Here is a 72,089-nt window from a genome sequence, read left to right on the forward strand (position 1 = left end):
AAATAATTCTCCGTTGATTTTCAGGTCATTCCGAGAACTTTTATTTCTGCACAAAAATAACATCATGGCAATTCTGCTGAAAACAGCGTCATTCCGGGTTAGTTCCATTCAAATCATACATGTTAGAGTCCAAAACAAGGGCAAAAGTGTTTGGAAAAGTAGATACGACGGAGACGTATCAACTCCCCCAAGCTTAAACCTTTGCTTGTCCTCAAGCAATTCTGATGATAAACTAAAAGTGATAAAGAAAAACTTTTACAAACTCTGTTTGCTCTTGTTGTTGTAAATATGTAAAGCCAGCATTCAAGTTTTCAGCAAAGATTATGAACTAACCATATTCGCAATAACATTTAGGTTTCATCTTTACTCATATCAATGGCATAATCAACTAGCGAGCAATAATAATAAATCTCGGATGACAACACTTTCTCAAAACAATCATGATATAATATAATAGGATGGTATCTCGCTAGCCCTTTCTGAGACCGCAAAACATAAATGCAGAGCACCTTTAAAGATCAAGGACTGACTAGACATTGTAATTCATGGTAAAAGAGATCCACTCAAGTCATACTCAGTGTAAACTAACAGTAATGTATGCAAATGACAGTGGTGCTCTCCAACTGGTGCTTTTTAATAAGAGGATGATGACTCAACATGGAAGTAAATGGATAGGCCCTCTGCAGAGGGAAGCGGGGATTTGTAGAGGTGCCAGAGCTCGGTTTTGAAATAGATATGAATAATATTTTGAGCGGCATACTTTCATTGTCAACATAACAACCAAGAGATGGCGATATCTTCCATGCTACACACATTATAGGCAGTTCCCAAACAGAATGGTAAAGTTTGTACTCCCCCTCCACCAACAAGCATCATTCCATGGCTTGCTCGAAACAACGAGTGCCTCCAACTAACAACAGTCCCGAGGGAGTTTTGTTTGCGATTATTTTGATTTGATTTGCATAAAGCATGGGACTGGGCATCCCGGTGACCAGCCATTTTCTCGTGAGTGAGGAGCAGAGTCCACTCCTCTTGAGAATAACCCACCTAACATGGAAGATACGGACAGCCCTAGTTGATACATGAGGTATTCGAGCATACAAAACAGAATGTTTATTTGAAGGCTTAGAGTTTGGCACATACAAATTTACTTGGAACGGCAGGTAGATACTGTATATAGGTAGGTATGGTGGACTCATATGGAATAACTTTGGGGTTTATGGAATTGGATGCACAAGCAGTATTCCCGCTTAGTACAGGTGAAGGCTAGTAAAAGACTAGGAAGCGACCAGCTAGAGAGCGACAACAGTCATGAACATGCATTAAAATTAATCATGCAAGCATGAGTAGGATATAATGCACCATGAATATAAATATCGTAGAGGCTATGTTGATTTTGTTTCAACTACATGCGTGAACATGTGCCAAGTCAAGCCACTCGAATCGTTCAAAAGAGGAAACCACCCTATCACACCACATCACAGCCATTTTAATTGCATGTTGGCACGCAAGGTAAACCATTATAAGCTCCTAGCTAATTAAGCATGACATAAGCAACTATAATCTCTAATTGTCATTGCAAACATGTTTATTCATAATAGGCTGAATCAAGAATGATGAACTAATCATATTTACAAAAACAAGAGAGGTCGAGTTCATACCAGCTTTTCTCATCTCAATAAGTTCATCATATAATCATCATTATTGCTTTTCACTTGCACGACCGAATAGTGTGGATAATAATAATAGTGCACGTGCATTGGACTAAGCTGGAATCTGCAAGCATTCAATTCAAGAGAGGAGACAAGGTAATATGGGCTCTTTGTTACATCAACAATAAAGCATATAAGAGCCACTCAATCATTTTAATCATGGTCTTCTCCTCTCGACCCCCAAAGAACAAGAAAAGAAATAAAACTATTTACACGGGAATGCTCCCAACAAGAAAAAGAAGAACAAGAAATCTTTTTGGGTTTTCTTTTTAGTTACTACTACAAGCATGGAAAGTAAACTAACTGAAAGCTACAACTATTTTTTCTGTTTTTCTAAAGGTTTATTAAACACACAAGAAGAAAGCATAAAAAGGGAAAATAAACTAGCATGGACGATACAGTGAAAAAGTATGAGCACCGACAACTAGCATGAGTGTGTGAACATGAATGCAATGTCGGTGAGAAATACGTACTCCCCCAAGCTTAGGCTTTTGGCCTAAGTTGGTCTATGGCCACGGCTGAGCTGGCGGATATCCAAAGTTGTAGCTGGGGTCGTACTAAGATGTAGCGGCAATTGCCTGATGAGCTGCAGCTTGGAGGCGAGTTGTCTCCGCCCTCCTCTCATACTCGGTCGCCTCCTCCCTGGTTATAACATATCTCCCTTTTAGCTGAAAGTCAAAGAAAGTATGAGCAGGGAGAGCGACGTGATAGGTGCGTCATCTGTCAAAGATTAGTCGGTACTGGAGAAACTAATCGTTCATCTCAACAAACTGATGACAAACCATAGCCTCATAATCTAAATAAACAGGAGGCAACTCAATATCATAACCATGTATGGGTATACCAAGAAAATTAGCTAGATGGGTTGCATAAATTCCACCAAAGAAATCTCCATTAAATCTATTATTATGCAACCTACGTGCAACAATGGCTCCCAAATTATAATGTTTATCTCCTAATACAGCACTCCTGAGAACACTGAGGTCAGGGACACACATGTGACATGCTTCATCCTTACCATTTATGCACCTACCTATGAAGAGAGAAAAATAATGTATAGCAGGAAAATGAATGCTCCCTATGGTAGCTTGTGTTATATCTCTAGATTCCCCCATAGTTATACTAGCAAGAAAATCTCTAAACTCGGATTTGCGAGGCTCACTAGTGCTGCCCCATTGTGGAAGTTTGCAAGCAGTATTAAAATCCTCTAAGTCCATAGTATAAGAATTTTCATAAAGATCAAATAGGACAGTTTGAGAATTGCGTGATGATGAAAATTCAAACCTCCTCACAAAGGAATCAGTGAGATAGTGGTATTGGCAGCACTTATCTACCTCGAAGCTCTCAAGATCGGCATTACGCACATACGCGTTAAATTCTTCCTTGATTCCTGCTCGATCCATAAAGTCCTTTGACGGCCATTCACAAGCCCGCACCTGAGCTTCCCTTGGTGGTTCATCATCGCCATCGCGTATTGCAAGCCTGGGTCCTTGCTTCCTTGAAGGACCACCTTGGTACATTTTCCTAAACATATTTCTTCCTCTGAAAAATTTCTGAAATTTTAGTAACTTCAAAATAAAAGTGAACCAAACTCAACAAAATTGATAGCAACTACTCCTACAAGTGCCTAGAGGCTATATCATGCATTAAAACTACTTTTGACCATATAAATTTGACATGGAAGCTCAAGAATAGGGTCACCTAAGCATCAAAAATTTGCAATGAATAAAGCACTATAACAAAAACTAATTGGACCATTGGAGGAGTCACATACCAAAGAACAATCCCCCAAAGCAGTTTTGTGAATGGGGCTTTGAGCAAGGAGATCGAAAATGGCAGCAAGATGAGCTTGGACTCGGGTTTGAGCTGGCTAGTGATGTTTGTGGGAGGAAGAAGGAGTGTGTGGTAGTTGTAATAAGTGGAGGGGAGCCACTGTGGGCCCACGAGGCAGGGGGCATGCCCAGGGGGTGGGCGCACCCTGGACCCTCGTGGCCAGGTGCTTGCTCCCCCTGCTGTGTTCTCAGTGCCAGATATTCTCAAATATTTCGGAAAAAAATCATATTTAAATTTCAGGGCATTTGGAGAACTTTTATTTTCGGGGTATTTTTTATTGCATGGATAATTCAGATAACAGACAGAAATTACTATTTTTGCTTTATTTAATATAAATAACAGAAAGTAAAAAGAGGGTACAGAGAGTTGTGTTTTCTAAATTCATCCATCTCATGCTCATCAAAAGAAATCCACTAACAAGGTTGATCAGGTCTAGTTAACAAACTCATTCCGAATAACATGGAACCGGAGAATTTTTGAATAACACTATATTACCTCAACAGGGATATGCATGTCCCCAACAATAAGAATATCATATTTCTTCTTGACAGTAGGAAGAGGAAATTCAAAACCTCCAATAGAATAGTTGATTTTTTCTAATAGAGTTGATACTGTGGACTTGAGGTTGTTTCCTCGAAAAGTGTACCGTATGCTCATTACCATTGACATGAAAAGTGACACTGCCTTTGGTGCAATCAATAACAACCCCTGCAGTATTCAAAAGGGATCTTCCAAGAATAATAGACATACTATCGTCCTCAGGAATATCAAGAATAACAAAGTCCGTTAAAATAGTAACGTTTGCAACCACAACAGGCACATCCTCACAAATACCGACAGGTATAGCAGTTGATTTATCAGCCATTTGCAAAGATATTTCAGTAGGTGTCAACTTATTCAAATCAAGTCTACGATATAAAGAGAGAGGCATAACACTAACACCGGCTCCAAGATCACATAAAGCAGTTTTAACATAGTTTCTTTTAACGGAGCAGGTATAGTTGGTACTCCTAGATCTCCAAGTTTCTTTGGTATTCCACCCTTAAAAGTGTAATTAGCAAGCATGGTGGAAATTTCAGCTTCCGATATCTTTCTCTTATTCGTAACAATATCTTTCATATATTTAGCATATGGATTCATTTTAAGCATATCAGTCAAACGCATACACAAAAAGATAGGTCTAATCATTTCAGAAAAGCGCTCAAAACCCTCATCATCCTTTTTCTTGGATGGTTTAGGAGGAAAATGCATGGGTTTCTGAACCCATGGTTCTCTTTCTTTACCGTGCTTTCTAGCAACAAAGTCTCTCTTATCATAACGTTGATACTTTGATTGTGGGTTATCAAGATCAACAGCAGGTTCAATCTCTACATCATTATCATTACTAGGTTGAGTATCAACAAGAACATCATTATTAACATTATCACTAGGTTCATGCTCATTACCAGATTGTGTTTCAGCATCAGAAATAGAAATATCATTGGGATTCTCAGGTGTGTCATCAACAGGTTCACTAGAAGCATGCAGAGTCCTATAATTTTTCTTTTTCTTCCTTTTAGAAGGACTAGGTGCATGTACATTATTTCTATGAGAATCTTGCTCAATTCTCTTAGGATGGCCCTCAGGATATAAAGGTTCCTGAGTCATTTTACCACCTCTAGTCATAACTCTAACAACATTATCATTTTTCTTACTATTTAATTCATTGAGCAAATCATTCTAAGCTTTAAGTACTTGTTCTACTTGAGTGGTAACCATAGAAGCATATTTACTAATAAGTTTTAGTTCACCTTTGACATTAGCCATATAATCACTCAAGTGTTCAATCATATAAGCATTGCGTTTTAGTTCTCTACCAACATAAGCATTAAAATCTTCTTGCTTAACCATAAAGTTATCAAACTCATCTAAGCATTGGCTAGCAAACTTAGTAGGAGGGATTTCAGCTTTATCATATCTATAGAGAGAATTTACCTTTACTACTGATACGTCTCCAACGTATCTATAATTTTTGATTGCTCCATGCTATATTATCTGCTGTTTTGGACATTATTGGGCTTTATTATCCACTTTTATATTATTTTTGGGACTAACCTATTAACCGGAGGCCCAGCCCAGAATTGCTTTTTTGCCTGTTTTAGGGTTTCGAAGAAAAGGAATATCAAACGGAGTCCAAACGGAATGAAACCTTCGGGAACGTGATTTTTAGGAAGATTATGATCCGGGAGACTTGGACCCTACGCCAAGAAAGAAAACAGGAGGCCACGAGGTAGGGGGTGCGCCTACCCACCCCCCCCCCCCCCAAGCGCGCCCTCCACCCTCGTGGGCCCCCTGTTGCTCCACCGACGTACTCCTTCCTCCTATATATACCTACGTACCCCCAAACGATCAGATATGGAGCCAAAACCCTAATTCCACCGCCGTAACTTTCTGTATCCACGAGATCCCATCTTGCGGCCTGTTCCGGAGCTCCGCCGGAGGGGGCATCGATCACAGAGGGCTTCTACATCAACACCATAGCCTCTCCCGATGAAGTGTGAGTAGTTTACCTCAGACCTACGGGTCCATAGTTAGTAGCTAGATGGCTTCTTCTCTCTTTTTGGATCTCAATACAATGTTCTCCCCCTCTCTTGTGGAGATCTATTCGATGTAATCTTCTTTTTGCGGTGTGTTTGTTGAGATCGATGAATTGTGGGTTTATGATCAAGTCTATCTATGAATAATATTTGAATCTTCTCTGAATTCTTTTATGTATGATTGGTTATCTTTGCAAGTCTCTTTGAATTATCAGTTTGTTTTGGCCTACTAGATTGATCTTTCTTGCAATGGGAGAAGTGCTTAGCTTTGGGTTCAATCTTGCGGTGTCCTTTCCCAGTGACAGTAGGGGCAGCAAGGCACATATTGTATTGTTGCCATCGAGGATAACAAGATGGGGTTTTCTTCATATTGCATGAGTTTATCCCTCTACATCATGTCATCTTGCTTAAGGCGTTACTCTGTTTTTAACTTAATACTCTAGATGCATGTTGGATAGCGGTCGATGAGTGGAGTAATAGTAGTAGATGCAGGCAGGAGTCGGTCTACTTGTCTCGGACGTGATGCCTATATACATGATCATACCTAGATATTCTCATAACTATGCTCAATTCTGTCAATTGCTCAACAATAATTTGTTCACCCATCGTAGAATACTTATGCTCTCAAGAGAAGCCACTAGTGAAACCTATGGCCCCCGGGTCTATCTTTATCATATTAATCTCCTACTACTTAGTTATTTCCTTTGCTATTTACTTTGCCTTTATTTTACTTTGCATCTTTATCATATCTATCAGATCTCACTCTCGTAAGTGGCCTTATAGGGATTGACAACCCCTATTTGTGTTGGTTGCGAGGATTTATTTGTTTTGTGCAGGTACGACTCGCGCGTAGCCTCCTACTGGATTGATACCTTGGTTCTCAAAAACTGAGGGAAATACTTACGCTACTTTGCTGCATCATCCCTTCCTCTTCGGGGAAAACCAATGCAGTCCTCAAGAGGTAGCAACTACATGTGTCGGGTTATCAAGACCATGTATTTCTTCAATAGGCGGTAAATTAAGACCATGTATTTCTTCAATAGGAGGTAAATTCTTAACATCTTCAGCTTTAATACCTTTTTTCTTTCATAGATTTCTTTGTCTCTTGCATTTCTTCAGGACTGAGAAATAGAATACCCCTTTTCTTCGGAGTTGGCTTAGGAGTTGGTTCAGGAAGTGTCCAATTATTTACATTAGTCAACATATTATTCAATAAAATTTCAGCTTCATCTGGTGTTCTTTTCCTGAAAACACAACCAGCACAACTATCCAGGTGGTCTCTGGAAGCATCGGTTAGTCCATTATAAAAGATATCAAGTATTTCATTTTTCTTAAGAGGATGATCGGGAAAAGCATTAAGCAATTGGATAAGCCTCCCCCAAGCTTGTGGGAGACTCTCTTCTTCAATTTGCACAAAATTATATATCTCCCTTAAAGCTGCTTGTTTCTTATGAGCAGGGAAATATTTAATAGAGAAGTAATAAATCATATCCTGGGGACTACGCACACAACCAGGATCAAGATAATTAAACCATATCTTAGCATCATCCTTTAATGAGAACAGAAATAATTTAAGGATATAATAATAGCGAGTTTTCTCATCATTAGTGAACAGGGTGGCTATATCATTTAATTTAGTAAGATGTGCCACAACAGTTTCAGATTCATAGCCATAGAAAGGATCAGATTCAACTAAAGTAATTATCTTAGGATCAACGAAGAATTCATAATCCTTATCAGTAACAAAGATAGGTGAAGTAGCATAAGCAGGATCATATTTCATTCTAGCATTCAGAGTTTTTTGTTTCAGCTTAGCTAATAACTTCTTAAGATCACTCCTATCATTGCAGTTTCAATAATTTCATTCTCTCTAGCCCTAGCAAGTTGTTCATCAAGAAATTCACCAAGTGGCACAGTAGTATCAAGCATAGAAGTAGTTTCATCATAAGTATCATGCATAGCAGAAGTGGCATCATCAATAACATGCGAGGTGTCAGAATTAATAGCAGAAGCAGGTTTAGGTGTCGCAAGCTTACTCAAAACAGAAGGTGAATCAAGTGCAGAGCTAGATGGCAGTTCCTTACCTCCCCTCGTAGTTGAGGGATAAATCTTGGTTCTTGGATCTTTCAAGTTCTTCATAATGATAAGCAGATATAAATCCCAAGTGACTCAAAGAATAGAGCTATGCTCCCCGGCAACGGCGCCAGAAAATAGTCTTGATAACCCACAAGTATAGGGGATCGCAACAGTTTTCGAGGGTAGAGTATTCAACCCAAATTTATTGATTCGACACAAGGGGAGCCAAAGAATATTCTCAAGTATTAGCGGCTGAGTTGTCAATTCAACCACACCTGGAAACTTAATATCTGCAGTAAAGTAATATGATAGTAGTGGTAACGGTGGTAAAAAGGTAACAGTAGCAAAAGTAATATTTTTGGTGTTTTGTAGTGATGATAACAATAGCAATGGAAAAGTAAATAAGCGAAGAACAATATATGGAAAGCTCATAGGCAATGGATTGGTGATAGAGAATTATGCCGGATGTGGTTCATCATGTAACAGTCATAACCTAGGGTGACACAGAACTAGCTCCAATTCATCAATGTAATGTAGGCATCTATTCCGAATATAGTCATACGTGCTTATGGAAAAGAACTTGCATGACATCTTTTGTCCTACCCTCCCGTGGTAGCGGGGTCCTATTGGAAACTAAGGGATATTAACGCCTCCTTTTAATAGAGTGTCGGACCAAAGCATTAAAACATAGTGAATACATGAACTCCTCAAACTACGGTCATCACCGGGAGTGGTCCCGATTATTGTCACTTTGGGGTTGCCGGATCATAATACATAGTAGGTGACTATAGACTTGCAAGATAGGATCAAGAACTCTCATATATTGATGAAAACATAATAGGTTCAGATCTGAAATCATGGCACTTGGGCCCTAGTGACAAGCATTAAGCACATCAAAGGCATAGCAACATCAATCTCAGAACATAGTGGATACTAGGGATCAAACCCTAACAAAACTAACTCGATTACATGATAAATCTCATCCAACCCATCACCGTCCAGCAAGCCTATGATGGAATTACTCACGCATGGCGGTGAGCATCATGAAATTGGTGATGGAGGAAGGTTGATGATGACGATGGTGACGAATTCCCCTCTTCGGAGCATATGAGTTGATAGTCTTCAAGCGGGTCCATATGGGTGGTTGCTATTGTTTTGCTAAGTGGTTACAACTCTCGCTTTTGATGCATTTGGTTCTTTGGGTTGTAACACTTAAAACTTGATGGTCTTCTGCCACTTGGTGATGTTATGATAAATTCCGCATGAAGTCATTCCGCAGACGTCCATTTATCATTATGCATGTCATTATCTTTGTTATATCTTTTCTTGCATAATGAATTGTCTTCATAAAGTGAAGAGGATCTCCACAATTAAAACCTGCCATGTGCATTTGTATTCAAGAGCAAACTACGTATATGCACATCTTCAGGGGGGCCTTTTTGCTACTTATGAAGACAATGCCTTTACCTGTGACGCCCCGAGACCGATGCTCGAGAAGACTTCCATGTGTTCCGGGTTTCGCCGTGTGTTTCATTTGTGCTGCCCTTTTATTTGTGCATTGCATCATGTCATCATGTCATTTCTTTTCTTAACTCAACTAAATAAATTGCATGGATCTTCGGTCCATTTAAATCGAGGGATATTCACTATGGTGATTACTCTTTAAAACATATCCACCCGATAATAGGGAGCTATATTAAATATTTCTTTAATTTGCAATTCACCATAACACACTTGCAAAATCCCAATGCTTTAGTCATCACGTCTCTTGGCCTTTAACTTTGCCCATAAATTCTTTCGTCATTTTCTGGAGCTCCACCAAAAAACTGAACATTTTTTGGACCTTCCTAACCCTCACTTCCTATTCGAACCATTTGAATTTAAAACAAATGAGTTTGAATTTAAACTTTCAAAAATGCCCACTCCATTTTTCTTGGAACATGCGCATTTATGCGAGTCTGGGAAATTTATTCCCGTGCTCAAATTCTTCCTCTAACATTCTCTTTTCTCTTTTCCTTTCTCTTATTGTTCTCTGTTTTTGTAAACAGAAGAATTAAGAGGGAAGAGAGAAGCCTAGCCAGCCTGGCCATTTGGGCCTGCAGCAGCCCCGTCCCACCAGTGGCCCAAGGCCTAGCCGGCCTCTGTCTAACTAACCCTAACCCAGCGAGCCCCAATCCTCTCTCCCCACTTCGTTTCCTCATAGCGCCGCCAGGAGAGCCCCACGCTCGATCTCCCCGTTCTTTCCCCTCCCGCAGCGCCACACGCACACACGCACAGGGCTGCGCCCGATCCCCATCTCTCCCTCCTCACGCTCTCTTCCTCGCGCTGCCCGACACCGAACGCCTCCTCCTTGCTGCCTCGCATATCCCGTGCAGGAACTCCGCCGGCCGCTCCTTCTCGACCTCGGCCTCGTCCCCGACTGCCCAGGCCGGAGTTTCCACCCCTACGCCTTGGACAGGAGGTCCCCCTCGGCCGCCCGCCTTCGTCCTTGTCCGCGCGCAGAGGAGCACGCCCACCAAGCTCCATCGCGCCCCCGCACCCTCAAGTGCCTCGCGCCCCTGGTCGTCCTTGTTTGTTCGTCGCGACACCAAGCCAGCAGGACTCCCGGCATCGCTGAACCCCGCTCATCGTCGTCTTGCTTCGCTGGAGGAGAGGGCCAGCGCCGTCCCCATGCCCCTCGCTCGCGCCAGGACTCGTCATCGCCACCGATCGAGTTCCTCGCTGAACCCCGCTCGCCGGTGTCCCGTTCCCGTCCGGATCCAGAGGATCCCGTCGCCTGTTGCTGGCTCCTCGCAGGGTTTCGAGAGCTGCTGCTCGCTTGGGCCGCTGCCCTGCCAAGACGAGGACTGCCCTGTACCGTTGCCTCGCTGGATCGTCAAGATCATCTCGGATTTCGCCAAGTACACGGGAGACCTGTGCATTTTTTTGTTGCTTCATACTCGTTGAATCGTCAAGGCCTCTGCTCGACTCCGTGTTCAACTACACGGTGAGACGCCAAGTACCACGACTATAGTCATTGCCCCAAGGACACCGAGTATGACTACACACGACGATGCGCCAAGTACCTCTACCCATGACCCGAGAACATCTACGACCCGTGTACAACTACCGTTGCCAAGACCCGGATCGACAAGCACCACCCCCGTCAAGTACTACTACAAACCCGGAGAATTCGGATGCATCAAGTCCCCGAGGAGACCCGTTTTTCATCAAGTTCGACTACCATAGCACCGAAGACCTTGGATGCTCGAACGAGTACCGAACGAAATGCCAAGTACCACTATCGCCGAGTACGACTACTTTCGCGATGATACGAGAACAACTACCGTCGACCCTCGAAGCCTCCATGGACGTCAAGTCCCTCGTCGTGATCCCGAACATCTATGGAAAATTGTGCAACTAAGAACATGAACGACTACCGCCGCCAAGATCACGAGTACCTCTACCGTCATCATGTACCCCTACTTCCACTACGAATGTCCCGAAAACGTCTACTTCCTCTACTTGGCACCGAACGAGAACCGTCTCGTTTACACACGCTTCGAAGGTATAACCATCGAGACGACATCCGTGATCGAATGCTTGCGATGTTTGAGATGCTCATGTTCGAACCGTGTTCGAATTGTCGATGCACGTTGCCCCTCTTTTGCCTTGTTACCGTCGTCTCATGGGACACCCGGAATCCGGGAGCGCCCCACCATCTTTTGCACGCATCCGCACATTTCTCCTTTGCATCGGTATGTCACTCGAGTTACCGGAACCGGAACATTGCCGTGGCACCGTTTCGTTATCGTTGCTATGGCACCCCTTTTGTTTCCGCCACGATGACAAATGCTTCTTAATGCTCTTGTCAAATTTTAATAAAATTGCATAAACTTGAACATGCCATCCGCATCATGTTAACAACTTTATGTTTAAAATTGTTGTTGCACCAAATTGATAAATGCATATCGGGATTTACCGGATTTGTTGTTGGTTATATCCGGCCTCATTTAAATTGTTAGATGGTATAGTTTTGTTATACTTCACCTCTTGCCATATTAACCAACATTTAATATTGTTGGGTACCTAACCGGGAGAGAACTAAATAATTAATGTGGTGTTCCGTAAATATGCAACTCGTTGCATATTGAGCTCCACTTAATTTGTAGAATTTGCTTGTGCACTTTGCCATGCCATGCTTCATTAAAACGGACATGCATCATACTTGATTGTGCAACATGCGATGCTTATGTGGTGGTTGTTTACTATGTTGTTTGATTCTTTCCAGTGTTGCTTCTTCGGGTTAGTTCCGATAACGTCGCGTTTGTGAGGACCCGTTCGTCTACGTCCGTTTGTCTTCTTCATGGACTCGTTCTTCTTCCTTGTGGGATTTCAGGCAAGATGATCATACCCTCGAAATCACTCCTATCTTTGCTTGCTAGTTGCTCGCTCTTTTGCTATGCCTTTGCTGCGATACCTACCACTTGCTTATCATGCCTCCCATTTTGTTAAGCCAAGCCTCTAACCCACCTTGTCCTAGCAAACCGTTGTTTGGCTATGTTACCGCTTTGCTCGGCCCCTCTTATAGCGTTGCTAGTTGCAGGTGAAGATTGGAGTTTGTTCCATGTTGGAACATGGATATTTTGTTGGGATATCACAATATCTCTTATCTAATTAATGCATCTATATACTTGGTAAAGGGTGGAAGGCTCGGCCTTATGCCTGGTGTTTTGTTCCACTCTTGCCGCCCTAATTTCTGTCATATCGGTGTTATGTTCCCGGATTTTGCGTTCCTCACGCGGTTGGGTTATAATGGGAACCCCTTGACAGTTCGCCTTGAATAAAACTCCTCCAACAAGGCCCAACTTTGGTTTTACCATTTGCCACCTAGCCTTTTTCCCTTGGGAGTCGCGCATCCGGAGGGTCATCTTTATTTTAACCTCCCCGAGCCAGTGCTTGTCTAAGTGTTGGTCCAAACTAGAGCCACTTGCGGCGCCACCTCGGGGAAACTTGAGGGCTGGTTTTAGCTGTACGTAGTGTTCATCCGGTGTTGCCCTGAGAACGAGATATGTGCAGCTCCTATCAGGATGTCGGCGCATCAGGCAGTCTTGCTGGACTTGTTTTACCATTGTCGAGGATGTCTTGTAACCGGGATTCCGAGTCTGATCGGGTCTTCCCGCTAGAAGGAATATCCTTCATTGACCGTGAGAGCTTGTGATGGGCTAAGTTGGGACACCCCTGCAGGGATTTGAACTTTCGAAAGCCGTGCCCGCGGTTATGGGCAGATGGGAATTTGTTATTGTCCGGTTGTAGAAAACCTGAAGTTGACCTTAATTAAAATACATCAACCGCGTGTGTAACCGTGATGGTCTCTTCTCGGCGGAGTCCGGGAAGTGAACACGGTGTTGGAGTTATGCTTGACGTAGGTTGTTCTAGGATCACTTCTTGATCATAGTTGTTCGACCATGCCTTTTCTCTCTCTTCTCGCTCTCATTCGCGTATGTTAGCCACCATATATGCTAGTCGCTTGCTGCAGCTCCACCTCATAACTTTGCCTTACCCATAAGCTTAAATAGTCTTGATCGCGAGGGTGTGAGATTGCTGAGTCCCCGTGACTCACAGTTACTTCCAAAACCAGTTTGCAGGTGCCAATGTTACCGAGCAGGTGACGCTACCAAGCTCAGGAGGAGCGCGATGAAGATCTTGTCCTTTGTGTTGTTTCGTTCTAGTTGATCAGTAGTGGAGCCCAGTTGGGGTCGATCGGGGATCTGTGTAGCATTTGGGGTAGTCTTCTTTTATTTTGGCTCTGTAGTCGGGCCCTGATTGTATTTGGATGATGTAATGTTTTATTCATGTATTTGTGTGAAGTGGCGATTGTAAGCCAACTATGTATCTCTTTCCCTTATGTATTACATGGGTTGTGTGAAGATTACCTCACTTGCGACATTGCTTTCAATGCGGTTATGCCTCTAAGTCATGCTTCGACACGTGGGAGATATAGCCGCATCGAGGGTGTCACAAGTTGGTAATCAGAGCCTTCCCCGACCTTAGGAGCCCCCACTGCTTGATCGAATTAGCTGCCGTTGTTGAGTCTAGAAAAATGTTTTGAGTCATTAGGAATTATATATCGGAGAGTTTAGGAATTCTTTTTACTCCCCAGTCCCTTCATCGCTCTGGTAAGGCATCCTGATGTAGAGTTTTGACTATTCTCTTCTCAAATTTACAAAAAAAATTTAGGATCACGCGGGTATCTTGGAATCGTTCTGATGGTTTTGTGACGAGAGCATTGTTCTTGGTGCCTCCTGTCATTTAGGGGTTGTGGCAGTGTCCCGGGGAGTTGAGCTCCGAGGTGTTGTCGTCACAATTTTATCATTGCAGTTCGGGAATACCTGAGTTTAGTTTCGCCGACATCGAAAATCTCTTTTATACAGTTGTTGGTGAGATAACCTCGACGCCACCCAGTACTGGGGCGGGTGTTCAGGAGTATTGCCATAACTTGTATAACGGATGCTTTTCGAAGGTTGAGGTAGACGATTTCCGAAGGTTTCTTGGTTATGTGTTGAAGGATGGATACAGCTGGATGTAGGGTTTGCTAGTTTTGGGTGAGATGTTATGCTTCCCCTGTATCCCCAACACCTGATTGCATAACCGGAAAATTTCGGGAGTTTATAAGTGGGAATTCAAGTAGCTCTTAGGATATTTTTCCGACAGATGTATGATATTTAATTGGGGTTCGACGTCTAGTGGTCCGCCTATTCACGGTCGGTTTTACAGTGGTCTCGTTGTGTCTTAAAGAGTCCTTGGCTATGCCGACTCGGGGACGCTTCGTATGTCATGTGCACTGCCTTGTACATGATGGTGCTGTACGATCGAGCCCGTGTAGGCCCCACCACAAAAACTTCAGACGAAATCTCTATCATATGTTTGTTCAGGCTTATTCCGCAAGCCAATCCTTTGTTTTGTTTTCAGTTGTGGTATTCGAGTTGCTTCAATGTCAAATGTTGATTCCATACCTTCCCGAAATAGTGTTCTTATACTCCAATGTGAATACCAATCCTTCTTGATCATCAAGATTGTTTTTGTCAATCCCTTTTAACCGGCGTGCTTCTCTTCAAGTGGATTTGATCATTTCAACATCCGCAAGATCAAGTATCAGTTTCTTCTGAATGGTGTTTGTTTCATCCGTCTCCAAGTTGCCTTTGTTTTCCCTCCCTCCCACCCATTTCTTCAAGGAACTAGATTTCTTATTCAAGGATCATTTTAATGTTGTGAAGTTTCTCCATTCTTTTACGTCAATGTTCTTGTCCGTTGATTCTCAGGAAGATGCCAACGAAGCTACAAGTTCGTCACTCTTCACTCGTTTTCTTTTCCGGTGGATCCAATTCAAGCTTTCGGTGTTGATCATATTCTTTTCTGTATTTCAAATGCTTTTCTCGTGCCGGTGCACCTCATAGCCATTCATTTCTCCCTATTCATTTGTTCCGGAGTGCTCAAGATATCTCGAAGATTCGTGTCTTCCACTCTTCTTTTGTTCAAGCTCTTTCGAGGATGTTCCCTCATTCAAGTCATTTAATTCAACCAGTGCTTTCTCTCTCTTGAATTGTTCAACGGTGTTTCTTTTGAGTGGGCCCTAACCCACAGGTCTTCTCCCAGGATCTTACCTGACTCTTCTTATTTTTCCCGGAGCTATCCTCAAATTTCTTTTCGAAGTTTGACATAAGAATGAATTATCATCAGTCAAATGCCTTTCTCCAAGATCTTTCAAATTCTTTTCATCTTTGACTCAACCTTTTCTATTTGGCATTCCGGAGTGCATCAACAATTCATGGTGGTGTTTCTCTTCGTCATTCTCAGGTTTTGAAGAACGAAGAGGACTTTTCCTCCATATCTATCCGTTCTCTCCGAGATTTGTGATTCTAGCTTGTTGCCATCCTCTCATAATTATTTTCGATTGTGGGAATTCTTTTCACCTATCCGGAGCAATTCAAGAGTCTTCTCAGTTTGTTATCCGGAGTCCATCAATTCAGGTTTATTCATTCTCAGCTGTCAGTTATCATTCTCCTATCTTACCGGTGCATCATTCAAGTGATCTCTAATCAGTTTGTGATCCCTTCGTTCTCTTGTATCTAAATTCTCTCAAGTATCTCCGTCCATTTTATAATTATTCCCGGTGTTCCTTTATTTTTCCTTCGTTCATTTTCAATTCTTACCGGTGGCTCGCTCAAGATTTCTATTCCTTTGTTATTGTATTGATTCAGTCGTTATTTCTATCCTACCGGTGGTTCGTTCAATATTTTCCCAAGTTGGCGCTATATCTATCTTAATCCTTTCTACGAGAATAAGTAGTGTGCCAAATCCATTGATTGTCATCAATTTAATTGGTGAAGGATACGCATAACGTAATTCTTATTCTTACTTCATCCAAGTGATTAATTCTTTATTCCGGAGGCTCATCAAATTCTCGGTTTCACTTGATTCATTTTTCTTTCCCGGAGTCCCAAGCTCTCGCAATTATATCACCACGAAGATTTATCTAAATCTTTACAAGGTTCAAACTTGTGTTCTCAACTACCCTTTCTTTCTGTTTGATAATTCTTTTGTTTAACGTAGTTCTTCATGAAGGTTCTACATGATGTTTCATAAAGGATTTAATTCCTTCTCGAAGTGTTCTTCAAGATTCTTTTCTGAGGAGTTCAAGCATTCTTCATCTTGCAATCCGGAGTGCAATTCGTTCTACCGTATCATTGGAGGTGGTTTTACATCATTCTTGATAATTTTCCTTCGTGTTTCATGATTCACAAGTTATCAAGTATGAGATATTTTAAATCCATCAACCTCTTCGTTGGAGTGATCTTGGGTTATATTTCACCTAAAGCTTTTCCTAAGGATTGTTGCTATTATGGTGCTTATAAATGACCCAAGTCCTTCATTTATCCTCCCGGTGATGTAGTTTCTCGTCTCCTTGTTCATATCAATCCAATTCTTTTCCCGTGAGTGGCAGGTTATCACCTCTAGTTTCGAGATGTTTTTCTATAAGCCCACTACAAGCTTACTCTTTTCGTTGATGGTTTTCCAACAATTCCGTTCAACCTTTCTCCTAAAGATGCCTTTTCAAGCTCTTTTGTGGCAGAATTTGGCATTTTCTTCTCCTTTCTCCTATCTCAATTATCTTTCTTCTATTCTTTTGTTATGGAGGCATTGTGATGTTGCTCTCTTCTACCCATCTTCTTGTTTTGTCATGATAGTGTTTTTTTCTTTGCTGATCCATTCAACCGGAGTGTCTGTTTTCTTTCGAGCTCTCTCATCTTATCAAATTTTGCACCCCTTCTCAACCGGAGTGCTGTCCAAATTATATCATTCTTATTCCTTCTCTATCTCATTTTAACCGTAGTGTTGTGCCCTCTGCTCAAGTTCTTTTCATCTAATCAAGTTCCTTATCACTTTTCAACCGGAGTGCTACCCGAATTTGTTCTTCCTTGTTACTCTTCCCTACCGGAGTGCTTTCTATTTTGTTTTTCTTAGTTGCTTTCTTTCTTTCTATTTGTTCAATCTCTCAAGGTTCGTGGTTTCACTCGTTTGTCAAAGAAACTACTTAGTTTTACCTCTTCTCTTTCTCTTCCGTTTTTCCCTCCGGTGCCATCCTAGATCTCGGGACGAGATCCTCTCGTAGTGGTGGAGTGTTGTGACGCCCCGAGACCGATGCTCGAGAAGACTTCCATGTGTTCCGGGTTTCGCCGTGTGTTTCATTTGTGCCGCCCTTTTATTTGTGCATTGCATCATGTCATCATGTCATTTCTTTTCTTAACTCAACTAAATAAATTGCATGGATCATTGGTCCATTTAAATCGAGGGATATTCACTATGGTGATTACTCTTTAAAACATATCCACCCGATAATAGGGAGCTATATTAAATATTTCTTTAATTTGCAATTCACCATAACACACTTGCAAAATCCCAATGCTTTAGTCATCACGTCTCTTGGCCTTTAACTTTGCCCATAAATTCTTTCATCATTTTCCGGAGCTCCACCAAAAATCCGAACATTTTTTGGACCTTCCTAACCCTCACTTCCTATTCTAACCATTTGAATTTAAAACAAATGAGTTTGAATTTAAACTTTCAAAAATGCCCACTCCATTTTTCTTGGAACATGCGCATTTATGCGAGTCCGGGAAATTTATTCTCATGCTCAAATTCTTCCTCTAACATTCTCTTTTCTCTTTTCCTTTCTCTTATTGTTCTCTGTTTTTGTAAAGAGAAGAATTAAGAGGGAAGAGAGAAGCCTAGCCAGCCTGGCCATTTGGACCTGCAGCAGCCCCGTCCCACCAGTGGCCCAAGGCCCAGCCGGCCTCTGTCTAACTAACCCTAACCTAGCGAGCCCCGATCCTCTCTCCCCACTTCGTTTCCTCCTAGAGCCGCCAGGAGAGCCCCACGCTCGATCTCCCCATTCTTTCCCCTCCTGCAGCACCACACGCACACACGCACAGGGCTGCGCCCGATCCCCATCTCTCCCTCCTCACGCTCTCTTCCTCGCGCTGCCCGACACCGAACACCTCCTCCTTGCTGCCTTGCATGTCCCGTGCAGGAACTCCACCGGCCGCTCCTTCCCGGCCTCGGCCTCGTCCCTGACTGCCCAGGCCAGAGTTTCCACCCCTGCGCCTTGGACAGGAGGTCCCCCTCGGCCGCCCGCCTTCGTCCTTGTCCGCGCGCAGAGGAGCACGCCCACCGAGCTCCATCGCGCCCCCGCACCCTCAAGTGCCTCGCGCCCCTGGTCGTCCTTGTTCATTCCTCGCGACACCAAGCCAGCAGGACTCCCAGCATAGCTGAACCCCGCTCATCGTCGTCTTGCTTCGCTGGAGGAGAGGGCCAGTGCCGTCCCCATGCCCCTCGCTCGCGCCAGGACTCGTCATCGCCGCCGATCGAGTTCCTCGCTGAACCCCGCTCGCCGGTGTCCCGTTCCCGTCCGGATCCGGAGGATCCCGTCGCCTGTTGCTGGCTCCTCGCAGGGTTTCGAGAGCTGATGCTCGCTTGGGCCGCTGCCCTGCCAAGACGAAGACTGCCCTGTACCGTTGCCTCACTGGATCGTCGAGATCGTCTCGGATTTCGCCAAGTACACGGGAGACCTGTGCATTTTTTGTTGCTTCATACCCGTTGAACCGTCAAGGCCTCTGCTCGACTCCGCGTTCAACTACACGGTGAGACGCCAAGTACCACGACTATAGTCGTTGCCCCGAGGACACCGAGTACGACTACACACGACGATGCGCCAAGTACCTCTACCCATGAACCGAGAACGTCTACGACCCGTGTACAACTACCGTCGCCAAGACCCGGATCGACAAGCACCACCCCCGTCAAGTACTACTACAAACCCGGAGAATTCGGATGCATCAAGTCCCCGAGGAGAACCATTTTTCGTCAAGTTTGACTACCGTAGCGCCGAAGACCTTGGATACTTGAAAGAGTACCAAACGAAACGCCAAGTACCACTATCGCTGAGTACGACTACTTCCGCGATTATACGAGAACAACTACCGTCGACCCTCGAAGCCTCCATGGACGTCAAGTCCCTCGTCGTGATCCCGAACATCTACGGAAAATTGTGCAACTAAGAACATGAATGACTACCACCGCCAAGATCACGAGTACCTCTACCGTCGTCATGTACCCCTACTTCCACTACGAATGTCCCGAAAACATCTACTTCCTCTACTTGGCACCGAACGAGAACCGTCTCGTTTACACACGCTTCGAAGGTATAACCATCGAGACGACATCCGTGATCGAATGCTTGCGATGTTTGAGATGCTCATGTTCGAACCGTGTTCGAATTGTCGATGCACGTTGCCCCTCTTTTGCCTTGTTACCGTCGTCTCATGGGACACCCAGAATCCAGGAGCGCCCCACCATCTTTTGCACGCATCCGCACATTTCTCCTTTGCATCGGTATCTCACTCGAGTTACCGGAACCGGAACGTTGTCGTGGCACCGTTTCATTATCGTTGCTGTGACACCCCTTTTGTTTCCGCCACGATGGCAAATGCTTCTTAATGCTCTTGTCAACTTTTAATAAAATTGCATAAACTTGAACATGCCATCCGCATCATGTTAACAACTTTATGTTTAAAATTGTTGTTGCACCAAATTGATAAATGCATATCGGGATTTACCGGATTTGTTGTTGGTTATATCCGGCCTCATTTAAATTGTTAGATGGTATAGTTTTGTTATACTTCACCTCTTGTCATATTAACCAACATTTAATATTGTTGGGTACCTAACCGGGAGAGAACTAAATAATTAATGTGGTGTTCCGTCAATATGCAACTCGTTGCATATTGAGCTCCACTTAATTTGTAGAATTTGCTTGTGCACTTTGCCATGCCATGCTTCATTAAACCGGACATGCATCATACTTGATTGTGCATCATGCCATGCTTATGTGGTGGTTGTTTACTATGTTGTTTTCTTCTTTCTGGTGTTGCTTCTTCGGGTTAGTTCCGATAACGTCGTGTTTGTGAGGACTCGTTCGTCTACGTCCATTTGTCTTCTTCATGGACTCGTTCTTCTTCCTTGCGGGATTTTAGGCAAGATGATCATACCCTCGAAATCACTTCTATCTTTGCTTGCTAGTTGCTCGCTCTTTTGCTATGCCTATGCTGCGATACCTACCACTTGCTTATCATGCCTCCCATTTTGTTAAGCCAAGCCTCTAACCCACCTTGTCCTAGCAAACCGTTGTTTGGCTATGTTACCGCTTTGCTCGGCCCCTCTTATAGCGTTGCTAGTTGCAGGTGAAGATTGGAGTTTGTTCCATGTTGGAACATGGATATTTTGTTGGGATATCACAATATCTCTTATCTAATTAATGCATCTATATACTTGGTAAAGGGTGGAAGGCTCGGCCTTATGCCTGGTGTTTTGTTCCACTCTTGCCGCCCTAGTTTCCGTCATATCGGTGTTATGTTCCCAGATTTTGCATTCCTCACGCGGTTGGGTTATAATGGGAACCCCTTGATAGTTCTCCTTGAATAAAACTCCTCCAGCAAGGCCCAACTTTGGTTTTACCATTCGCCACCTAGCCTATTTCCCTTGGGAGTCGCGCATCCCAAGGGTCATATTTATTTTACCCCCCCCCCCCGGGCCAGTGCTTGTCTAAGTGTTGGTCCAAACTAGAGCCACTTGCAGTGCCACCTCGGGGAAACTTGAGGGCTGGTTTTAGCTGTATGTAGTGTTCATCCGGTGTTGCCCTGAGAACGAGATATGTGCAGCTCCTATCAGGATGTCGGCGCATCGGGCGATCTTGCTGGACTTGTTTTACCATTGTCGAGGATGTCTTGTAACCGAGATTCCGAGTCTGATCGGGTCTTCCCGCTAGAAGGAATATCCTTCGTTGACCGTGAGAGCTTGTGATGGGCTAAGTTGGGACACCCCTGTAGGGATTTGAATTTTCGAAAGCCGTTCCCGCGGTTATGGGAAGATGGGAATTTGTTAATGTCCGGTTGTAGAAAACCTGAAGTTGACCTTAATTAAAATACATCAACCGCGTGTGTAACCGTGATGGTCTCTTCTCGGCGGAGTCCGGGAAGTGAACACGGTGTTGGAGTTATGCTTGACGTAGGTTGTTCTAGGATCACTTCTTGATCATAGTTGTTCGACCGTGCCTTTTCTCTCTCTTCTCGCTCTCATTCGCGTATGTTAGCCACCATATATGCTAGTCGCTTGCTGCAGCTCCACCTCATAACTTTGCCTTACCCATAAGCTTAAATAGTCTTGATCGCGAGGGTGTGAGATTGCTGAGTCCCCGTGACTCACAGTTACTTCCAAAACCAGTTTGCAGGTGCCGATGTTACCGAGCAGGTGACGCAACCAAGCTCAGGAGGAGCGCGATGAAGATCTTGTCCTTTGTGTTGTTTCGTTCTAGTTGATCAGTAGTGGAGCCCAGTTGGGGTCGATCGGGGATCTGTGTAGCATTTGGGGTAGTCTTCTTTTATTTTCGCTCCGTAGTCGAGCCCTAATTGTATTTGGATTATGTAATGTTTTATTCATGTATTTGTGTGAAGTGGCGATTGTAAGCCAACTATGTATCTCTTTCCCTTATGTATTACATGGGTTGTGTGAAGATTACCTCACTTGCGACATTGCTTTCAATGCGGTTATGCCTCTAAGTCGTGCTTTGACACGTGGGAGATATAGCCGCATCGAGGGCGTCACATTACCCCTACAATTTCACATACTTTTATCCCCGTTGAAAACTTCAACCAGTTTGTCATCAATCACCAAAATGGGGGAGATTGTAAGTGCATCTAGTGCCACCCCTAGTTGGTTTTGGAGTATTGACGACAAACTTGGTTGAGGGACTAATGTGTTTGTGAGAATTGCAGGATAACACAGGTAATAGTTCCTCATTGATTCGGTTTACCTACCAGAGATGACCCCTAAAAATGTGTGAAGACATTGAAGACAATGGTGGTCTGTGAAGAGATTCACATTGAAGACTATGACATGAGAAGACATCGCATGAAGACTATGGATTGTGAAGACATAGTTGTTTCGTAGTTTCCTTTTATTCTTTGTTGAGTCGTGGGAACCACCGTACTGTTAAGTGGGGTCCAAGTGAACAAAGTTAGAGTGACTAAAGTGATGCTCAACCAAATCCTATGTCTTCGAGCTAAGACAATGAGAGAAAATCTTATCCAGAGCTGGATAAGTCAGCTTTACTTGTATCCCAAGTCAAGCTATCACGTGTGTTTGAAATCTGACCGTTGGACACGTGTCAGTTCCTTAGTGACCCAGAGTCATTTTGGACAAATCAGGTCGGGTTGCCTCCTGGCTATAAATAGCCCACCCCTACACCATAAATTGGTGGCTACTCACAGTTAGTGCACGGCTTTTGTCGTTTGAGAGCAACCCACCTCCGAGGCCTTTGAGAGAGAAATCCTTGCGAGGACAAAGCCCTAAACACCCAGAGCCAAAGAGTGTTAGGCATCACTGAAGTCTTTCTGTCTGCGTGATCTGAAGACTTGTTACACTTGAGGACTGTGAATCCTCCAGCCGGTTAGGCGTCACGTTCTGAGCATCCAAGAGTCATTGTGGATCGCCAGTGAACGAAGTCTGTGAAGGTTTGGAAGTCTCCCTTGAAGACTTACCAGGGTGATTGGGCGAGGACTGTGTGTCCTTAGCTCAAGGGGAATAAGGTGAAGATGTGGTCTTCTGAGTTGAATTTCAGCCTCCCTAACCAGACGTACAGTTGTCACGGCAACTGGAACTAGTCCACAAATACCTATCCTCACCAAGCAACTACTTCTATCTCTTACCTCCCTTTACTTACTGTTTGTCTTCGTGAAGTCATTGCCTTCTTGCATGATCTGATTGACTTCACTGTGTGAAGACTGTTGTTGATTGGCTTCATACTATCTTCCATCTTGATCCATACTACCTAGCTGTTGATAGTCTTTGGGGTTTCACTTCATTGCTTACTTAACTATGGCTTGTCTAGTGTAGTTTACCTTCCGCTGCATATCAATAGGTTCATTTCTACTATTTGTCTTCAAAGCCCCCGTGTTTTGAAGACTTTCATCAAAATCATCTATTCACCCCCCCCTCTAGTCGATAACTAGCACTTTTAGGTTCAGTTAACAGCCAGATCGACCGATCGCTCGGGTTCAGTAACACGTAGCCTGCAGTGCAATCACTTGGGTTCAGTAGGTGAACGCCTCGCTCGGGTTTAGTTAGATCCCATGCCTCGCATCCATGCACATACGTGTACGAGAGAAACGCGCATCACTCGGCCCCCAAACACCCACCGTAACCGGGAACTCCCCGATATTTTCCTTGCCCTCGCTTCTACCATAGTTTTTTCTGTCATGGACGGCCCAAAGAATGTCATGCAGCTGCGTCTCCGGCCCGCCCAGGACGAAAAGCCCATTTTCTGTCATGAATTTTTGTCATAGAAGTAGGAGCCCACCACATCTATGATGATACCGGGTTCTGTCACAATCATCGTCGTAGAAGTGTCATAAGCATGACAGATTTTTTTTTGTTTGACCCAAAATGTCACGGATATCTTTTTTGTAGTGTATGTATCCAATGTATCTATAATTTTTTATTGTTCCATGCTATTAAAGTATCAATTTTGGATGTTTTATGTCATTAGATGCAATTATATATCTTTTTTGAGACTAACCTATTAACTCAGTGCCCAGTGCTAGCTGCTATTTTTTGCATGTTTTTGGCTTTTCAGAAAATCAATATCAAACAAAGTCCAAACTGAGAAAAACTTTGGATTAATTTTTTCGGACCAGAAGAGACCCTAGAAGGTTTAGGAGGAGGCCAGAGGAGCCAGGAGGGAGCGACAAGCCCTAGGGGCGCGCCCCCAGGCTTGTGGGCCCCTTGTGGCACATCAAACCCTAATTCCACCTCTATAAATACTCAAATATTCCCCTGACATCAGAGAGACACCCTAAATAGTTTTTCTGCCGCCGCAAGTTCCAGAAGCACGAGATCCCATCTGGGGGCCTTCTCTGGTACTTAGCCGGAGGGGGATTCGATCATGGAGGGGGCTCCACATCATCCTTGCTGCCCTCCGGTGATGCGTGAGTAGTTTACCATAGACCTACGGGTCCATAGTTAGTAGCTAGATGGCTTCTTCTCTCAATTTGATCTTCAATACAATGTTCTCCTCGGTGTTCTTCAAGATCTATTCGATGTAATGACTTTTTGCGATGTGTTTGTTTGGATCCGATGAATTGTGAGTTTATGATCAGATCTATCCATGAATATTATTTGAGTTTTCTCTGAACTCTTTTATGCATGATTAGTATAGCCTCATATTTGTTCTCCGATTTATTGGTTTGGTTTAGCCAACTAGATTGATTTATCTTGCCATGGGAAGAGGTGCTTTGCAATGGGTTCGATCTTGCGGTGCTCAATCCTAGTGATAGAAAGGGACATGCCATGTATGTATCATTGCTATTAAGGGTACGGGGTTCATTCATATGCAAGTTTATCTTGTCTACATCATGTCATCTTGCTTAAAGTGTTACTCTGTTTTTCCATGAACTTAATACACTAGATGCCTGCTGGATAGCGGTCGATATGAGGAGTAATAGTAGCAGATGCATAATCGTTTCGGTCTACTTGTCTCAAATGTGATGCCTATATATGATCATTGCCTTGGATATCATCATAATTATTTTCTTTTCTATCAATTGCCCAATAGTAATTTGTTTACCCGTCGTATGCTATTTTCAAGAGAGAAGCCTCTAGTAAAAACTATGGCCCAGGGGTCTATCTTTTATCATATATTTATTAAAACCAAAAAATACCTTGATGCAATTTCTTTTTATTTATTTTATTTTGTATTTTTGTTCGATCTATCTATCAAAAACTATACCATTTAATCTTGCTCATAACCGTTGAGGGATTGATAACCCCTCTACGCGTTGGGTTGCAAGTATTTGTTGTTTGTGTGTAGGTGTTTGTTTACTAATCGTTGCTTGGTTCTCCTACTGGATTGATAGCCTTGGTTTCATAACTGAGGGAAATACTTATCTCTACTATACTGCATCATCCTCTCGTCTTCGAGGAAATCCCAACGTAGCTCACAAGTAGCAATGAGATGGTGCTTGATGTTGATGAAGATTGGTCCTCCCATGATGAGAGGATCCTTGGTGATGTCGATGGCCTCGATCCCCCCTCCCAGAGGGAAGTATCCCCAGCAGAATTGCTCCGCCGAAGAGCAAAAGTGCCCCTGCCCAAGTTTCAACTCGAGACGGTGGTGCTTTGTCCCAAAAGTCTTCTTACGATTTATTCTAGGGCAAGTACACCATATAGGAGGAGGGCCCTAGAGGCCTAGTGGTGGGCAAACGAGCTCACACGGCGCCCCCCAGGGGGGGCGCCACCTGAGCTCGTGACTCTCTGGTGGGTCCCCTCCTGGTATTTTCTTCCGACATTTTTTTATTAATTCCAAAATAATTGTCTGTAAAATTTTAGGTCATTTGGAGCTCCCGGGAATATCTATCTCTATTCTACCTTTTACAAGTCAATAATTCCAGTTGCCGGCAATCTCCCTCTTCATGTGGAACTTGAATTTTTTTAGAGAAAAAGCATTATAATTACTTCATAAGTGAAATAATAACTCAAAATATTATAAATAACAGTAGGAAAACATGATGCAAATGGACGTATCACAAGCCACCAGACGTTCAGTACTGCCTGTGCGCAACCATTAGGGTTTCGGCCCATGTATCCCTCTCTCCCTCTAGACTATAAATACTCCTCCCCTACGTCCTTCGTAGGGTTAGCAAAGCATAGACAAAGAACTAGGGAGAGCTTTTCTCATATCTATCCCTCTCCTTTAGAGATCTAGGCCTCCTTTGGAGAAGAGCCCCCTAGTGGGATTTAACAAGGCCTTCCTTGTGGAGAAGATCTACCCCCTCAAGACCTCACTTCCTCCATGGATTGGGGAAGAACTACCTCTTTTAGTCACTCCTTTTGTTGATTGTGGATCTATGTGCTCGTATGAGATTTGTGGAGATAGTGAATATGCGACTTGTGAGTTCTTGCCTTTGAGTGTTTTCTCTTGGTTGTTCGTCTTGAGTTCATCCTTCTCCACCTCCTAATGTCAAAGATTGAGCCAGTTAGGGCTCTGCCCTACATCACATTAGCCCTACCCACTCACCTCTCGGGGGAAAATAGGGGGGAGGGGAACAACAACCAATCCGCTCGACCTCTCAACCAAGCTATTAGATGGGCTATCTATAGTGGAAAATATATTTTAAATTAATATGAATTTCTGTCAAAATGGGAGGTAAAAAACAAGTTAAATTTGCATGTATGATTTATTGCATCTACTTTTATCTACCAAAACGTCTAATATTTAGTTATAGAGGTAGTAATTAATAAAATGTGTTTGTTGCGATACATGTGCCCGTCCATTGAGAAAAGAATGTTAAAAATATTTAAGAACATTTAAATGGTACGACAGTCAATAAAATTTCAATGGTAAAAATATTTTGGCGAGGGATATTTTTATTTTAGATTTAGCATATTCTTTTCTGACCTTCGTGACACATAATATGAATGTTTCAATGACCTATCCCAGAGATTTCTAGTGAAATTTTCTCAACTTCATTGACAAACCTAGATACATGAGCGAGTTTTAATATTTCAACAATGGTTCACTGTGTAGTTTTCTTCACGTGGAGTATGAGAACACTGTAATGGCAGAATAATGTTTGTTTCCCCTACTTTTCAGCTAAATCGCCATTACTCTATAGCAAAGAGCATCATCATGGTTCACTTTAAGAATCTATTTTATTTCAAGAACATGAACCATATTCTCATATATATATATATAGGGTAACGCTATTTTAAGCGTGAGTGTAGAATAACTTATTCTACACCCCTAGTAACGCTATATACAAAATCTAGTAAAACAATGCACAAAATGTAGTAATTTTGAAAATATTTTTTTACTATCCAAGTTTGTAATTTAGTACATTTTCATAAAAATTACTATATTTTATACATTGTGTTACTACATTTTGTATGTATCATTACTGGGGTGTAGAATAAGCTATTCTACAGTCACGCTTAGTTTAGCATTACTATATATATATGAGCAATAAGCCAATCACAACAATCACACTTATTGTAACACCCCGGATATGATTTACCCAATATGTATTCCAACTCTGGCCGTTTCCGGCCTTAAGTTATATTATTTTCTCGGGTTTGGGTCTTTGTCTCTGTGTGTTGTTTTTGTTGTCATGCTTCTCATATCATGTCATCATGTGCATTGCATTTGCATACGTGCTCATCTCATGCATTCGAGCATTTTCCCCGTTGTTCGTTTTGCATTCCGGCGCTTCGTTCTCCTCCGGTGGTCATTTCTACCTTTCTTTCATGTGTGGGGATTAAACATTTCCGGATTGGACCGAGACTTGCCAAGCGGCCTTGGTTTACTACCGGTAGACTGCCTGTCAAGTTTCGTATCATTTGGACTTCGTTTGATACTCCAACGGTTAACCGAGGGACCGAAAAGGCCTCGTGTGTGTTGCAGCCCAACACCCCTCCAATTTGGCCCAAAACCCATCAAAACCCTATCCATCATCTAGAGCGTTCGATCGCGATCGCGTGGCCGAAAACCGCACCTCATTTGGAGCCTCCTAGCTCCTTCTATGTATAAATAGGCCTTTCCCGTCCAAATCCCGGATCTCCTCCCCCCTAACCCTAAATTCCACCTCGCGCGCCGCCGGACAATGACCGTCCCGGTCCGGACAACCGCCGCCGCCGCCCGCAGCCACTGAGGAGCCGCCACCTGGCAGACGACGCCTCCCTCCGCCGAGGCCCACGAGGCCCGCCGCGGGCCCTCCCGGCCCAAAGCCACCGCCGCCCGCGCCCGTCTACCCCGCCGCCTCCTTCCCCGATTCCGGCGCCCGACGCCGCCGCGCCCTTCGCCACTCCGCCGTGGCAAGTTCGCCGTCGCCGCCACCTACCCTCGTCGGCGCCGTACAAGGCCGCCGCGGCCACCGCCGCACCCCGACGCCGAGCGTCGCCCCGCGCCGCCACCGGCCTCCACTCCGCCGTCCTCGCTCCGGGCCGGCCTCCCTCGCTCCCGCCGGCCTCGGTTCTTCTCCGGCGAACAGGACAAGTCCGGCGAACCTCGTTTTCCGCGCAGCCTGGATCTGGATCTGAGATCCACCTCGGTTGACTTTTTGCCCCGAAACCCTAATAATTTGTCCTGTTCATCGCATCGTAACTTTGCATCTGTAGCTCCGTTTTGGGCATATAACATATCAAAATGTTCGACTCAGAGAGCACATCATTTCATCTCATTGCATCATTTTCATTTGAGTTCATATTGATGACCAAAATGCTGTTAGAAGAGTGCTACTTAAGATAATTGTCAGATGTGCTGCTCCATTTAGTTATTTGTCATTTTTGCCATGATTATTGTGTGCATGATATGCCCATGAGCTCTACATATGTTTTGTTAAGGGTTTTTCCATCTTTCCAGAGGTGCAACCCATGTATTTTTGTGATGTGTGTGGTGACTAGCACAAGCTTGAAAAGTGAGGCACTTGGTAATGCTGATTTCAGGGACTTAGCATTTTCACCAAGTCCTTGAGCTGTTTATCTCATATGGCCATATGTTCATGTTGTTTCCTAGTGATCCGTGCCTCTTTTGAGGATGATCAGTAAGGATGTTTTGTTAATATTGTAGTGCTCTATCCATCCATGTCTTTGTTTACAATTATGGAGCACTATAGCTTGAGTCAATCGAGCTCTACTTTTGCTACTTCGTAAATCTGGGCAGATTGTCTACTTGTTAGCGATTTTGCCGAGGATGTTGTAGTTGATCCGTGCATGGTATGTTATTGTTCTTGCCATGTCTAGCTTGCATTTTGTGTATTCTTGATGGGTGTATGCTTAGCTTGTCATGACTTGCTCTGTAGTGAGTGCATCGAGCTCGTAAACATGCCTACTTGATATTTGTTTCAGCATGCTCCAGTTTTCACTACGTCTGAGAACTGATTATGTTTTTGCCATGTTCACATGCTTGCAATTGTATTTTCTGATCCCTTTTGGCTCAAGGTCACTAAGGGACTTTTGTTAAGCTCTTTGAGTAGCTCCATGCCATGCTTTACTTTGCCATATTCAGGTCCTGTAGCATATAGTTTTTGTGCTCCGAAGAGTGCTACCTGATATGAAATTCCAGACAAGTGTTAATTTCACTAAATCTGAAATCTGTTTACCATATGCATTTTTGCCATGCTTGTTTGAACCTGTTTATGGATGAATTGGTCGTAGCTCAGTGCTAGACTTCTGTTAAGAATCTTGAATGCATCCCTGCCATGTATTTTGTTATCATATTTGGGTGTTGTAGCATGTTCATCTTATTGCATTTAGATGACTACTTGCTGTAAATCGCAGAACGTGGTCATATTTGAATCGCTTGCCATTTCCAAACCGTAACTCCGATTCCGGTGTTCTTTATATCGTTTTCAAGCGATTTCATCTCATATTTCCAGTGGCACACTTGGATTCCTAAGTTGAGGCCAGGTTCATGCATCCCTTGTCAAATCTTGCATATGCATCCCGCATCGCATCCCGCATAGCATACCATCTTTGCATCATATTGTTTGAGCTTTGCACGTGGTTGATTGTGTTCCGTTTGCTTGTTTGTCTTGGTCAGGTAGAGCCGGGAGACGAGTTCGCTAACAAGGAGCCCGTTGAGTTCGCTTTCGAGGATCCAGTCAACTCTGACAACTTTGCAGGCAAGATGATCATACCCTCGAAATCACTACTATATTTGCTTTGCTAGATGCTCGCTCTTTTGCTATGCCAATGCTACGATGCCTACCACTTTCTTTCAAGCCTCCCAAATTGCCATGTCAAACCTCTAACCCACCATGTCCTAGCAAACCATTGATTGGCTATGTTACCGCTTTGCTCAGCCCCTCTTATAGCGTTGCTAGTTGCAGGTGAAGATTGGAGACCGTTCCTTGTTGGAACATTATTTACTTGTTGGGATATCATTATTTTATCTTGTTATCTTAATGCATCTATATACTTGGTAAAGGGTGGAAGGCTCAGCCTCTCGCCTAGTGTTTTGTTCCACTCTTGCCGCCCTAGTTTCCGTCATATCGGTGTTATGTTCCCGGATTTTTGCGTTCCTTACGCGGTTGGGTTATAATGGGAACCCCTTGATAGTTCGCCTTGATTAAAGCTTTTCCAGCAATGCCCAACCTTGGTTTTACCATTTTCCACCTAGCCTCTTTTTCCCTTGGGTTTCCGGAGCCCGAGGGTCATCTTATTTTAGCCCCCCCGGGCCAGTGCTCCTCTGAGTGTTGGTCCAAACTAGAGTCCTGTGCAGCGCCCCCTCGGGGAAACTCGAGGTTTGGTTTTAGTTGTATGGAGAGCTCATCTGAGTGTGCCCTGAGAACGAGATATGTGCAGCTCCTATCGGGATTTGTCGGCACATTCGAGTGGTGTTGCTGGTCTTGTTTTAACCCGTCGAAGTGTCTTGAAGAACCGAGATACCGAGTCTGATCAGAACGTCTCGGGAGGAGGTCTATTCCTTCGTTGATCGTGAGAGCTTGTCATGGGCTAAGTTGGGACTCCCCTGCAGGGATTTGAACTTTCGAAAGCCGTGCCCGCGTTTATGGGCAGATGGGAATTTGTTAATGTCCGGTTGTAGATAACTTGAACCTAAACTTAATTAAAATGAATCAACAGTGTGAGTTACCGTGATGGCCTCTTCTCGGCGGAGTCTGGGAATACACGGTGTTGGAGTAATGTTTGCGTAGGTTGCTCTCTAGTTTTCTCGCTCGCGCTTTGCCTCCTCTTCTCGCTCTCTTTTGCGAATAGGTTAGCCACCATATATGCTAGTCGCTTGCTGCAGCTCCACCATATTTACCTTGCCTTACCTATAAGCTTAAATAGTCTTGATCGCGAGGGTGCGAGATTGCTGAGTCCCTGTGGCTCACAGATTACTTCCAAACCAGTTGCAGGGCCTGATGATTCCTCTCCAGGCGACGCGCTTGAGCTCAAGTGGGAGTTCGACGAGGACTCTCAACGATACTATGTTTCCTTTCCTGATGATCAGTAGTGGTGCCCAGTTGGGGGTGATCGGGACCTTGTCGCATGTTGGATTATCTTTTATTTTGGCGCCGTAGTCGGGCCATGAGTGTTTGAATGATGTAATGGTATTTATGTACTTGATTGACGTGGCGAGTGTAAGCCAACTATGTTATCTTCCCTTTTATTATCTATATATTACATGGGATGTTGTGAAGATTGCCTAAATTGCGACATATGCCTTCAATGCGATTATGCCTCTAAGTCGTGCCTCGACACGTGGGAGATATAGTCGCATCGAGGGTGTTACAAGTTGGTATCAGAGCCTTCCCCGACCTTAGGAGCCCCATTGCTTGATCGTTATTAGCGGCCGAGTTGTGTCTAGAAAAATGTTTTGAGTCATTTAGGAATTATATATCGGAGAGTTTAGGAATTCTTTTTACTTCCCAGTCTCCTCATCGCTCTGGTAAGGCATCCTGACGTAGAGTTTTGACTCTTCTCTTCTCAAATTTCACTAAAAAAATTTAGGATCACGCGGGTATCTTGGAATCGTTCCGATGGTTTTATGACGAGAACATTGTCTTGGTGCCTCCTGTCAGGGGTTTTGTGGAAGTGTCCCGGGGAGTTGAGCTCTGAGGTGTTGTCGTCATAATTTTATCGTTGCAGTTCTGGAATACCTGAGTTTAGTACGCCGACATCGAAAATCTCTTTTATGTAGTTCGTTGGTGAGATAACCTCGACGCCACCCAGTATTGGGGCGGGAGTTCGGGAGTATCGCCATAACTTGTATAACGGATGCTTTTCGAAGGTTGAGGTAGATGGTTTCCGAAGTTTTTTCTCGGTTATGTGTTGAAGGATGGATACAGCTGGATGTAGGATTTTCTAGATTTGGGTGAGATATTATGCTTCCCCTGTATCCCCAACACCTGATTGCATAACCGGAAAGGTTCGGGAGTTTCATAGGTGGGAATTCTTGTAGCTCTAGTTCTTCTTCCACGGATATTTGGTTTGAGATTGGGATTTCTTACCGAGTATTCGTTCTTGATCCATACCTTGTTGATTTATCTCTCTACCTAAATTCTACGTGGCTTCTCAATTTATGGATATGTGACCATTTCAAGAGGAATGCATTCGTTCATTTTGTTCGGATGTGAAGACTATATGTTGCAATTTTCATTCCGTTGGATTCAGCTTCATTTTATCTGTCTATGTGCTAACGGTGGTCAACCTCTTCAGGATGGCTCCCACTAAGAGCACCAATCAGAATCAGAATCAAGATCCGCCACCACCTCCTCCTCCTCCGGAGGCATGGCAAGCTGTGATGGCCGCAACCAATGCAAACACACAGTTGATCATGCAAATTCTCCAAGAGCGCAATCAAGGCAACCAAGGGAACCAAGGCAACAATCAGAATCACTTTGCTACACTCAACCAGTTCCTTGCTAATGGGCCAAAGACTTTCAGCAATTGTGTTGAGGCAACCGATGCTGATGATTGGCTCGTGGATCTGTGCAAGCATTTCGAGTGCAGTAACGTCAGGCCTGAGGACTTTGTCAAGTTCGCTTCCTTCCAACTCAAAGATCAAGCTGCAGAATGGTTCCAGTAGTACAAGGATTCCAGAGGTGGACGTGTGATCACTTGGGATGAATTCTGTCAAGATTTCAGAGCTCACCATATCCCTCAGAGCGTGGTTGAAAGCAAGCGTGAGGAATTCCACAACCTGAAGCAAGGCTCTTTGTCTGTATATGACTACAACAAGTTGTTTCAGAAGCTCACCCGCTTGGCCAACTAGGACGTACCAGATGAGAAGAGCATGATATACCAGTTCAGGGGTGGTCTCAGAGAAGAAATTCAGCTAGATCTTGTTCTCTTTGAGCCCTTGAGGTATGATGAGTTCTACAACATGTCATTGAAGCAAGGGGCTGCTCAATTGAGGTGTGATGCTTCCAAGAAGCGAGTCAGAGACACTACTCCTTCTTCCTCTACTCAAGTGGCCAAGCAGCAGAAGTATTGGCTTCCTCCTCCGTTCCGTCAGCCGTATCAGCAGAAGAGCAAAGGTGGCAATGGATCTTCCCACCCACCCAACCCTGGCTTTCAGAACAAGACTTCGTCTCAAGCTCCAAGATCGAGTGCTCCGTATCACCGTCCGCTTTCAGAGGTCACGTGCAACAAGTGCCAACAGAAGGGTCACTATGCCAATAAGTGTCTCAACCAGAGGCGTCTTCCCCCTCCTCCTCCTCCTGTCAGATCGGCAAGTACAGTTGTGGTCAAGCATAACCCCAAGCACGCCAAGGTCAACTTGATGAACGCAGCTCAGGCAGAGGATTCATCAGATGTCATCATGTGTAACCTTCCTGTTAATGATGTCCCTGCAAAAGTTCTTTTTGACACTGGTGCATCGCATTGTTTCATTTCCAAACCTTTTGCATCGAAGTATGAGTGCGATTATCAGTATCTGCAAAATTCCTTGCAAATCGTGTCACCGGGCAAGCAAATGACAGCTAATTTCTGCTTCCCGGATATTACTATCACGTTGGGCGACTACAAATTTCTAGCTTCTCCTATTGTTCTGGGTGACTCGGATATTGATCTTATTCTCGGAATGGATTGGCTTTCTAAGCACAAGGCGCATCTTGATTGTGCTGCCAGGCAGATTCAATTGACTCATTCGTCTGAGGATGTAATTGTCTTTGCCGCTCGTGATGATACCATCCGTCTATTTTCTCTCAATGAGAAGGGTGAACTGGATGCTATCTCGCAAATTCCAGTCATTTGCGAATATCAAGACGTCTTTCCAGAAGAGCTTCCAGGAATGCCTCCGCACCGGCCAGTTGAATTCGTTATTGATCTTGAGCCTGGCACGGAACCTGTGTGCAAGCGTCCTTACAAGCTCGGACCTGAAGAGTTGAAGGAGCTGAAGAAGCAACTCGATATTCAAGAGAGAATGGGTCTCATCCGGCCTAGTTCTTCTCCGTGGGGTTGTGGTGTTCTTTTTGTGAAGAAGAAGGATGGAACGCACCGACTTTGTGTTGATTACCGTCCATTGAACAAGAAGACCATCAAGAACAAATACCCACTTCCCAACATCAACGAGCTGTTCGAACAACTCAAAGGTGCCCAAGTATTCTCCAAGCTTGATCTTCGTATAGGTTATCATCAGATTTGAATCTGTGAACAAGATATTCCCAAGACGGCCTTCACGACAAGCTATGGTTCATATGAATACACTGTCATGTCTTTTGGCCTTGTCAATGCTCCTCTGACTTTCTCTCGCATGATGAACTTCATCTTCAACGCCTACATCAATGACTTCGTTTTGGTCTATCTCGACGACATTCTGGTTTTCTCGAAGAACAAGGAAGATCATGCCAAGCACTTGTGTTTGGTACTCGATAAGTTGAGGGAACACCAGTTCTACGCCAAGTTCTCCAAGTGAGAATTTTGGCTCGACGAGGTTCTTTATCTTGGTCATATCATCTCTGCCAAGGGCATTGCCGTGAATCCTGAGAAGGTGTCTGCAATTGTGAATTGGGAACCTCCTCAGAACGTGAAGCAACTCCGTAGCTTCCTCAGTCTCGCAAGCTATTGCCGAAGATTCGTTGAAAACTTTTCTAAGATCGCGAAGCCTCTCTCAAATCTTCTTCAGAAGCATGTCAAGTATGTTTGGTCTCCGGAGTGTGACATTGCTTTCAACACTTTGAAAGAGAAATTGATCACTGCTCCAGTTCTGACTCCGCCTGATGAATCCAAGCCGTACGAGGTCTTTTGTGATGCCTCTGTCCCAGGTCTTGGCGCAGTGTTGATGCAAGAGAAGAAAGTTGTTGCTTATACCTCTCGCCAGTTGAAGCCCAATGAGAAGAACTACCCCACTCATGATCTGTAACATCCCAAATTTTCAATTTGGAATGTTATACATTAGGTCATCATGCATATCATATTTTATTTTTCTTTTGGTTCGATCCTAGAAAATCCTAAGCAACTCAAGGACCCATGGAGAGAGTTGGGGATTTCGTTATTTACATATTTGAGTTTTCTCAAATTATGTAAACAGGATCATTTGATTTTATTTATTTTATCATCAATTATTTCTATTACAAAAATATGAGAGAGGGAATAAAATGACTTTCCCAAAATATAGAAATATTGAGGATTTAATAAAAAAATCAAATAAGATTTATTTTGAAGTTTTTCGGTATTTTTATTTTGAATTTAGGAAAAATGCGCGTTTTTCAAAGTTGTAGTTTGGGCCCGATAGATGTTCACTTTATCGGGCTTGATTTTAGAAACCCGGCAAAATTTATTTCGTGATTTTTGGAGTCCGTTTAGTATTTCTTTTTATTTTTCTTCCGAGCGGAATTATTTAAAAAAAACGAAACCGACCTTGGGCCGTACCCGAGCGGGACTCCGCCCGGGGGGGCGCCTTTAAATAGCGAGGCCCCCAGCGCCGAAGCCCATAGCCCGCCGCCGCCTAACCCTAGCCGCCGCCCAGCCGCCGCCGCCGCCGACTCGCCGGAGTGCGCGCCGCCCAAGGTTCGCCGCCGCCTCGTTTTCTGTGCTGTTTAAAAAAAACATTTCTGTTCGTCGTTTTTCTTTTTCATCGGATTTTCTGCGGTTATTTTCTGATCGCGATTTCTGATCCGATTTTCGTTTTAGTATAACTTTTCGCTCGTTTATCGGAATCAGGCGATTCAAGCGCCTGGAGTTTCGTCTCGAAACCCTCTTTCCGAATAATCAACTTAAACAAGTTTTTGCTACTGTAAAATTTGCCCTAGATGCAGATTACTAGAACGAAGTTGTTTTCTTTCGCCGTTTGATTTATTTTGCTTCGTTCGATTTGATTCTTTTTGCAAACCAGGGTTCTTAAGTTGACCTTTCTGGTTAGATCTTCTATTTGAGTTTTACCTATGCATTAGATGAGTACTTATTGTATGCTTGTTGTTTGTCTGCGATAGAATACCCGGAGTGCGTCGCCTATTACTTCAAATCTCTAGGTTACGCGGATCATCAGCAAGGCAAGTAACACTTTGATCATACCTTTTTCTACAACCCAGTTTTATTGCATTAGATCAATCTTCACACACTGCATGATTAGGATCTAATTAAATTGTGGGATGGGAAGTAGATGAGGTAGTACCTATTACCTGTTTATTATCAAACCTTTGGGAGTTACTTCTACGTTTGCTTATTATGCCATGCTATGCTAGTAGACATGGATTGGGTGAGTGAAATCCATGACAGATGTGAGATTGTTAATTAAGGGTTTATCTAAGGTGGCAACCTAACACACATCTGGATGGATTGAGGCACCTGGGGTTTCCAGGACTTGCCTGTTTTCTTTTGGACCGCCACCCAGGCTCAAAGGGATCATGAGATTATTCATACTAGAAACTTCCGTGTGCAGCCACAAGCCATTATGGGCTCTGGCATAGTTGACTAAGTTGTGCGAACTCTTACAGGGTAGACTAGCAGATGTAGGGGAAAGTAGGTGTACCGGTCTATCTGTCGTAAGGTGCTAGCGCTTCTGAAAGATTGTGTCTCGGTCATCCGTTTCTCAAACACCATGTAGTGCGAGAAATCCAACGGAGGCGATCGAGTCTTGTGGGGAAAAGTGCGCAAACCTCTGCAGAGTGTAACAAACTAATCATGGTTAGCTGTGTCCCCGGTTATGGACATCTTGAGTATCTAGTACCTGGATTATCATGTGAATCCCGACATGTTACCCTAAATTAATATTGTTGGGTTTTAATGATGTTACTTAATTGGGATTGAGAATGCTGTCAACCATTCTCAATGTTTAACAACCACCATGATAGTAATTAATTTTATTCTGTTGAAGTAGGGAAAAATTGGCTTTACGCAAAAACTGTAACCATAGAGCTTTCCACCAGCCAAATATGCATATAGTATAGTTGTTGCATTTCCATTACTCTCTATGTGTTACCTTGCCAGCATATTCCATGTGCTGACCCGTTTCGGGCTGCAACGTTAATGTTGCAGACTTTTCAGACGACGATTGAGGAGTTTTAGGTCGTGGTTCTATACTCAGTGATGCCGTTGGAGTTGATGGACTCACTTATCTTCCAAGCCTTCCGCTGTTATCGTTATTAGTTGGCCTTAAGCCATATTTATTGTAATAAGTTCTCTTTTGAGACACTCGATGTAATAAGTGTGTGATTGCTACTCTGCTATAAATCCTTCAAGTACTGTGTGGTGTCAGCATTACTGATCCAGGGATGACACCGGAGCACAGAGATCAGACTGTTTGAGGTCTGGTCGCTACAGAGATGGTATCAGAGCACACGCTGACTGTAGGACACGACCCCTAAGCTAAAGACCTAGATCACTACTCACTCTCTTCTCTTCTGACTTCTCATCTTTTCTACTCTTTAGGATGGTGGATCCAAGGAACAAGTTCACACAACCAGATGAAGATACACCCTTTGGACGCCACTTGAAGGAAGTCACTAGATACCTGAACATAGGAGTACCAAGCTTCACGGGAACCTACAACGCCACTTTACCTGAAGAGGAGCGCTGGATGATTCAAGTTCAAGTTCTGGGAAGGACGTTCATGCCAGTCACTGAGCCCATAGAGTTTTCTTTTGATGCACCAACTTGGAGTCTAGGAAAGAGCATGGCAGCTCACATCGCCATGGGACGCATTGGAGAAGTCTACCGCAAGGATCTTAAGGATACTATCTACCAGATTTGTGGGCGCCGAGACGAACACTGGGAGATGATCAGCACCAGGAAAGATAGATCAATTGCAGCTTTTATTCAGGAGTTAAACCAGCACATTCGACGACAGGAGAATCAGATGTGCGCCGACATGATAGATCTGAAGAAGGCTAAGACTAGAATCAAGGAACTGGAGGAAGAACTCAAGGCTACACGCGAAGATTATGAAGAAGAAATTGAAGTATTGGTGGAGAAGAATGACGATCTGATTAAGAAGATTGGAATATTTATGGGAGGCCCGACACCAGTAGATGAAGACGAAGAACCCAAGGAGATTAGCCCAGAAGACTACATCATCATTGACGGCACCGACTCGGAACAAGATAGTAGCGATGATGACTATGTTGATGAAGCAGGAGCAGATATCATGGAGTCTACAACCGTAGAATATTTCTAGTAGACCACCTCATCAGTAGTAGTAGTCCACCATGTAAAGATAGTAGCCCGAGCACTTTTGTGATAACTAGATCGATTGTATGTCCTTGTTTGATTGATTGAAGTGAATTGTTTGTTTTGCCTCATGTGCATATGGGTAGTATTTTCTCTTTAGACCCCCTCTATTCTTATATCTCATCTTTTCTAAAACCTCAGATGCTTCCGAGACGTGACCCCGGATTTGCCTTTCCGCCAGAGCTCACCCAGTTGATCCAGCAGCAGAACACCTTGATGCAGTTGCTAGTTCAGAATCAGAATCAGGGGAACAACAACAACAACCCACCACCACCACCACCTGTTGACCACTTAGCCCGTTTTCTTAGGCTGAATCCGCCGGTGTTTTCCAGTAGCACCGAGCCGATAGTAGCAGATGATTGGCTCCGCAAGATAGCTAGGGAGTTGACCACAGCAGGATGCGCAGATGCGGAGAAGGTGAAGTTTGCCGCACATCAGTTAGAAGGACTCGCAGCATCCTGGTGGGAGAATTTCACAGCCACCTTCCCAGTCGACACTGTCACATGGGACCAGTTTCAGCAGGCTTTTCGTACTGCCCATGTTTCAGCAGGAGCAATGGCCATGAAGAAGCGTGAGTTTCATAACTTGCGCCAAGGAGGACGGACAGTTGGCCAGTATGTGGAGGAGTTTAGTAAGCTAGCACGATATGCCCCAGATGACGTTGCTACGGATGCAGCTAAGCAGGAGAAATTCCTGGAAGGACTGAATGATGAGTTGAGTATGCAGCTGATGGTAGCCACTTTCAACAACTACCAGGAGTTGGTAGACCATGCTCTTATGATTGAAGGGAAGCAGCAGCAAATTGAGAACCGCAAGAGGAAGTATGGACAAGGAAAGCATAACTCAGGAGCTCAGCAGAAGCCTCGTTTTACCCCTAGGCCAGGAGGACATTTTCAGCATACCCATGGAGTAGGTAGCTCGCACAATCACAATGGCACCAAGAATGGTAATGGGAATGGAGGAAGCAATGGCCAGAACCGCAGCACCCCATCAACCCCAGCCAAGAAGGACTTGAGCCACGTCACTTGCTATACGTGTTTGAAGCCAGGACATTATGTAAATGACTGCCCTAAAGGACAAAACGGCAATGGAAGCTCTGGAAAGAAGCCGAACCCTTTCAACAGGGGACAGGTGAACCACGTTAATGTGGAGGAGATTGAAGCTCAGCCCGATGCAGTAATAGGTAAGTTTTTGGTTAAGTCATTTACTGCACTCGTTCTTTTTGATACTGGTGCATCGCATTCATACATATCAAGGGGATTTGTGGAAAAGTATAGCCTGCCCACTAGGATTCTTAAAACACCTATGCTAGTAAGCTCACCAGGAGCAGAGTACATGGCCAGTCAAGGATGTTTTCAAGTGCCATTAAGTATAGGAAGGCATGTTTTCCCAACGGATTTAATTATTTTGGAATCCCAAGGTCTGGATGTGATTCTTGGTATGGATTGGCTGTCGATGTATGGAGGAAACATCGATTGCGCCAGTAAGACAATTTTGCTCACAACGCCGGAAGGGAGAAGGATCAAGTATGTATCCCGGCATGCGCCAAACAGGACACAAGTAAATTCCTTATCAGGAGTTGTGCAGGAGGAAGTGCCAGTGGTAAAGGATTTTCCTGATGTATTTCCCGAAGAGTTGCCAGGCATGCCACCGGATAGAGACATTGAGTTTTTGATTGAGCTTTTGCCAGGCACTGGGCCAATATCAAAGAGACCATATAGGATGCCAGCAAAGGATTTGGTGGAAATTAAGAAGCAGATTAAGGAGTTACTGGATAAGGGATATATTTGCCCAAGTTCTTCGCCTTGGGGATCACCAGTACTTCTAGTGGAGAAGAAGGATGGATCGTTAAGAATGGTTGTTGACTATCGAGGATTGAATGAAGTAACAATCAAGAACAAGTACCCGCTACCAATGATAAATGATCTGTTTGATCAATTGCAAGGAGCCAAAGTGTTTTCCAAGATCGATTTGCGATCAGGATACCATTAGTTGAAGATTCGAGAACAGGATATTCCGAAGACAGCATTCACCACAAGATATGGACTATATGAGTATACCGTTATGTCATTTGGTCTGACTAACGCGCCTGCCTATTTTATGAACATGATGAACAAAGTGTTTATGGAGTTTTTGGATAAGTTCGCCGTAGTGTTCATTGATGATATCCTGGTATATTCGAAGAATGAAGAGGAGCATAAGGAGCATTTGCGTTTGGTACTTGGAAAGCTCAGAGAACATCAATTATATGCCAAGTTCAGCAAATGTTAGTTTTGGTTGAAGGAAGTAGGATTCCTCGGACACGTTATATCTGGAGAAGGTATAGCTGTTGATCCCGCTAAAGTTGAAACCGTGACCAAGTGGGAAGCACCAACAACAGTTGGAGAGATCTGGAGTTTTCTTGGACTCGCAGGATACTACCGGAGATTTATTGGGAACTTCTCAAAGATCGCGAAACCTATGACGGAGTTGTTGAAGAAGGATAATAAGTTCAAATGGACTGAGGAGTGTGAGGCAAGTTTCCAGGAATTGAAGAACCGTTTGGTTACCTCACCAGTGTTGATTTTGCCAGAATCAAACCAAGGATTATGAGGTGTATTGCGACGCTTCACGTCGAGGACTTGGAGCAGTGCTTATGCAGGAAGGAAGGGTTGTTTCGTATGCTTCACAACAACTGAAGCCCCATGAGTTGAATTATGCTACGCATGATTTGGAGTTAGCAGCCGTAGTGCATGCATTGAAGACATGGAGACATTTCCTCATCGGAAATCATTGTGAGGTGTACACGGATCATAAGAGTTTGAAGTACATTTTCACGTAGAAGGAGTTGAATCTCAGAGAAAGGAGATGGTTGGAGCTCATCAAGGATTATGATATGAAATTGCATTATCATCCCAGGAAGGTTAATGTAGTAGCTGACGCATTGAGCCGTAAGAGTCATGTCAATACACTAATGACGGGAGAAATACCCAAGGAGTTAGCAGAAAATTTTCGTGAACTATGTATGGAAATAGTTCCAAGAGGCTATGTAGCAGCGTTGGAAATCCAGTCAACTCTGATGAATAGAATCAGAGAAGCTCAGAAAACTGACAAGGAGATTGCTTCTATAAAGGAGAAAATGAAAGAAGGAAAAGCTAAAGGATTTCGTGAGGATGAGCACGACACCCTATGGTTTGAAGACCGTGTTTATGTACCCAATGACCCGGAGATCAGAAAGTTGATTCTGCAAGAGGCACATGATTCACCGTATTCGATTCACCCAGGAAATACCAAGATGTATTTGGATTTGAAGGATATTTTCTGGTGGACCGGAATGAAAAAGGATATTGCGGAGTATGTAGCAGTTTGTGACGTATGTCAGAGAGTAAAGGCAGAGCATCAGAAGCCAGCAGGATTGTTGCAACCATTGCCGATACCCGAATGGAAGTGGGATAAGCTAGGCATGGATTTTATCACGGGATTACCAAGGACTCGTTCAGGCTATGACTCGATTTGGGTTGTAGTTGATCGATTGACGAAGGTAGCACATTTCATCCCAGTAAAGACCACTTACATCAGTGCTAAGTTGGCAAAGATATACATGACCAGGATCGTATGTTTGCATGGAGTTCCGAGGAGCATCGTATCAGATAGAGGAACCCAGTTTACCTCAAAGTTCTGGAAGCAGTTGCATGAGACTTTGGGTACTAGACTAGAGTTTAGTACGGCTTTTCATCCGCAGACAGATGGACAGACTGAGAGAGTCAATCAGATTTTGGAGGATATGCTGAGAGCTTGTGCGCTAGATTATGGATCTAGTTGGGACGATAATTTTCCATATGCAGAGTTTTCTTACAATAATAGCTATCAGACCAGTTTGAAGATGGCCCCTTTCGAAGCTCTGTACGGAAGGAGGTGCAGGACACCGTTGTCGTGGGACGAAGTTGGAGACCGCCAGTTGTTTGGACCAGATCTGATTAAGGAGTCTGAACAGAAGGTGAAGTTGATTCACGATAGGCTTAAGGTAGCCCAGTCCAGGCAGAAGAGCTACGCAGATTCTAAACGCAAGGAGAGAGTTTACGAAGTCGAAGATAGAGCTTATCTTCGAGTATCCCCACTTCGAGGGATTAAGCGCTTTGGAGTTAAGGGGAAGTTAGCGCCACGATTTGTAAGACCATATCGAGTTTTGGAGCGTATGGGAGAAGTGGCTTACAAGTTGGAATTGCCAGAAGGATTAACAGGAGTTCATGATGTGTTTCACGTTTCTCAGTTGAAGAAGTGTCACGCAGAGATGGCTGACATACCTTTGAGAGACACAGTGCCATTGGAAGCAATTCAGTTGGATAACAATTTGACCTATGAGGAGAAACCAGTCAAGATTCTTGAGTTTGCCAGCCGAGTTACTCGCAGCAAGGTTATCAAGTTTTGCAAAGTTCAGTGGAGCCACCACACAGAGGATGAAGCCACCTGGGAGCGAGAGGAAGATTTGCTCAAGGACCACCCTCACCTATTTTCTAGCCAACCCGAATTTCGAGGGCGAGATTCATCTTAAGGGGGGTAGGTTTGTAACATCCCAAATTTTCAATTTGGAATGTTATACATTAGGTCATCATGCATATCATATTTTATTTTGCTTTTGGTTCGATCCTAGAAAATCCTAAGCAACTCAAGGACCCATGGAGAGAGTTAGGGATTTCGTTATTTACATATTTGAGTTTTCTCAAATTATGTAAACAGGATCATTAGATTTTATTTATTTTATCATCAATTATTTCTATTACAAAAATATGAGAGAGGGAATAAAATTACTTTCCCAAAATATAGAAATATTGAGGATTTAATAAAAAAATCAAATAAGATTTATTTCGAAGTTTTTCGGTATTTTTATTTTAAATTTAGGAAAAATGCGCGTTTTTCAAAGTTGTAGTTTGGGCCCAGATAAATGTTCACTTTATCCGGCTTGATTTTAGAAACCCGGCAAAATTTATTTCGTGATTTTTGGAGTCCGTTTAGTATTTCTTTTTATTTTTCTTCCGAGCGGAATTATTTAAAAAAAACGAAACCGACCTTGGGCCGTACCCGAGCGGGACTCCACCCGGGGGGGGGAGGGGGGGCTTTAAATAGCGAGGCCCCCAGCGCCGAAGCCCATAGCCCGCCGCCGCCTAACCCTAGCCGCCGCCCAGCTGCCGCCGCCGCCGCCGACTCGCCGGAGTGCGCGCCGCCTGAGGTTCGCCGCCGCCTCGTTTTTCGTCTGTTTAAAAAAAATCTGTTCGTCGTTTTTCTTTTTCATCGGATTTTCCGCGGTTATTTTCTGATCGCGATTTCTGATCCGATTTTCGTTTTAGTATAACTTTTCTCTCGTTTATCGGAATCAGGCGATTCAAGTGCCTGGAGTTTCGTCTCGAAACCCTCTTTCTGAATAATCAACTTAAACAAGTTTTTGCTACTGTAAAATTTGCCCTAGATCCAGATTACTAGAACGAAGTTGTTTTCTTTCACCGTTTGATTTCTTTTGCTTCGTTTAATTTGATTCTTTTTGCAAACCAGGGTTCTTAAGTTGAACTTTCTGGTTAGATCTTCTATTTGAGTTTTACCTATGCATTAGATGAGTACTTATTGTATGCTTGTTGTTTGTCTGCGATAGAATACCCGGAGTGCGCCGCCTGTTACTTCGAATCTCTAGGTTACACGGATCATCAGCAAGGCAAGTAACACTTTGATCATACCTTTTTCTACAACCCAGTTTTATTGCATTAGATCAATCTTCACACACTGCATGATTAGGATCTAATTAAATTGTGGGATGGGAAGTAGATGAGGTAGTACCTATTACCTGTTTATTATCAAACCTTTGGGAGTTACTTCTACGTTTGCTTATTATGCCATGCTATGCTAGTAGACGTGGATTGGGTGAGTGAAATCCATGACAGATGTGAGATTGTTAATTAAGGGTTTATCTAAGGTGGCAACCTAACACACATCTGGGTGGATTGAGGCACCTGGGGTTTCCAGGACTTGCCTATTTTCTTTTGGACCGCCACCCAGGCTCAAAGGGATCATGAGATTATTCATACTAGAAACTTCCGTGTGCAGCCACAAGCCATTATGGGCTCTGGCATAGTTGACTAAATTGTGCGAACTCTTACAGGGTAGACTAGCAGATGTAGGGGAAAGTAGGTGTACCGGTCTATCCGTCGTAAGGTGCTAGCGCTTCTGAAAGACTGTGTCTCGGTCATCCGTTTCTCAAACACCATGTAGTGCGAGAAATCCAACAGAGGCGATCGAGTCTTGTGGGGAAAAGTGCGCAAACCTCTGCAGAGTGTAACAAACTAATCATGGTTAGCCGTGTCCCCGGTTATGGACATCTTGAGTATCTAGTACCTGGATTATCATGTGAATCCCGACATGTTACCCTAAATTACTATTGTTGAGTTTTAATGATGTTACTTAATTGGGATTGAGAATGATGTCAACCATTCTCAATGTTTAACAACCACCATGATAGTAATTAATTTTATTCCGTTGAAGTAGGGAAAAACTGGCTTTACACAAAACTGTAACCATAGAGCTTTCCACCAGCCAAATATGCATATAGTATAGTTGTTGCATTTCCATTACTCTCTATGTGTTACCTTGCCAGCATATTCCATGTGCTGACCCGTTTCGGGCTGCAACGTTAATGTTGCAGACTTTTCAGATGACGATTGATGAGTTTTAGGTCATGGTTCTATACTCAGTGATGTCGTTGGAGTTGATGGACTCACTTATCTTCCAAGCCTTCCGCTGTTATCGTTATTAGTTGGCCTTAAGCCATATTTATTGTAATAAGTTCTCTTTTGAGACACTCGATGTAATAAGTGTGTGATTGCTACTCTGCTATAAATCCTTCAAGTATTGTGTGGTGTCAGCATTACTGATCCAGGGATGACACCGGAGCACAGAGATCAGAGTGTTTGAGGTCTGGTCGCTACATGATCTCGAGTTGGCGGCAGTTGTGCATGCTCTTTTGACTTGGAGACATCTCTTATTGGGAAGAAAAGTGGACATCTTCACTGATCACAAGAGTCTCAAGTACATCTTCACTCAGCCTAATCTCAACCTCAGGCAAACTCGATGGGTCGAAATGATTCAAGAGTATAATCCGAGTATCGAGTATACTCCATGTCACGCCCTCGATGCGGCTATATCTCCCACGTGTCGAAGCACGACTTAGAGGCATAACCGCATTGAAAGCAATGTCGCAAGTGAGGTAATCTTCACACAACCCATGTAATACATAAGGGAAAGAGATACATAGTTGGCTTACAATCGCCACTTCACACAATTATATGAATAAAGCATTACAACATCCAAATACAATCAAGGTCCGACTACGGAACCAAAATAAAAGAATAACCCCAAATGCGACAAAGGTCCCCGATCGACCCCAACTGGGCTCCACTACTGATCAACTAGAACGGAACAACATAAAGGACAAGATCTTCATCGAGCTCCTCCTGAGCTTGGTTGCGTCATCTGCATGGACTCATCGGCACCTGCAAGCTGGTTTTGGAAGTATCTGTGAGCCACGGGGACTCAGCAATCTCGCACCCACGCGATCAAGACTATTTAAGCTTATGGGTAAGGTAAAGGTATGAGGTGGAGCTGCAGCAAGCGACTAGCATATATGGTGACTAACATACGCAAATGAGAGCGAGAAGAGAAGGCAAAGCACGGTCGATAAAAGTATGATCAAGAAGTGCTCCTATAGCAATCTACGTCAAGCATAACTCCAACAACCGTGTTCACTTCCCGGACTCCGCCGGAAAGAGACCATCACGGTTACACACGCTGTTGATATATTTTAACTAAGGTCAACTTTAGGTTTTCTACAACCGGACGTTAACAAATTCCCATCTGCCCATAACCGCGGGCACGGCTTTCGAAATTTCAAATCCCTACAGGGGTGTCCCAACTTAGCCCATCACAAGCTCTCACGGTCAACGAAGGAATAGACCTCCTCCCGAGACATTCCGATCAGACTCGGTATCCCGGTACAACAAGACACTTCGACAAGTTAAAACAAATCCAGCAACACCGCCCGAATGTGCCGACAAATCCCGATAGGATCTGCACATATCTCTTTCTCAGGGCACACTCAGATTGTCTTAGGTACGGTAGGCCAGCCCAGAGTTGCCCCTGGTGGCCACCGGCAGCTGACAGGTTGGACCAACACTTAGAGGAGCACTGGCCCGGGGGTTTAAAATAATGATGACCCTTGGGCGCGTGACCCCCAAGGGAAAAGAAAAGGCTAGGCGGCGAATGGTAAAACCAATGTTGGGCATTGCTAGAAGAGTTTTACTCAAGGCGAACTGTCAAGGGGTTCCCATTATTACCCAACCGCGTAAGGAACGCAAAATCCGGGAACATAACACCGATATGACGGAAACTAGGGCAGCAAGAGTGGAACAAAACACCAGGCATAAGGCCGAGCCTTCCACCCTTTACCAAGTATATAGATGCATTAATTAAATAAGATATATAGTGATATCCCAACAAGTAAAACATGTTCCAACCAAGAACAACATCTCCATGTTCCAACAAGGAACAAAACTTCAATCTTCACCTGCAACTAACAACGCTATAAGAGGGGTTGAGCAAAGCGGTAACATAGCCAATCAATGGTTTGCTAGGACAAGGTGGGTAAGAGGCTTGGTTCAACAATATGGGAGGCATGGTAAGCAAGTGGTAGGTATCGCAGCATAGGCATAGCAAAAGAGCGAGCAACTAGCAAGCAAAGATAGAAGTGATTTCGAGCGTATGCTCATCTTGCCTGAAATCCCGCAAGGAAGAAGAACGAGTCCATGAAGAAGAAAAACGGACATAGACGAACGGGCCCTCACAAACGCGACGTTATCGGAACCAACCCGAAGAAGCAAACACCGGAAAAGAAGCACACAATATAGTAAACAACCAACACAGGAACATGGTATGATATGCGGGATGCGGTATGCGATGCATATGCATGATTGGACAAGGAATGCATGAACCTGGCCTCAACTTGGAAAACCAAGAGTGCCACTAGAAAGATGAGATGAAATCGCTTGAAAACGATATAAAGATCACCGGAATCGGAGTTACGGTTTGGAAATGGCAAGCAATTCAAATATGACCACGTTCTGCGATTTACAGCAAGTAGCTAACTAAATGCAACAAGATGAACATGCTACAGCACCCAAACATGGCAACAAAATACATGGCAGGGATCCATTCAAGATTCTTAACAAAAGTCTAGCACTGAGCTACGGCCAAATCATCCATTAACAGGTTCAAACAAGCATGGCAAAAATGCATATGGTAAACAGATTTCAGACTTGGTGAAATTAACACTTGTCTGGAATTTCAGATCAGATAGCACTCTTTGAAGCAAGAAAACTATATGCTACAGGAACTGAACGTGGCAAAGTAAAGCATGGCATGAAGCTACTCAAAGAGCTTAACAAAAGTCCCTCAGTGACCTTGAGCCAAAAGGGATCAGAAAATACAATTGCAAGCATGTGAACATGGCAAAAACATAATCAGTTCTCGGACTTAGTGAAAATTGGAGCATGCCGAAAACAGATATCAAGTAGGCATGTTAACGAGCTCGATGCACTCACTACAGAGCAAGGCATGACAATCTAAGCATACACCCATCAAGAATACACAAAATACAAGCTGGACATGGCAAGAACAATAACATAGCATGCACGGATCAACTACAACATCCTTGGCAAAATCGCTAACAAGTAGACAATCTGCCCAGATTCACGAAATAGCAAAAGTAGAGCTCGATTGACTCAAGATAGGGCGCTCCATAATTGCAAAAAAAGACATGGATGGATTGAGCACTACAAGATTAACAAAACATCCTTACTGATCATCCTCAAAAGAGGCACGGATCACTAGGAAACAACATGAACATATGGCAATATGAGATAAACAGGTCAAGGACTTAGTGGAAATGCTAAGTCCTAGAAATCAGCATTACCAAGTGCCTCACTTTGCAAGCTTGTGCTAGTCACCACACACATCACAAAAATACATGGGTTGCACCTCTGGAAAGATGGAAAAACCCTGAACAAAACACATGTAGAGCTCAGGGGCATATTATGCACACAATAATCATGGCAAAAATGATAAATATCTAAATGGAGCAGCAGATCTGACAAATATCTCAAGTAGCACTCTTCTAACAGCATTTCGGACATCAAGATGAACTCAAATGAAAATGATGCAATGAGATGAAATGATGTACTTTCTGAGACGAACATTTTGATATGCTACACGCTCAAAACGGAGCCATGGATGATGAGTTATGATGACATGAAAAATGCATAAAATAATTGGAACCTAGCCAAAGCTCGGGAAAAAAACATGGGTGCTCACGTTGGGCCACAAGGGCCGGATCTGGAACTGGTCCGTGTCTGGCGCGTTGCACAGCCTAGGTGGTAGGAGGAGATGGGCCGCGGAGAGGCCCATCTGAGCGCAAGCGGGCGAGCTCGTTCCCGAGCAGGACGAGGCCATGGCGTCGGAGGAGAGAGGCGCCGGCGCTGGCTCTCCGGCGACGGAGCGGCGCTCCGGTGAAAGGTGGTTGACCGCGAGCAGGGACGGGCGGATCCGGGCATGGGCCCCCCGAATCCGGCGATGACGAGGCCGGGCGGCGCTGCGGAGGCATCGGGCGGCGCGCGGGGCGGCAGTTGGCGGCGTTGGATCTTGCCGTCGGGAGGCGGGGCGAGGCTCCGGCGATGGCCGAAAAAAGGATGCGGAGGCGGCGCGCAAATACCGCGAGGCGGAGGGAAGCCGGGCGCGGTCGGGCCTGCCTGTGCGGCGGCGGTGGATCTGGGCCCGCGCGGGCCCCGGATGGGCTCCTGTAGGATCGAAAGTATGTCTAGAGGGGGGTGATTAGACTACTTGACCAAATAAAAACTTAACCTTTTCCCAATTTTAGTTCTTGGCAGATTTTAGCTATTTTAGGACAAGTCAAGCAATCATCACACAATTCAAGCAAGCATGCAAAGAGTATATTGGCAGCGGAAAGTAAACCATGCAACTTGCAAGAATGTAAAGGGAAGGGTTTGGAGAATTCAAACGCTATTGGAGACACGGATGTTTTTTTCCCGTGGTTCGGATAGGTGGTGCTATCCTACATCCACGTTGATGGAGACTTCAACCCACGAAGGGTAACGATTGCGCGAGTCCACACAGGGCTCCACCCAAGGGCAACGGTTGCGCGAGTCCACACAGGGCTCCTCCCACGAAGGGTCCACGAAGAAGCAACCACCCACAAAGGGTCCACGAAGAAGCAACCTTGTCTATCCCACCATGGCCATCGCCCACACAGGACTTGCCTCACTAGTGGTAGATCTTCACGAAGTAGGCGATCTCCTTGCCCTTACAAACTCCTTGGTTCAACTCCACAATCTTGTCGGAGGCTCCCAAGTGACACCTAGCCAATCTAGGAGACACCACTCTCCAAGAAGTAACAAATGGTGTGTAGGTAATGAACTCCTTGCTCTTGTGCTTCAAATGATAGTCTCCCCAACACTCAACTCTCTCTCATAGGATTTGGATTTGGTGGAAAGAGGGTTTTTGTGGAAAGCAACTTGGGAAGGCTAGAGATCAAGATTCATATGGTAGGAATGGAATGTCTTGATCTCAACACATGAGTAGGTGGTTCTCTCTCAGAACATATGAGTTGGAATGGTGTGTGTGTTCTGATGGCTCTCTCTTCGAATGAGAAGGAGGTGGAGGGGTATATATAGCCTCCACACAAAATCCAACCGTTACATACAATTTACCAATCTCGGTGGGACCGAATCAGAAAACTCGGTCTGACCGAAGTAGTAAACCTAGTGACCGTTAGGAATTTCGGTGGGACTGACATGCAACTCGGTAGGACCGATTCGGTTAGGGTTTGGGCATAACGTAATCTCGGTGAGACCGATTACACAAACTCGGTGAGACCGAATTTGGTAATTAGCTAACCAGAGAGTTGGTCAGGCAAACTCGGTGGGACCGATTTGCTCTTTCGGTGAGACCGAGTGGAACTCGGTGAGACCGAAAAGTTACAAAGGGGAAACACTGTGTTTACATTGCAATCTCGGTGGGACTGATTCGCTCTTTCGGTAAGACCGAAAAGTTATGAAAGGGAAACAGAGAGTTTACAACCCCATCTCGGTGAGACCGAGATCCTTATCGGTAGAACCGAATTGCTAGGGTTTGGCAGTGGCTAATGAAAAGTGAAACTCGGTGGCGCCGGATAGGAAGAATCGGTAGGACCGAGTTTGGCTTAGGGTTTAGGTCATATGTGGATATGGGAAAGTAGTTGAGGGTTTTGGAGCATATCACTAAGCACATGAAGCAAGAGGCTCATTAAGCAACACCTCATCCTTCCTTAATAGTATTGGCTTTTCGTAAAGACTCAATGTGATCTTGGATCACTAAAATATAAAATGAAGAGTCTTGAGCTTTTGAGCTTGAGCCAATCCTTTGTCCTTAGCATTTTGAGGGTTCCACTTTCACATACATGCCATGCCAATCATTGAGCTTTCCTGAAATAATCATCTTGGAATAGCATTAGCTCAATGAGCTATATGTTGTTATGAATTACCAAAACCACCTAGGGATAGTTGCACTTTCAATCTCCCCCTTTTTGGTAATTGATGACAACATATAGATCAAAGCTTCGACAAATGATAATAAGCATGAAATATATCATCGCTTTGAGAAGTATGTGATAAGTAAGAGCTCCCCCTAAATTTGTGCATATTTAAAATTTGCTTTGGACTGCAAATGCACAAAGAGTTAGAGTCATGGGTTACTCTTCCATGTCACATACATCTTGGTGGAGCGCTCAAAATGATAAGAATGAAATACATGCACTCATCACCAAGAATAATGAACGATCACACAAGATAGATAGGATAATGGCATTAAGCAAGCATTAAGTGTAGCTTATGATCAAACACATGATCATCAATGTCTCACAAATAATGACGTAGTATCAAGCACTCAAAAGTAAAAAAGGTCGAAAAAACACCAAATAATGCAAGAGAGAAAAGCAACACTCTCTCTCTCGAAGCCTATGATCTATACATCTTCTCCCCCTTTGGCAACAAGTTACCAAAAAGTTCCTAGAAAATGCATAGCACTAGATCGACGCTCAGGCTTGATCTTCAGGTGGTGGTGGAGTCCGGAGCACTCCAAGGACGAAGCCTTCGGTAGACGTGGTCGGAGTCGAGGCTGAAGTGGATGCTGGAGCTGGTGGAACTGAGGCTGTGGCTGGTGCAGACGTTGTAGCTCTGGTGTCAGCAACTGGCAGTGCAGACGACCTCGGACCTCGTGGCACCCTCGCAAAAGCATCAGTCGTGGTCCTGCTTCTCCTCTCATTCATGTCCTCCTGGAGCTGCTCCACGGTAGTCTGTATCTCTGTTACCTTGATGTCCAAGTCATAGAACCTTTGTTCCATGATCCTCTCTAAACTTGCCTGGTTCTGAGTCAGGGTGGCTATACTCTGCTCAATCCGCAGGGTGGACGCAATCAGGTAACCAAGCTGCTCTTGTTTGGTTTTCAGGAAGTAATCAGATGCCTCTGCTTGAGTAGGCATCCTGGCAGCTTTCTCCTTCTTCGCCTTCTCCTTCTGAGCTTGTGCATGGGCAGATGATGGTTCATTTTCAGTCATAACAACTTGATTATCTTCGAAATCTGGACGGATGGGCAGGTGTTCCTTATCCAACAAATATACGCCCGTGCCCATCTTGGAGTTGATGAGCTCCTGAATCTGAGGGGCATATCCACAGCTCCTCTTCTGATCTGCCACAGTCCTTTTGATTGTTTCCACTATGAGGCTCATGACTTTGAATTTTTGAGGCACGTCAAAGACATGAAGCAAATTGATCGCGTGACCTCTGATCATCTTGTGATCTCTAGACTTGGGCAGAAGGGTGTGCCTAAGGATCCAGTTGATCGTAGGCAATCCTGATAGCAGATAATGCACTGAGCCAAACTTGAACGTGTCAAGTGCTTCATTAGGAATCTCCTTGTACATGTTGGACATGGAGTTGTGGTCCATCTTTTTCTTGGCATAAATGTCCAAGTCATCTGCTTGCTCCTCTGGGGCATTGATCAGCTTCGCCCATTCCTCAACAGTAGAGTGGTACCTTGTACCCTCTGACATCCATGTGATCCTGCCATCCGGATAAAAGTGTGTTGTGGAGTAGAATTGCATGATTAGCTCCTCGTTCCACTTTGTGAGCTTCTGCCCAACAAAATCTGCAACTCCACACGCACTAAAGCTGTCAAATACTCCAGGTTAGTACTCCTCATTGTCCTTGATATAGGTCCAGTCGACCCATCTCATGTCACATACAATTGGCTTCTTGTCAAGTAGCACTGTCTCATAGAAATCCTGCTGCTCCTTGGCATGAAACCTGTAGTCCACTGCAGTCCTTCTCCTAGAAGCATATGGATCTGCTTCTCTCCACTTCCTGAGCCCTGAGTCTCTCCTGAGCTTCATATCCTCAGCCACAGGATGAGCATCGTTGTGGTCTGGGATCTTGGGCTTGAGCTTCCGAAGGACATTCTCTTCCTCTTCCTCTGCAGCTTCAGGCACTGGGGCCTTGTTCTTCTCAGTGGCTGGGATGCTTCTTGTGTTTCTCTTTGGTGCACTCTTAGGCTTAGATGCAGCCTTAGGTGCTTCCTTGGGCTTGGATGCAGCTCCCCCTGACCTTATGGCATCTCCCATTAGCTTGGGTGCCTTGGGCGCTGGTGCAGCTGCCTCTTCTTCCTCTTCCTCTTCCATGATGGAAGCTTTGCCAAGCACTCTAGCCACGGTCTTCTTCACCCTCTCCTTCCTTTTCTTGCCCTCAGCTGCAGCTGGCTCTTGGGAAGTGGGCTTCTCAGTTGAGGCTCTAGCCTTTGACATGGGCTGCCTGTCCTGCTGGCCTTTTAATTTTTAGACCTGGCTTAGTGCCTTGAGCTGGTTCAATTCTCTTGGAAGTGGCCTCTTCCTCTGCCACATAGTCCTCATCTTCAGAGTCTGAAGTTTTCTTCTTCCTTTGTCTCGTGGCAGCCTTTGGCAAATTGCTAGGAGTGCTCCTGCTGCCTTCATCAGATGAACTGGAGGGACTAGTGCCCTCACTCATCACCACTTGCTGCTCTGACAGATTCTGGCTATCACTCTGGTCTGACATGCTGCAAACTGACTGTTGACCCTGTGAATAGATTATAGATGAGATAGAAAATATGAGCATCACAAAATGCAGAGTATTTTTGCAAAAGAATGATCCAAAAACTTAGTTTTAGTTTCCCACTGAAATCATCTCGGATCTACCGATTTTCAAACTCGGTGATACCGAAGCAGTTTTGGAACCTAAACTAGTGAACTCGGTAGGACCGAGTCACAGTTCGGTGGCACCGAGACTGCTAGGGTTTCACTGAGTTCAAAAATCGGTCACACCGATAAGTAATTCTCGGTCAGACCGAGTCTCACTTGTGCAAAGGCATAAGCCAAATCGGTGGGACCGAGTTTTTCAACTCGGTGGGTCCGAGATGGTTTTGGCGGAAACCTAAACCTAGAATTTTCGAATCAAACCTAATCTATGAGCGTTTTGACTGGATAGAAGTTTATCAAACGTGGCTAGAAACAATATGATCACAATGTGCTAGGAATCATATTGAGGAATAGCACAAAGATCAAGTCCATACCCTAGTTCGGCGGGGACTTGCTACGGCGGCAACGGCGGGGCAGAATTCCCGTTGACGGCGATGGAGACCAGCGACTGGAGGCTGCTGGCGGCGAGAAGACGATCCGGAGACCTCGAGGGCAGAGCAGGCTATCGCGCGGGCGAAGTGTTTCGGAGAAATTTCCAAATTTTACCCGTGACTATATATATAGCCCGACCTTGTCGGTGTGACCGAGTGGAACAACTCGGTGGCACCGAGATTCATAACTGCGTGCAGTTACTGAAACTCGGTGTGACCGAAAGGTTCAAATTGGTTGCACCGAGATCGAAAACCTAGATCAACTTAATGATCTCAGTAGGACCGAGTGGAGTATAGGTCAGACCGAGAATCATAAAGAGGTTTTGGAAGTTTAAGTCTATGACGAATCGGGGACTCCGAGCGCTCCTCACACAGAGTGGTTCGAATCTGACTTGATCAAATTTTGTGATGCAGCATGAATAGAGTTTGAGACGAGAAAAGCATGGATAGCTAGAGGACGTCCTTAGGCATTCTTGTCCATCCACTTGGCAAAAGAGGATAAAACCAAGCAATCAAAACAACAAGTAGATGTCCTCGAATGAGTAAAATATGCAATCAGCATGCTCACACAATAAGACGGCAAATGAAATATGTGGCAAGGCATGCACAACCAATTCTAGCATCTATCAAGCAATTTGCGATGACTAGGTCATCTATATATGAGTATATTGACTTAGGAGTCAAGTGAGAACACTTGATCATAGGTCATACTCATCGTTTAAGCTCAAGTGGGGTTACCACTTTTACATAAAGCATTGTTGTGTTCACATCTTTAGAGTTGCTTTAGCTCAAGTCTTAGAGTAAAGCTCCCCCTAGATGTGATATCCCCCCTAAGAGGGATGAACTAACCTTGGGTTTTGTCGATGATGACTTCATGTAGATATTGAAGATGTGGATGCTCAATGTTGATGTAGATCTCTTGGAGCTATCCATATGAGTGAATTGCACTTTCAATACCTACATAGGTTAGTCCCACAAGGAACAAACAAGGATATCCATAGACATAGAGTGATGCACACAAAAGATGATGTCCATGAAAACTTTTAGGTTACCTTGTCCCTTGTCTTACCAACAAGAGGGTTTGTGACTCCTTGAACTAGTGCAAGATGTGGAAGTTGATTGCACTTGTTCTTGCCAAAATGATAAGAGTGAAGTATGTTGGCGGAGTCACCCTCAAGAACTCTCTAGTTCTTCTTCTTTTGGATCCACATCATCTTGATGGGAATCCTTGGAGTTTTAGTCGTACTTGATGAAGTGGAACATGAAGTAGTCTTGGGAATCCACTTGACTAAGGTCTTAGGAGCTTCTTCAAATGCATCAATTTCCTCTTGAAGCTTGTCCTTGCCTTTTTGCTCGTAGTCTTGTGGTGGAAGATCATCTTGAGCATGTGTCCCCTTGAAAGAAGTATTCTTCTCTTGTTGAGGGACAAACTTTGTCTTGGGGTATTGATCTTCTTCCCATTCAACTCCATTGGCATTGAACTTTCGTTCAAAACCAACACCTTGATTCTTCCGGTGCATTCCTTGCTTGCGCACAATTTCCTCGAATTGCTTACTCCCGGCAAGGCTTTTGTACACTCCTTTCTCTATAATTCCCTTCAATAAGCTATTTTCTTGCTCAAGTGTAACTTGGCTAAGAGAATCATTAGTGGAATCAAGAGAACTACTAGAAGCAACAATATTGGATTTAGCATGATCATTGTTACTACTAGAGGAAGAATCTTTCTTGTTAGACTTGACTTGAGGCATGTAAGTGGATAAGAGTAAACGCTTGGCAATGTAAGAAGAACTTTTCTTGCGGAGATCATCAATGATTGCCTTTAAGAACTCATGCTCTTGCTCAAGATTGAGCTTTTCAAAGCGTAGTTTCTCATGAGCTCTTAAAAGTTCTCGATGATCTTCGAAGATAGTGTCATGAGCTAACTTAAGAGTTTTTAGTTCTTTAGTTGGAGCCTCAATCTTCTCCTTATCATTGTCATTCGTTTTATCTTGATTAGCATGATTAATTGGTCTTTCATCATAGTATTCATCACTAGAGTTGTCGCCAAGCAAATCATCACCTAACAAGTCATCTTCATCACTATTGAAATCAACATACTCGGGGTGTGTTACCTTAGGACCTTTGGCCATGAAGCATCTTCCAATTCCTTCATTTGGTGAGTCAAATATGTCATAGGAGTTGGTTGACACAAGTGCTAGACCGGCAACACCTTCATCTTGAGTATCTTCGGAGTCGGAGTGATAACTTCTCTCGGAGTGGCTGTCGGAGTCGGAGCCGGATACCCATTCACCAACATGAGCTTGATGTCTTCATCTTGTGTAGCTCCTTGATGATTTTTCCTTCCTTTCCGAATCCTTGCTTCTCCGTGAGTATCTTCGTTCATAACGATCATCTCTACTCCTTCTCTCTCTTGGTGGTGATCCTTTGCTTCTTCTTTTTGGAGAATCTTCTCTTCTCTTGTAGGGAGCCGTACACTCATTGGAATAGTGTCCGGGTCTTCCACAATTGTAACAGTTTCGCTCTCTACTAGAAGATCTTTTGTCATTGTAGGACCTTGACTTGGAGCTTCTATCTTTGCTTCTACTCTTGTAGAACTTGTTGAAGTTCTTCACCATTAAGCTCAATTCTTCATTGAAGTCTTGTTTCTCACTTGATGATGTAGGGGCTTCACATGAGGCTTTATAGGCACCACTTGATTTGTTGTGAAGTTCCTCTTTATCCTTAAGTGACATCTCATGAGCAACAATTCTTCCAATCACCTCCGTTGGCTTGAGATCTTTGTAATTGGGCATCATTTGGATCAATGTGCACACGGTATCATATTTTCCATCCAAGGCTCTTAGGATCTTCTTGATGATGAATCTATCGGTCATCTCTTCAATTCCTAAGCCGGCAATCTCATTTGTGATGAGAGCAAGCCTAGAGTACATTTCAGCGACACCTTCACCATCCTTCATCTTGAACTTGTCAAGTTGGCTTTGAAGCACATCCAACTTGGATTGCTTGACGGAGTCGGTACCTTCGTGCATATCAATCAAAGTGTCCCAAATTTCCTTTGCATTCTCAAGGCGGCTGATTTTGTTGAATTCTTTAGGGCACAATCCGTTGAAGAGAATATCACAAGCTTGAGCATTGTATTGCAACATCTTCAACTCATCCGCGGTAGCTTCACGGTTTGGTTCTCTCCCGTCAAAGAAGTCACCTTGCAAACCAACACACACAATAGCCCAAACAGCGGGGTTATGTCCAAGAATATGCATTTTCATTTTATGCTTCCAACTAGCAAAATTAGTACCATCAAAGTAAGGACCTCTACGGTGATAATTTTCCTCGCTAGACGCCATACTCTCCTAGGTTGTGAAACCAAGGCTATGACCACCAAAAGCTATGGAGATCAAGCAAATGGAGACCAAAGCTCTGATACCACTTGTAGGATCGAAAGTATGTCTAGAGGGGGGTGATTAGACTACTTGACCAAATAAAAACTTAACCTTTTCCCAATTTTAGTTCTTGGCAGATTTTAGCTATTTTAGGACAAGTCAAGCAATCATCACACAATTCAAGCAAGCATGCAAAGAGTATATTGGCAGCGGAAAGTAAAGCATGCAACTTGCAAGAATGTAAAGGGAAGGGTTTGGAGAATTCAAACGCTATTGGAGACACAGATTTTTTTTCCCGTGGTTCGGATAGGTGGTGCTATCCTACATCCACGTTGATGGAGACTTCAACCCACGAAGGGTAACGGTTGCGCGAGTCCACACAGGGCTCCACCCAAGGGCAACGGTTGTGCGAGTCCACACAGGGCTCCACCCACGAAGGGTCCACGAAGAAGCAACCACCCACAAAGGGTCCACGAAGAAGCAACCTTGTCTATCCCACCATGGCCATCGCCCACACAGGACTTGCCTCACTAGTGGTATATCTTCACGAAGTAGGCGATCTCCTTGCCCTTACAAACTCCTTGGTTCAACTCCACAATCTTGTCGGAGGCTCCCAAGTGACACCTAGCCAATCTAGGAGACACCACTCTCCAAGAAGTAACAAATGGTGTGTAGGTAATGAACTCCTTGCTCTTGTGCTTCAAATGATAGTCTCCCCAACACTCAACTCTCTCTCATAGGATTTGGATTTGGTGGAAAGAGGGTTTTTGTGGAAAGCAACTTGGGAAGGCTAGAGATCAAGATTCATATGGTAGGAATGGAATGTCTTGATCTCAACACATGAGTAGGTGGTTCTCTCTCAGAACATATGAGTTGGAATGGTGTGTGTGTTCTGATGGCTCTCTCTTCGAATGAGAAGGAGGTGGAGGGGTATATATAGCCTCCACACAAAATCCAACCGTTACATACAATTTACCAATCTTGGTGGGACCGAATCAGAAAACTCGGTCTGACCGAAGTAGTAAACCTAGTGACCGTTAGGAATTTCGGTGGGACTGACATGCAACTCGGTAGGACCGATTCGGTTAGGGTTTGGGCATAACGTAATCTCGGTGAGACCGATTACACAAACTCGGTGAGACCGAATTTGGTAATTAGCTAACCAGAGAGTTGGTCAGGCAAACTCGATGGGACCGATTTGCTCTTTCGGTGAGACCGAGTGGAACTCGGTGAGACCGAAAAGTTACAAAGGGGAAACACTGAGTTTACATTGCAATCTCGGTGGGACCGATTCGCTCTTTCAGTAAGACCGAAAAGTTACGAAAGGGAAACAGAGAGTTTGCAACCCCATCTCGGTGAGACCGAGATCCTTATCGGTAGAACCGAATTGCTAGGGTTTGGCAGTGGCTAATGACAAGTGAAACTCGGTGGCGCCGGATAGGAAGAATCGGTAGGACCGAGTTTGGCTTAGGGTTTAGGTCATATGTGGATATGGGAAAGTAGTTGAGGGTTTTGGAGCATATCATTAAGCACATGAAGCAAGAGGCTCATTAAGCAACACCTCATCCCTCCTTAATAGTATTGGCTTTTCCTAAAGACTCAATGTGATCTTGGATCACTAAAATATAAAATGAAGAGTCTTGAGCTTTTGAGCTTGAGCCAATCCTTTGTCCTTAGCATTTTGAGGGTTCCACTTTCACATCCATGCCATGCCAATCATTGAGCTTTCCTGAAATAATCATCTTGGAATAGCATTAGCTCAATGAGCTATATGTTGTTATGAATTACCAAAACCACCTAGGGATAGTTGCACTTTCAGCTCCGCGGGCCGCGGCGGCGGTGTGAGGAGAGAGAGGGCGGCGGTGGTGAGGTGGCAGCGCGTGGTTGGCTGGGGAGGCCGGCGCGGACATGTCCGGTGTGGGAGAAAATTTGCCCGGCGGCGGGAGGAGGACGAAGTTAGGGTTTGCACCGCGAATTTCGGAGGGGATCACATATATATAGGTAGGGGGAGCTAGGAGAGTCCAAATGAGGTGCGGTTTTCGGCCACGCGATCGTGATCGAACGCTCTAGATGATGGAAGAGGTTTAGGTGGGTTTTGGGCCAAATTGGAAGGGTGTTGGGCTGCAACACACACGAGGCCTTTTCGGTCCCTCGGTTAACCGTTGGAGCATCAAACGAAGTCCAAATGGTACGAAACTTGACAGGCGGTCTACCGGTAGTAAACCAAGGCCGCTTGGCAAGTCTCGGTCCAATCCGGAAATGTTTAATCCCCACACATGAAAGAAAGGTAGAAATGACCACCGGAGGAGATAGGAGTGCCGGAATGCAAAACGGACAACGGGGAAAATGCTCGGATGCATCAGACGAACACGTATGCGAAAGAAATGCAAATGATGACATGATATGCAATGCATGACACGCAAGCAAAGACAAGGCAACAACAGCTAATAACTGGAGGACACCTGGCACAACGGTCTCGGGGCATTACAACACTCCACCACTACGAGAGGATCTAGTCCCGAGATCTAGAATGGCACCAGAGGGAAAAACGGAAGACACGGAGAAGAGGTAAAACTAAGTTGCTCCTTTGACAAACGAGTGAGACCATAGAACCTTGCAAAGGTTAAGCCATTACGAGAAAAGAATACAATGGAGATGAACGAAGTTGAAAACACTCCGTTAGAAAAGAGGGACAAAGAACAACTTCGAGCAGCACTCCAGTTGAAAGAGATATGAAACTTCATAAGACGAAAAGAACTTGAACAGAAGGGCACAACACTCCGGTTAAATGGATAAACCGAGAAAAGAACACGGTCCTGACCAAACAAGAAGATGGGTGAAAAGAACAACACCACAATGCCTCCGGAACGAAAGAATAGAAATATAGATAATTGAAATAAAAGAATGGAGAAGAAAATGCCAACTTCTGCCACAAAAGAGCTTGAAAAGGCATCCTCAGAAGAAAAGTCGAACGGAGTTGTTGCACCAACAACGAAAAGAATAATCTTGATATGGTCTTATGAAATACATCTCAAAATTATGAGGTGACAATCTGCCACTCACAGGAAAGAATTGTATTTATTTGAACAAGGAGACGAGAAAGTATTTCACCGGGAGGATAAAGAAGAGCTTGGATCATTTATGAGCACCATAGATAGCAACAGTCCTTAGGGATGGCTTTAGGTGAAATATAACCCAAGATAATTCCAACGAAGAGGTTGATGGATTTAAAATATCTCATTCTTAACAACATTCGAATCATGAAACATGAACTCAGATTATCAAGAATGGCAAAATACCATCTCCAATGATACGGAAGAAAGAATTGCACTCTGGATTACAATATGAAGAAAGCTTGAGCTTCTTAGAAAAGAATCTCGATGAAAAAGTTGGAGAAGGAATTAAATCCTTGATGAACCATCATGTAGAACCTCCATGAAGAACTCCGGTAACAAAAGGATGATCAAACGAAAAGAAAGAGAAGTTGAAAGCACAAGGTGAAGCCTTGCAATGATTTAGATGGACCTCTGTGGAGATGTAATTGCGAAAGCTTGGAACTCTTGGGAAAGAAAAGATAAAGCATCTCGAACCAAGAATGTGATATGATGCACCTCCGGAATAAGGAATTACTCATTCGTATGAAACAAGAATAAGAATTACATTATGCTTATCCTTCATCAATTAAATTGATGACAATCAACAGATTTGACATATTACTTATTCTCGTAGAAAAGATTAAGAGAGATATAACATAAACTTGAGAAAATCTTCAACGAACCGCCGGTAGGATTGGAACATCGAATAAATTGATAAATAAGAGAACTCTTGAATGAACTACCATTAGAATTAAAATGATCAAAGGAAAGATAGAGGAACACCGGGAAGAATTATGAAATGAACGAGGATACTTCAGAGAATTTAGATACAGGTGAACGAAGGGATTACGAACTGAATAGAGATCACTTGAACGAAGCACTGGTAAGATTTGGAGAACCATAGCTGAAAGCTAAGAATGAATAAATCTTAGATGATGGGCTCCGGATAATCAAACTGAACAGAATCTTGAATTGCTCCGGATAGGTGAAAAAGAATTCTCACAATCGAAAACAATTATGAGAGGATGGCAAACAAGCTAGAGCCATGAATCTTCACGAGAATGGATATGATTGAAGAGAAAATTATTCCTTGGTCCTTAAATGTTGAGAATGACGACGAGAAACACCACCAAGAATTATTTAGACACTCCGGAAGAATCAAAACAAAGAGGTTGAGCCAACGATGAAAATAATTGTGAAAGATCTAGGAGAAGACATTTGACTGATGATAAATCATTCTTACGTCAAACTTTGAAAAAGAATTTGAGAATAACGCCGGGAAAATAAGAAGAGTCAGGTAAGATCCTGGGAAAAGACCTGTGGGTTAGGGCCCACTCAAAAGATACACCGTTGAACAAATTAAAAGAGAGAATGCACCGGTTGAATTAAAAGGCTTGAATGAGAAAACAACCTCGAAAGATCTTGAACGAATGCAGAGTGGAAAAAAACACGAATCTTCGGGATATCTTGAGCACTCCGGAACAATTGAATAGCGAGAAATGAATGAATATGATGAGCACCCGGCACGAGAAAAGCATTTGAAATACAGAAAAAAGAATATGATCAAACACCGAAAGCTTGAATTGGATCCACCGGAAAAGGAAAGAATGGAGAATGATGGACTTGAAGCTCCGTTAGGATCTTCATGAGAATCACCAGATAAGAATATTGGCGGAAAATGATGGAGAGACTTCACAAGAATAAAAGGATACTTGATAAAGACATCGGATTCCTTGAAGAAAAGGGGGTGGGTGGGCGGGAAAACAAAGGCAACTTGGGGACGGATGAAACAAACACCATTCAGAAGAAACTGATACTTGATCTTGTGGATGTTGAAATGATCGGATCCACTTGAAGAGAAAACACGTCATGAAAAGGATTGACGAAAACAATCTTGATGAACATGAAGGATTTGTATTCCCATCGGAGTATGAGAACACCGCTTAGGGAAGGTATGGAATCAACATTTGACTTCGAAGCAACTCGAATACCACAACTCAAAACAAAACAAAGGATTGGCTTGCAGAATAAGCCGGAACAAACATATGATAGAGATTTCATCCGATGTTTTCGTGGTGGGGCCTACACGGGCTCGATCATACAGCACCATCATGTACAAGGCAGTGCACATGACATACGAAGCGTCCCCGAGTCGGCATAGCCAAGGACTCTTTAAGACACAATGAGACTACTATAAAACCAACCGTGGATAGGCGGACCACTAGACGTCGAACCCCAATTTCATATCATACATCTGTCGGAAAGAAATCCTAAGAACTACTTGAATTCCAACTTATGAAACTCCCGAAATTTTCTGGTTATGCAATCAGGTGTTGGGGATGCAGGGGAAGCATAATATCTCACCCAAAACTAACAAATCCTACATCCAACTGTATCCATCCTTCAACACATAACCAAGAAACCTCCGGAAATCATCTACCTCAACCTTCGAAAAGCATCCGTTATATGAGTTATGGCAATACTCCCGAACTCCCGCCCCAGTACTGGGTGGCGTCGAGGTTATCTCACCAACGAACTGCATAAAAGAGATTTTTGATGTCGGCGTACTAAACTCAGATATTCCAGAACTGCAACGATAAAATTATGACGACAACACCTCAGAGCTCAACTCCCTGGGACACTTCCACAAAACCCCTAACACGAGGCACCAAGACAATGTTCTTGTCATAAAATCATCGGAACGATTCCAAGATACCCGCGTGATCCTAAAAAAAATTAGTGAAATTTGAGAAGAGAAGAGTCAAAACTCTACGTCAGGATGCCTTACCAGAGCGATGAGGAGACTGGGAAGTAAAAAGAATTCCTAAACTCTCCGATATATAATTCCTAAATGACTCAAAACATTTTTTCTAGACACAACTAGGCCGCTAAAAACGATCAAGCAATGGGGCTCCTAAGGTCGGGGAAGGCTCTTATACCAACTTGTCACGCCCTCGATGCAGCTATATCTCCCATGTGTTGAAGCACGACTTAGAGGCATAACCGCATTGAAAGCAATGTCGCAAGTGAGGTAATCTTCACACAACCCATGTAATACATAAGGGAAAGAGATACATAGTTGGCTTACAATCGCCACTTCACACAATTACATGAATAAAGCATTACAACATCCAAATACAATCAAGGTCCGACTACGGAACCAAAATAAAAGAATAACCCCAAATGCGACAAAGGTCCCCGATTGACCCCAACTGGGCTCCACTACTGATCAACTAGAACAGAACAACACAAAGGACAAGATCTTCATCGAGCTCCTCCTGAGCTTGGTTGCGTCATCTGCACGGACTCATCGGCACCTGCAAGCTGGTTTTGGAAGTATCTGTGAGCCACGGGACTCAGCAATCTCGCACCCACGCGATCAAGACTATTTAAGCTTATGGGTAAGGTAAAGGTATGAGGTGGAGCTGCAGCAAGCGACTAGAATATATGGTGACTAACATACGCAAATGAGAGCGAGAAGAGAAGGCAAAGCAGGTCGATAAAAGTATGATCAAGAAGTGATCCTATAGCAACCTACGTCAAGCATAACTCCAACAACCGTGTTCACTTCCCGGACTCTGCCGGAAAGAGACCATCACGGTTACACACGCTGTTGATATATTTTAATTAAGGTCAACTTCAGGTTTTCTACAACCGGACGTTAACAAATTGCCATCTACCCATAACCGCGGGCACGGCTTTCGAAAGTTCAAATCCCTGCAGGGGTGTCCCAACTTAGCCCATCACAAGCTCTCACGGTCAACGAAGGAATAGACCTCCTCCCGAGACATTCCGATCAGACTCGGTATCCCGGTACAACAAGACACTTCGACAAGTTAAAACAAATCCAGCAACACCGCCCGAATGTGCCGACAAATCCCGATAGGAGCTGCACATATCTCTTTCTCAGGGCACACTCAGATTGTCTTAGGTACGGGTAGGCCAGCCCAGAGTTGCCCCTGGTGGCCACCGGCAGCTGACAGGTTGGATCAACACTCAGAGGAGCACCGGCCCGAGGGTTTAAAATAATGATGACCCTTGGGCGCGCGACCCCCAAGGGAAAAGAAAAGGCTAGGCGGCGAATGGTAAAACCAATGTTGGGCATTGCTACAAGAGTTTTACTCAAGGCGAACTGTCAAGGGGTTCCCATTATTACCCAACCGCGTAAGGAACGCAAAATCCAGGAACATAACACCGATATGACGGAAACTAGGGCGGCAAGAGTGGAACAAAACACCAGGCATAAGGCCGAGCCTTCCACCCTTTACCAAGTATATAGATGCATTAATTAAATAAGATATATAGTGATATCCCAACAAGTAAAACATGTTCCAACCAGGAACAACATCTCCATGTTCCAACAAGGAACAAAACTTCAATCTTCACCTGCAACTAACAACGCTATAAGAGGGGCTGAGCAAAGCGGTAACATAGCCAATCAACGGTTTGCTAGGACAAGGTGGGTTAGAGGCTTGGTTCAACAATATGGAAGGCATGGTAAGAAAGTGGTAGGTATCGCAGCATAGGCATAGCAAAAGAGCGAGCAACTAGCAAGCAAAGATAGAAGTAATTTCGAGGGTATGGTCATCTTCCTGAAATCCCGCAAGGAAGAAGAACGAGTCCATGAAGAAGAAAAACGGACATAGACGAACGGGCCCTCACAAATGCGACGTTATCGGAACCAACCCGAAGAAGCAAACACCGGAAAAGAAGCACACAACATAGTAAACAACCAACACATGAACATGGTATGATATGCGGGATGCGGTATGCGATGCATATGCATGATTGTACAAGGAATGCATGAACCTGGCCTCAACTTAGAAAACCAAGAGTGCCACTGGAAATACGAGATGAAATCTCTTGAAAACGATATAAAGATCACCGGAATCGGAGTTACGGTTTGGAAATGGCAAGCAATTCAAATATGACCACGTTCTGCGATTTACAGCAAGTAGCTAACTAAATGCAACAAGATGAACATGCTACAGCACCCAAACATGGCAACAAAATACATGTCAGGGATCCATTCAAGATGCTTAACAAAAGTCTAGCACTGAGCTATGGCCAAATCATCCATTAACAGGTTCAAACAAGCATGGCAATAATGCATATGGTAAACAGATTTCAGACTTGGTGAAATTAACACTTGTCTGGAATTTCAGATCAGATAGCACTCTTTGAAGCAAGAAAACTATATGCTACAGGAACTGAACGTGGCAAAGTAAAGCATGGCATGAAGCTACTCAAAGAGCTTAACAAAAGTCCCTCAGTGACCTTGAGCCAAAAGGGATCAGAAAATACAATTGCAAGCATGTGAACATGGCAAAAACATAATCAGTTCTCAGACTTAGTGAAAACTGGAGCATGCTGAAAACAGATATCAAGTAGGCATGTTAACGAGCTCGATGCACTCACTACAGAGCAAGGCATGACAATCTAAGCATACACCCATCAAGAATACACAAAATACAAGCTGGACATGGCAAGAACAATAACATAGCATGCACGGATCAACTACAACATCCTCGGCAAAATCGCTAACAAGTAGACAATCTGCCCAAATTCATGAAATAGCAAAAGTAGAGCTCGATTGACTCAAGCTAGGGTGCTCCATAATTGCAAACAAAGACATGGATGGATAAAGCACTACAAGATTAACAAAACATCCTTACTGATCATCCTCAAAAGAGGCACGGATCACTAGGAAACAACATGAACATATGGCAATATGAGATAAACAGGTCAAGGACTTAGTGGAAATGCTAAGTCCTAGAAATCAGCATTACCAAGTGCCTCACTTTGCAAGCTTGTGCTAGTCACCACACACATCACAAAAATACATGGGTTGCACCTCTGGAAAGATGGCAAAACCCTTAACAAAACACATGTAGAGCTCAGGGGCATATTATGCACACAATAATCATGGCAAAAATGACAAATATCTAAATGGAGCAGCAGATCTGACAAATATCTCAAGTAGCACTCTTCTAACAGCATTTCGGACATCAAGATGAACTCAAATGAAAATGATGCAATGAGATGAAATGATGTACTCTCTGAGACGAACATTTTGATATGCTACACGCTCAAAACGGAGCCATGGATGATGAGTTATGATGACATGAAAAATGCATAAAATAATTGGAACTTAGCCAAAGCTCAGGAAAAAAACATGGGTGCTCACGTTGGGCCACACGGGCCGGATCTGGAACTGGGCCGTATCTGGCGCGTTGCACAGCCTAGGTGGTAGGAGGAGATGGGCCGCGGAGAGGCCCATCCGAGCGCAAGCGGGCGAGCTCGTTCCCGAGCAGGACGAGGCCATGGCGTCGGAGGAGAGAGGCGCCGGCGCTGGCTCTTCGGCGACGGAGCGGCGCTCCGGCGAAAGGTGGTTGGCCGCGAGCAGGGACGGGCGGATCCGGGCATGGGCCCCCCGGATCCGGCGACGACGAGGCCGGGCGGCGCTGCGGAGGCATCGGGCGGCGCGCGGGGCGGCAGTTGGCGGCGTTGGATCTTGCCGTCGGGAGGCGGGGCGAGGCTCTGGCGATGGCCGAAAAAAGGATGCGGAGGCGGCGCGCAGATACCGCGAGGCGGAGGGAAGCCGGGCGCGGTCGGGCGCGCCTGTGCGGCGGCGGTGGATCTGGGCCCGCGCGGGCCCCGGATGGGCTCCGCGGGCCGCGGCGGCGGTGGGAGGAGAGAGAGGGCGGCGGTGGTGAGGTGGCAGCGTGTGGTTGGCTGGGAAGGCCGGCGCGGACATGTCCGGTGTGGGAGAAAATTTGCCCGGCGACGGGAGGAGGACGAAGTTAGGGTTTGCACCGCGAATTTCGGAGGGGATCACATATATATAGGTAGGGGGAGCTAGGAGAGTCCAAATGAGGTGCGGTTTTCGGCCACGCGATCGTGATCGAACGCTCTAGATGATGGAAGTGGTTTAGGTGGGTTTTGGGCCAAATTGGAAGGGTGTTGGGCTGCAACACGCACGAGGCCTTTTCGGTCCCTCGGTTAACCGTTGGAGCATCAAACGAAGTCCAAATGGTACGGAACTTGACAGGCGGTCTACCGGTAGTAAACCAAGGCCGCTTGGCAAGTCTCGTTCCAATCCGGAAATGTTTAATCCCCACACATGAAAGAAAGGTAGAAATGACCACTGGAGGAGATAGGAGCGCCGGAATGCAAAACGGACAACGGGGAAAATGCTCGGATGCATGAGACGAACACGTATGCGAAAGAAATGCACATGATGACATGATATGCAATGCATGACACACAAGCAAAGACAAGGCAACAACAGCTAATAATTGGAGGACACCTGGCACAACGGTCTCAGGGCGTTACACTCCAGGCAAGGCCAATGTGATTGCTGACGCATTGAGCAGGAAAGCTTATTGCAACAGCCTGATTCTTAAGCCTTATCAACCCGAGCTTTGTGAAGCTTTCCGCAAACTTAATCTGCAAGTTGTTCCTCAAGGTTTCCTCGCCAACCTTCAAGTCTCTCCTACCTTGGAAGACCAGATTCGCCAAGCCCAGCTTCTTGATGCTATGGTGAAAAAGGTGAAGATTGGGATTGCCAAGAGTCAACCCAAGTACAAGTGCTACCGCTTTTATGACAAGGACACTCTCTTCTTCGAGGATCGTATTGTTGTACCCAAAGGTGACCTCCGTAAAGTGATCATGAATGAGGCTCACAATTCTCTCCTCTCCATCCACCCTAGGAGCACGAAGATGTATCAGGACCTCAAGCAGGCTTATTGGTGGTCTCGAATGAAGCGCGGGATTGCTCAGTTCATGAATGTATGTGATGTCTGTAGAAGAGTGAAGGGAGAACACCAAAGACCAGCGGGTCTCCTCCAACCTCTTGCCATTCCAGAATGGAAGTTTGACCATATTGAGATGGACTTCATGACTGGGTTTCCAAAGTCCAAGCGTGGCAATGATGCTATATTCGTTGTCATCGACAAACTCACCAAAGTGGCTCATTTTCTGCCTATCAAAGAGTCAATCACTGCAGCTCAATTGGCGGAACTCTATACCTCTCGTATTGTCTCTCTGCACGGTATTCCACAAGTGATCTCTTCAGACCGTGGCAGCATCTTTACCTCCAAGTTTTTGGATTCTTTTCAGAAGGCCATGGGCACAAACATCCGCTTCAGCACAGCTTTCCATCCTCAAACTAGCGGTCAAGTCGAGCGTGTCAACCAGATTCTTGAAGATATGCTCAGGGCTTGTGTGATCTCCTTGGGCATGAAGTGGGAGGATTGTCTTCCTTATGCTGAATTCTCCTACAACAACAGTTTTCAAGCAAGTTCGGGCAAGGCCCCATTTGAAATTCTGTATGGTAGGAAGTGCCGTACCCCTCTCAACTGGTCTGAAACCGGTGAACGTCAGCTTTTGGGAAATGACTTAATCACAGAGGCAGAGGAAATGTGCAAAGTCATTCGAGATAACCTCAAAGCAGCCCAATCCCGCCAGAAGAGCTACTATGACAGTAAGCACCGTGATTTGGCTTTCGAGATCGGAGATCATGTTTTCCTCCGCGTCTCTCCTATGAAAGGTACTCGTCGCTTCAGTATCAAAGGGAAGCTTGCCCCCAGATACGTGGGACCTTTCAAGATTGTCAGCAAGAGAGGCGATCTCGCCTACCAACTCGAGCTTCCTTCAAACTTTGCAAATGTTCATGATGTGTTCCATGTCTCTCAGCTCCGAAAGTGCTTCAAGACTCCTGACCGCACCGTCAACTTTGAGGACATTGAGCTCCAAGAAGATCTCTCCTATCGTGAGCACCTAGTTGCTATTCTTGAAGAGACTGAACGCAAGACTCGCAACAAGTCAATCAAATTCCTCAAAGTCAAGTGGTCACACCATTCCGACCGTGAAGCTACCTGGGAACGCGAGGATCACCTCCGTTCCGAATACCCGGCGTTCTTTCAGTCCTAGATCTCGGGACGAGATCCTTTCGTAGTGGTGGAGTGTTGTAACACCCCGGATATGATTTACCCAATATGTATTCCAACTCTTGCCGTTTCCGGCCTTAAGTTATTTTATTTTCTTGGGTTCGGGTCTTTATCTCCGTGTGTTGTTTTCGTTGTCATGCTTCTCATATCATGTCATCATGTGCATTGCATTTGCATACGTGCTCATCTCATGCATTCGAGCATTTTCCCCGTTGTCCGTTTTGCATTCCGGCGCTTCGTTCTCCTCCGGTGGTCATTTCTACCTTTCTTTCGTGTTTGGGGATTAAACATTTCCGGATTGGACCGAGACTTGCCAAGCGGCCTTGGTTTACTACCGGTAGACCGCCTGTCAAGTTTCGTATCATTTGGACTTCGTTTGATACTCCAACGGTTAACCGAGGGACCGAAAAGGCCTCGTGTGTGTTGCAGCCCAACACCCCTCCAATTTGGCCCAAAACCCATCAAAACCCTCTCCATCATCTAGAGCGTTCGATCGCAATCGCATGACCGAAAACCACACCTCATTTGGAGCCTCCTAGCTCCTTCTATGTATAAATAGGCCTTCCCCGTCCAAATCCCGGATCTCCTCTCCCCCTAACCCTAAATTCCACCTCGCGCGCCACCGGACAATGTCCGTCCCGGTCCGGACAACCGCCGCCGCCGCCCGCAGCCACTGAGGAGCCGCCACCTGGCAGCCGGCGCCTCCCTCCGCCGAGGCCCGCGAGGCCCGCCGCGAGCCCTCCCGGCCCAAAGCCACCGCCGCCCGCGCCCGTCTACCCCGCCGCCTCCTTCCCTGATTCCGGCGCCTGACGCCGCCGCGCCCTTCGCCGCTCCGCCGCGGCAAGTTCGCCGTCGCCGCCACCTACCCTCGCCGGCGCCGTACCAGGCCGCCGCGGCCACCGCCGCACCCCGACGCCGAGCGTCGCCCCGCGCCGCCACCGGCCTCCACTCCGCCGTCCTCGCTCCGGGCCGGCCTCCCTCGCTCCCGCCGGCCTCGGTTCTTCTCCGGCAAACAGGACAAGTCCGGCGAACCTCGTTTTCCCCGCAGCCTGGATCTGGATCTGAGATCCACCTCGGTTGACTTTTTGCCCCGAAACCCTAATAATTTGCTCCTGTTCATCGCATCGTAACTTTGCATCCGTAGCTCCATTTTGGGCATATAGCATATCAAAATGTTCGTCTCAGAGAGCATATCATTTCATCTCATTGCATCATTTTCATTTGAGTTCATCTTGATGCCCGAAATGCTGTTAGAAGAGCGCTACTTGAGGTAATTGTCAGATGTGCTGCTTCATTTAGTTATTTGTCATTTTTGCCATGATTATTGTGTGCATGATATGCCCATGAGCTCTACATATGTTTTGTTAAGAGTTTTGCCATCTTTCCAGAGGTGCAACCCATGTATTTTTGTGATGTGTGTGGTGACTAGCACAAGCTTGCAAAGTGAGGCACTTGGTAATGCTGATTTCACGGACTTAGCATTTTCACTAAGTCCTTGAGCTGTTTATCTCATATGGCCATATGTTCATGTTGCTTCCTAGTGATCCGTGCCTCTTTTGAGGATGATCAGTAAGGATGTTTTGTTAATATTGTAGTGCTCTATCCATCCATGTCTTTGTTTGCAATTATGGAGCACCCTACCTTGAGTCAATCGAGCTCTACTTTTGCTACTTCGTAAATCTGGGCAGATTGTCTACTTGTTAGCGATTTTGCCGAGGATGTTGTAGTTGATCCGTGCATGCTATGATATTGTTCTTGCCATGTCTAGCTTGCATTTTGTGTATTCTTGATGGTTGTATGCTTAGCTTGTCATGACTTGCTCTGTAGTGAGTGCATCGAGCTCGTAAACATGCCTACTTGATATCTGTTTCAGCATGCTCCAGTTTTCACTAAGTCTGAGAACTGATTATGTTTTTGCCATGTTCACATGCTTGCAATTGTATTT

The sequence above is a fragment of the Triticum urartu genome, chromosome 7A (assembly GCF_056163025.1).
Source record: "Triticum urartu cultivar PI428250 chromosome 7A, HENAU_Tu73, whole genome shotgun sequence".
In the NCBI taxonomy this organism is placed as follows: Eukaryota; Viridiplantae; Streptophyta; class Magnoliopsida; order Poales; family Poaceae; genus Triticum; species Triticum urartu.